The 72,089-nt window shown below is 44.3% G+C and overlaps 1 protein-coding gene across 3 annotated transcripts; it reads right to left on the bottom strand.

Moving 5' to 3' along the window:
• Positions 1-26,220: 26,220 nt before the first annotated feature.
• FGFR4 (fibroblast growth factor receptor 4) lies at positions 26,221-64,070 on the bottom strand. Of its 3 annotated transcripts, none has more exons than XM_068277062.1 (18): positions 63,672-64,070; positions 60,135-60,292; positions 53,266-53,517; positions 51,507-51,599; positions 50,891-51,057; positions 50,023-50,146; positions 47,355-47,545; positions 42,420-42,558; positions 39,996-40,186; positions 36,770-36,915; positions 35,689-35,810; positions 35,470-35,580; positions 34,724-34,914; positions 33,625-33,747; positions 33,441-33,511; positions 30,530-30,667; positions 29,335-29,440; positions 26,221-27,179 (listed from the first exon to the last, which is right to left on the bottom strand). In XM_068277062.1, the coding sequence occupies exons 2-18, from the start codon at positions 60,229-60,231 to the stop codon at positions 27,018-27,020; spliced, it is 2,424 nt and encodes an 807-aa protein (XP_068133163.1). In that variant the 5' UTR covers positions 60,232-60,292; positions 63,672-64,070; the 3' UTR covers positions 26,221-27,017. The 3 variants fall into 3 exon arrangements, with proteins under 3 accessions (XP_068133163.1, XP_068133165.1, XP_068133164.1); XM_068277064.1 differs by lacking the exon at positions 63,672-64,070 and adding an exon at positions 63,225-63,436; XM_068277063.1 differs by lacking the exon at positions 63,672-64,070 and adding an exon at positions 61,380-61,483.
• Positions 64,071-72,089: the final 8,019 nt, after the last annotated feature.

Here is a 72,089-nt window from a genome sequence, read left to right as displayed (position 1 = left end):
TTTCTTTTTTCTTTCAGCGTATGTACAATCCAACTACTAGAAAAGAGGCTCTCGAGTAGGCAGGCCAGCTGTCATGTTTGTATAGGACCTTGCCAGGGAGTGCTTTTCGAAATCAATAAGAGAAAACTGTCAGGAAGAAGGTCAGAGTCCTCAGATTAATAATACCAACTCTAAGTGACAGCTACAGAGCAAATACATTATTTTTGTCATATTATTTTGTTTATATTTACCAATTTTACGTTATCAAAGATATTATCCTTACTATGTGTAAAAGGGTGTTTCTGCAGAGGGAGTGGTTAGGGTTAGGCACCACCAGGGGGAGTGGTTAGGGTTAGGCACCACCCGGGTGGATAGGGTTAGGCACCACCAGGGGGGTGGTTAGGGTTAGGCACCATCGGGGGTGGTTAGGATTACGCACCACCAGGGGAGTGGTTCGTTTTAGGAACCACCAGGGGAGGGTTCTGTGTGAGTGTAGGGTTGGGTTAAGCTGTATTGTTGAATTACGTAACGATATTTAACGTTAATATATTTTCGTTATTATTTCTCGTCTGTTTTTACAACGGTTTTTATCATTAATAAAGCTTGACAACGATGTTTATCGTTATCAGATTTTGTTAATAACCAGCGCCATATCGTTATCAACTCGGGCCCTTTTTTCACGGCATCCTTTTCTCATGCAGTCCAGTTTACTCTGGGACAAACCTATCCTTTATATGTATATGTACACGTTTTACAATTTATCATCATAGTGTTCCTTTAAAGACCAGATGACGTTATCATGCTTTTCCAGGGCATCTAACAGCAAAAAATTAAAAAAAATCCTGAAGTTGAGATTTAAATTAATATTTAAAAAGGAGCCTTTTAAATGAAAAACGCATTCTTATTCTTAGTCACCTATACTGCGCAGAAGTACCCAGGTAAACATAGGTGTCCTAACTCTGGCCCTGTAACATGCATAGTGCAGACTTAACTTATTTAATGTCCTAACTAGATGCGATGTGCCTGGATATATGGATTTTTTTCTTGTTACTGACCCCTGTGGCTAGGGTCTAATTCAGTGCACTCCCTCCTCCCCTGTATGTGTTTGTCAGCATGCACACAGCTTATGCTGGTGTATGCGCATGGTGCACATGGATACATTGCGTTAGCTGCGTTGTGCGATTGGTAAGATGCACTGTCTGTCCCAGGAGAGGACGACAGGATGTGTGCTCCTAATCCATTGATAGGTTTGATGCAATGAATGTGTTTGCATGTCTGCACTATGCATGTTACAGGGCTAGAGTTAGGACACCTATGTTTACCTGGGTACTTCTGCGCAGTATAGGTGACTAAGCATAAGAATGCATTCTTCTGTGAACTAAGACTCCGGCTTTTAACTTCACTGTAGGGATAACAGTTGTGCCTGGATGAGTAAATCTGTGAATGCATTTGTTTGAACATTTGCATGCGAGAGTGCGAAGGGTTAATAGATTTTTGCTGTTTTCTAGCCACACCCCCTTCAGCACCTCCCTTTCCTTAATAACTTATTGAATGTCCTAACTAGAGGCGATGTGCCTGGATATATGTATTTTTTTTTTTTATGAAAAAGATTTCTCCAATTCAGTGAACATGGTGTTATTGGGAATATGATGTTTTGCAGTATTGCTAATGCTGGGTCTAAATATAGGTAATATATACAAATAAATCTTTTAGAACTGTTCACAGCTACAAGCTGGCAGTTGTGGGGTTAGCAAAACGAAGGCTCGAATAATGTTGGCTTTGGCTCACTAACACAGAAAAATGGTGCTGCACACTACGTGTCAGTCATTTCTTACGCTAGGACCATAATAGGTATCCTAAATCCATGGCTAAATAAGAGCTTGAAAACTGAGCTTACCAGCACAGTAGTTGGCTCTGCTCTTTTTTTAATCCCTGTTTTAAAACAAGTGCCTGACCAAGATATGGACAGTGAGAGCTGTATGCTTGCTGGGCAACATCCTTATGTCTCCTGCTTGTTATGGCAACTGATCGCAGGCCAGGACTCTATCAGTGGAACTTGTCATGCAATGGATGATTTGAGCCTTGTAAAGAAGTGTAACAATCCAGTCTTTCAAAGACAACCCCAAGCACCAGTTTAAAATAGGCTTCGTGTGGGAGGTGTAATGGGCTGTCATAAATGAAGTCTGTTTTTTGAAAGACCGCCAGTGTTTCATGAAATCAATAAAAATGCACGAGGTAACGTGCCCTTTATTACTGTAAATTCGGTGAGGGAACCGTGAAACCCATTTTTAACCTGGTTTAGCAGGCTTGTGCCCCTGGAGCAGCTAGATTTGGTGGGGAACATTGGCCACGCTCAGCCACCTCACTGGTTTTGGTAATGAATTGATGGTTTAAGCCCTAGAGTTCAACATGTGATCACAAAACATTGGACACACAAGATTTAAAAAAAAGGGGTGGTGAATTGAGTGTCAGCTGCCATACTTAAAACTAGAGTAACAAAGGGAGGTCCGCACACCACACTCTTAAAGAGGAAGTGTAGCCAAGGAATGAACTTCATCCCAATTAGTAGCCTATGCCTCCTTTCCTATGAGAAATATTCACATTTTCTCAAATAGATCATTAGGGGGGTCTGTATGGCTGATATTGTGGTGAAACCCCTCCTACAGTGTGATGTCAGGACCTAGGTCCTGACAATAGGTTCTGACAGTTTCCCGTCTGTGAGCCTTGTTGCATTGGGGGAAATAACAGCTGTTTCCAACTGTCAAGCAACCAGTATCTCCCTCCTGTGCATTTGTTTGTCTATAAAAAAACAACCTTTTAAGGTGGCCATACACTGGTCGATTTGCCATCAGATTCGACCAACAGATAGATCCCTCTGTGATCGAAACTGATCAGAGAGGGATCGTATGGCTGCCTTTACTGCAAACAGATTGTGAATCGATTTCAGCCTGAAACCGATCACAATCTGTGGAGCTGCCGCTGCTGCCTGTCTTTTTTTCCTGTCTGCCAGTAGTAAAGATGATTACATGCAAGCTGATGGTGGTTCAAACAATACGAACAGATTACATGGCGAATATTCAATCAAGTCATTTCTTGATCTCTCTTTCACTTTGCAATGTATTGATTTATTTTTTCCCCCTTTTCACTTAAGTTCCTCTTTAAGGAACTTGCATTTATTGTTCCATCACCATGCACATCCGACCGTATAGCCAACAATTGTTTCTGGGCCACGCAGGCACAGTACAGATAGTGTCACCACAGTGAAGAGAGAACTTATATAAAAGCTAGGAACCATGAAGGTTCAACCCAAAAATAATATGTCAATCCCAATGAAGCAATTTCAAGGTGAAAATTGCTCTTGTCCATAAAGGGAAAGACCCCTCAGTGGTGAACTGGTTAAAGGACAACTGTGGTGAGAAGAATACGGAGGCTGGCATATTTATTTCCTTTAAAACAATGCCAGTTGCCTGGCAGCCATGCTGATCCATTATTTGGCTGCAGTAGTGTCTGAATCACCTCAGAAACAAGCATAGAGCTAATCTTGTCAGATATGACAAAAATGTCAGAAACATCTGATCTGCTGCATGCTTGTTCAGAGTCTATGGCTAAAACCATTAGAAGCAGAGGAGCGGTAGGATACCCAGGTAATTGGTCTTGGTTAAAAGGAAATATGGCAGCCTCAATATACCTTTCAGTTGTCCTTTAAAAAGTACACCAGAAACAGTGTCTGTTGTTTTCAGTCAGTCAGACTCTGCCGAGAGAAAGAGGAGCAATAAAGTTTTCTTCACTGACAGTGGCAGACAGTCCCATCTACCCTGTCGAAGGGACTGGCTGCCGGCTCTGTATAGAGGTGATCATTACCACGACAGCCCCAATAAAGAGTTTATGTAGTGACCAGAAGAGGGCCCCATCTGGGCCCTTCATGTCCAGGAGCCCTGCTACTTCTGCAACCTCTGCATCCCATATTGTTACACCCTTACCCTCCAGTGTGGTATTTACATTATGAGAGGCAGTAGATGATGTGAATGGTTCACTGCTCTCTGGAAAGTGCTGGAGAAAATGTATCAGTACTATGTAACAATATACAAAAATGAGTACTTCACTTTCAACAGCTCACAGTGGGATAAGCAATCCTTATGTACAGTATTACAGATCTACTCTTGTTCCAGTTTTCAGCTCCTGTGCCATTTCTCCTTGTGCTTTAACTTGTATCTTGTGTTGGCCCTCAGCAGTAGCCCAGTCTGGCATATCTCTTCTTCTCTCTTCCAATACTAAGTTTGAATTGGCTCCAGCTGCTAATACGCCCACGGCTGACCCAGCTTGAATCTCTTTTTGGCAAAATGTCTTGCGCCTATAAAGCGATACTCAGGGAGATCCCTTAGATTCTGCCCAGAATGCCTGTGTGACTCAGTGCCATCCTTCCAACAGTGTTCCCCGAATGCTTCCAGGATTTCCCCAGGATCTAGCACTTATTTATTATACAGAGTGTCCCCTGTTCACTGGATTACCTGTAGACATTTTCTTCCCAGATAACAGGGTGGTACTTCAAAATTAAAGAGGTTCTCTTCTGCCCATTCATTCAATATCTTGCCATATATGGACAGCAGCCAAATGATCAACCAATACATATAGCCTTGTAAGCCTTGGCTCACTTCCCCAGGTTTCATACTCCATCTCTGTCATATTCCCAGTAGTTATGTGACATTTCCTAGAACTCTGTATACAGTCCTCTGCCAATACACACTTCTATGATGACTATGTTTTTCATGGACTTTTGTTTGCAGCACTTGATTACTGGAAGTCCTGGTGGTGGTTGCGAGAAGGGGCATTGGAGAAACACTCTAAAACAATGTCACCGCTTTATAATGTGGGTTGTGATTGGCTAGTAAACCTTTATTTGTTTATTGGCATGGGGACATCACATATTGGCCCTTATTCAATTCACTTTTTCTCCTACGTTTTCTCCTAAGTCATATTTTCACACCTTATAAAAAATGCCCTTTAAGCCATCAACAAGCAAGAAAATACTATAATAATTTTGGCAGTATTTTTGCACCTACTTTTTGGTACTTTTTAAATTGCAGACTGCTAAAAAAAGAGAAAGTGAACTGAATAAGGTCCATTATTACATAGCGAATTAAAGACACAGTGGTGCTGTACCACTGAGAACTGCATTGCTTGCAGCACAGTTGCTACATTATTGTAACCACACAGGTGCAGTGCACTCACACACTCAGAGAGGGCAGCAGAGCAGATGGTGAAATGGAACTTTTCCTCACCCTGCACTACACCTAATAAGCCCTCTCTACTCCTCCCTATCCTATCTTGTTTTCTATCTCCCTGCTGCTGTCTCTTGGCCTCCTGATCCATTTTTCCAATTTATGGTCAATTTTGCCTTTTTACTCCTGCACATTCTCTCTCATGACTTGTCAACTGGAATCCTCTGTGTGTTCAGTATTGCCCTGGATGATGACCCTTGCAACTACTCTCAGATAAGCTGATCTCTATTACTGGTTCCTTCAGTCGAAAGCCAGTAGTTTGGGTGGTCAATGACTTCTTCAGGGCCAAGACACAAAACTACTTGTTTCCCTCTTCTTTTCCTTTTGACACTGACGATCATTCTCTCCCATTCCCCTCCCTTTTAATTTTCCAAAATCAGTCCTTGGATCTGTGCATTTCTCTCTTTACCCTTCCTGCCTTGGCCAACCCATATCCTCCTTTGGCCTGCAATACCAATTCCAATTTACTGACCAATACCATACTGCCTTATCTCCGTCTGTCCTGAATAACGTTTCATGCTGCCTGCAATCGTCTCACCATGTATGGCTGACAAGCACCCCAATCTCAGCTTGGATAAAACTGAATCAATCATCTCCCCCTTTCTAGTCTTGGTGTCATTTTTGACTCTTGTACTTTTGACTTTTGCATTTTCCATCACTCCCTACATCCAGAAGATTTTTATATCCTGCCACTTCCACCTGTGTAACATTTCCAAAATATGCCTTCCTATCCTCAAAGACCCCTAGAACTGGTACACAGTCTTGTTATCTCTTGTCTGTGCTACTGTGCATCCTCTAGCCTGAGGCCATATGCAATAAACTTTTTCTCCTGAGTTTTCTCCTAGGTGATATTTTTAAACTTGTCAATAAAATGCCTTTTAAGCCACCAGAAAGCAAGAAAACACTCAAAATAATTTTGACAATACTTTTTCACCTACTTTTCAGTACTTTTCAGTTGAGAAGTACTGGAAAATTATTTTAAATAGAACATGACAAATTATCTCCTAGGAGAAAACTCAGGTGAAAAAGGAAATTGCATATGGGCCCATGTGTTTATTATTATTTATATATTTATTCCATTAAGTATACTCTCTCCTCTACAATCTATCATGGATGCCACAGCTAGACTTATCAATCCTTCTCACCACTGATCATCTGCTGCATCTCTCTGAAAAAACTGCCTACTCACCTTCCACTATCACTTACCATCACTAATTAGTTCTCTTACCTACCTAATTCATACTATCCTCCCGCACCTCCTATAGTCTAAGCTCAATTGGGCAATGTATGTTTCTCCTTAGCTATCATATGTTTATGCAATACACCATATATAGCATATAATTATGCAATATACTTGTGCTAGGGCTGTGTCTAGGCATAGACTGACTAGGCTTGTGGATGAAGCACGCCCTAGAGGTATTGTTGCACTCCTTTACTGAACATTCCAGCTTAGAGCAGGCACACCTGTGATGATTTGCTCAGCTGCCTGTGCAGGCAGGCAGCCTTTTGACCATTGTGTAGGTTTGCATGTTGCAGGACTCTGGAAAGAAGAGCTTCTGTCAGTTTTGCAGCTTGTGCTTGCAAAGGAATTTGCATACGTTGTCATGCAAATTGCCTGGCCACATTCATTGGAGGCGTGTACTATGTCTTTCCCACAATGCTTGGCTGGTCATAAGGATTTCGTCCTATGTAACACTCCTGGTGGGGTGTCAGCCTTACTCTCTGTTTGAAGATCAGCTTAGAGTAATTCCTGGAAACTGTGCTAGGCAGATTTCCCTAGTGCAGTTAGGATTGTTTATCTGTTTTGTTTGTCTGTTGCAATTGTCCTGTCCCAGCGGTGGTCGATAGGAAGTCGTTCTGATCTCTGTTCTTGGAGCATAGCTGGTGCAGCGGTTGCTACCAGCTATCTCTTCTGTTCTGCCTCTCTGGATCGCGCTAGCCACTTTTCGCTAGCGCTGTGGATCCTTCTGTTCTGTCTCCTGGGATCGCGCTAGCCACTTTTCGCTAGTGCTGTGGATCCTTCTGTTCTGCTACTCTGTACCTGGATCGCGCTAGCCTCTTTTCGCTAGTGCTGTGGATCCTATCTCTCACTTGTCCCTGTTTTCGTGTGTCTGTCTTGTCTGCTACGACCGCTTGCTGGAGGCTCGGTGAGGTAACCGTTAAGCTAGCGTTCGCGTCCTCTGTTTCATGTTTGTCTGTCGATGGTTAGTTAGGCGTGCTTGTCTCTATTGTGCTTATCACGTGGAGACCGCGCATAACCGCGTGCACTGTTGCGAATGAGTGCGGTGTTCACGGTTAGCTAGCGTTTGTTATTTTCCGCATCTTCTCATTGTATTATTTGCTGTGCCTTTGCTACCCTCGTATTCTATTCTGATCTGCCTTGTGTCACGTCTGGCGATCGCACCTCTCGCGATCGCGTTCCTATTTCATATCTGCTGTTGTGTGTGCGCGGTGGTGGGGTGGCGACTGGATTGGCGCACACACATACAACCTGTCCCTTTGCTCGTTCTCATTCGCAATCGCCTCTCTTGCGATTGCGTTCTGCGATTCGTACAATTCCTGTCTGGCATTTGTGGAGGTACAGAGGATTGGTTCCTCTGCACTCCCCAGCGCCATCTGCCGACAGGAATTTTCCCTCTACAGGTGCGTAGCACTTTTTGCTGGGTGCCTGCAAATATACGCTTGTGGAGGATTTCCGCCGTGTCAGCGCACGCGTTGTGCGCTGATCACGGAGAAAGTTCCAAAATCGTTACAACACCACAGGAAGCCGGAGAGCCACAGGTTGGGTCTTTTGCCACAGTGCCAGTCACGTTCCCTATGCCATGGGTGGACAGCACGGTGACATGGCCACATAGAGAGATCGTGCAACCTGGCAGTTGGGAGAGCATATCAAATGGGGAGACCAACAGGTAAGAGGGTAAGTACTGTACTGCTAAAGACCAGATAGCAGCTGCCAGTCCACCAACTATCACCAGCAACATGTAAGAACCATCCACTACTTACCTGCCATCCAGTTTCTTGTCAGTTACTTGTCACGGCTATTTTACATGCATTATTATTATTGATTTATAAAGCCCCAACATATTCAGTGACACTGTACAAAGTAAGAAAACAGACAAAGGGGTACATAATGATACAGACCATGATATACACCAAATATGGACACTGGTACAAAATACAGAACTGGTGATTACAATGACAAATGTAACATGAGGAATAAAATGTATAACAGAAAGCAAGCTATGAAATGAACAACAAAATCCAAGACACAAGAGGGTGAGAGAGCCCTGCCCTTGCAAGCTTACAATCTAAAGGAATGGTGGGAAACAAGAGGTGGAGAGTGTGTGTTTAGGTTATCTAGTAAGGAGTGGGCGAGAGGTCGAAGGGGGAATGAGCTAACTTAGAGCATGCATGTTCAAAGCTGCTTGTCACCCAAAGTTACTTGTCACCCAGGTCCAGAGCTGTCACCCACTCAGGGCCAGCACTACAATAAAGGCAAGGGCTGCCCCCGGGTTTTAGAGTACATAGGGGCACCCCACCATTTCCCATTTAAAAATTAAATTTGTCCAGCCAGGCCGCTGTGCACCACGGCTTATGTGTGATTGGCAGCAGTGGCGAGCAAGGAAAGGAGGCATGGCCTCCTTGAATGCTTCCCCTCCTCGCCCGTCCATTTGCAGAGCAGTGCGCAACGGAAGGTGAGGGTGCAACTCATCTATCAGCTTCAGCAAGTCTTCTAGCTACTTATATTGGGTGAGAGAGGCTACCTAAAACGGGGGAACATCTGGCTATCTTTACTTAAGGGGGGGGGGGGGGTTACCTAATCCTAGGGGGTACATCCTGCTGTTTATACTAGGAGATGAAGTACCTAATCCTGGAGGACATTACTATCTATACCAGGGGAGAGACCACCTAAGACTGGGGGGGCCCACAATTGGCCCTTTTTTGGGGGGGAGGGGGGGGGCGAGAAACACAAGTCAGAGGGAGATGGGGGGGGTGGGGGAATCTGGCAGCGGTTGGGGAGGTCGGGGAGGGGGCCTCCAAGTTAATTTTACCCCAGTGCCCCATTGGAGCTAGAACCAGCCCTGCACCCACTACTGCTATTCACGAACCACTTGTCAACCAGATGTCACAACTTGTGACCTACTTCCTCTCACCTACTTTCTGCCACTAGATTCTGCACTTAATGTTTGCTAGTGGAATTACATCTATGACTACTTGCATGTCACCAGAATCTAGGAATCCCTTCCTGCTTGCTATTAGACTCTACCAATCACTACCCACCTATTTAAATCCTACTATTACTACCTGCATCATTAGAATTTACCAATCGCTATCTTCCTATGTTCACTAACCGGCTAAATAAATCTAACTATTACTTCCTGTGTTACTAGAATTTACCAATCACTATCTTCCTATGTTCTATGTCCACATCTACAGATTAATAACTGCCTGTCACTAGAATCTATAAATCACTGTCTGATTGCCACTAGAATGTAAATATCACTATATGCCTGCCACTAGAACTATCAGTGCCTGCATGTCACTAGAATGTACTGATCCTTACCTGCATGCCACTAAAATCTAACTACCACTATCTGAATGTCAACAGAATCTACAGATTACTACATTGCTTTCTCTAGATTCCACTTATAACAAACTGCCTGTCACCAGTACCTATCAATCAGCATGCCAGCCACTAAAATTTTGCAATCACTACAACTCTGCCACCAGAATCTTCCTATCACTATCTGCTCGCCATTAGAATTCTGTCAATGTGATTGATATTATCTTCTTGTCATTCGTTGACAACACCACAATTGTTGGCCTTGTAACTAAAGCTAAGTACCCACGGGGGTACAATTGTAGCTGTCGCCGCACACGGGAGCGTGTGCGCGACAGTTCGGCGGCAGTTCGGCGACAGCTCGTCGCCAAATCCCTCTGCATCCACACGGCAGCAGAGGGATTAGCGATGCGGCGGAAGCTGTTGCCGAGTTTCCTCCCCCCCGCCGGAAGCTCCGTGTGGTGTGTGTGGGTAGCTGTCGCTAGCCCGCATGCACATGCGGGGCTAGCGACAGTTCCGGCGAGGTTGCGGCGACGACTGTAGCCGGCGATTGAACATGTCAATCGCCTGGCGACAGCTCCGACGGGCGACGGTTCGGGGCGCGCGCATCATACACACGGGGGAACTGTCGCCGCAACATGCGCGTGCCATGCGGTTGCGGCGACGGCCGTCCCCCGTGAGTATGGGCCTTTAGAGTGAGGTGCAGGCCCAGAGTCAGATGGTTGATAAAATATGCCACTGTTGTAAAGAGAACAGTCTGGTCCTCAACACAGCCAAAACCACAAAGATGAACATCGACTTGAGGAAGCACGTCCCCAACCCCCCTCCTATCTTCATTGACAGCACAGAAGTTGAAAGAGTTTCCTGTGTCCGCCTCCTGGGCACAGCCATCTCCAACGACCTGAGCTGGACGGCCAACACCGCCTCCACCCAGAGGAAAGCCCAGCAAAGATTATTCTTCCTTCCCCAACTGAAGAAGTTCAGTATAGCCCAGGAGCTAAGTTATGAGGAGCTTCTACTTCGCCACTAATGAATCTGTCCTCTGTACATCCATACCATATACATGGTCTGGTACACGGGCTCCTCTGCCATGACAGATATAAACTACAGAGGGTAATCAGATCAGTGGAAAGGATCATTGGGAAACTTCTCCCACCTCCACAACTTCAGACTGTTCTCCAGAGCGCTGAGGATGCTTATCAAATAAAAATGATATTGCTTGATATCTTCTTATCATTGGTATTATCAGATTGCCATTGATAACTGCCTAGTTTTGGTAATATTTGCATTTCATTTAGTTCTACCTGTAACGTCTATATGCCAATGACATCTGCCTATTGTTGATTATAGCTACATGTCATTGATATCTCTGCCTGTTATTGGTAATATTTGGACTTATTTTGAATTTCTACATCTTGATATTTGACATTGTGGTATGAGTAGCAGTGAAACCCTCTTGTGGTCCAGCTATGTATGGGCAAAGGTGGGTAAAAGGAGTGTGGCACATTAACGCAGTGCCTAAAGCATATAGCCTAAGTTCACATTATTGTATATTGTGTTCATTGTATGGCCACGCCCACTTTTTACTGCATGTTAAATACACCACATATCCACCTTTTAGTGCCTGGAGTTTCTACAGATATTTTAGTATCCTAACAAATCTTTCATAAGCTATTGCTTGTACTGGGCAAATTAATTCTATTGTATTATTATTCAGTCCTAAAATGTATTTGAATTTGACACTCTGGGTCTGCTTGATGCATTCTGGTGCAAAGTCTTTTAATATTGTATCAATTGTGAGAGGAAAAATATGGGATCACAAAGCCACACATGGTAATGCATTATTATTTGCATTATTATGATAATGCATTATTGTTTCAATAGCACCATTTCATTTTCCACAGCACAGTGCAATGATCAATCTGGACCCATTCACACTTGGAGGTTGCAAAACGGTAGCGCTAAGCGGTACCATTTTGCGCGGGTGATTTTAGCACAGTAAAATCACTGTACATTCTCGCGATTCCCAACGGTCGTGATCGTGATCAGCGTTTTTTTAAGCACTGTATCGCGATCGTTCCAGAATTGAAGAAAAAATGTTGCAGGCAACACATTTTGCAGTTGCCGCTAATCGCTAAACGCCTGCGATCGGCGGCAATTGCGGCAGTGAGATCATTGCAATTTAGTTACAATTGCGCTAGCGCTTCAGCCTTAGTGTAGATGGGCTCACAAAGCCATTGTCACTCAGCAAGACTTACAATCTATTGCCTTCATCAAAGCATATAGCCAAATTTAAGGGGAAAAAAAACAATTCACCTGCCTGTATGTTTCTGGGATATGGGCGTAAACCCACACAAGCATGGGGAGAACATACCAGTTCAATATACTGCAGACAGGGCTTCAAGACATACTTGCCACTGTGCTGCCAATCAATGCCTGGTGGCACACTGCCACTTATCAGTTTGTATATATCCCTACATTATGGATAGGTTAGGGGGCTTTAATGCATAGATACATCCAGCTTTTCATTGAGTGTCTCCACATAACCTTTAGCTATTGGATAATAATGCAGAATTTGCTGCCTGTGTGCTGTAACTACACATAACATCCCCAACAACACATTGTACAATTTCTTGCACTTTTCTCTTTAGCAGTGAACATAAAAAAAAAACATCCATGTGAGTGTGTGTTGCCCACTTATTCTTAGCATACATCAATACATCATGTCAAGCACTGACAAATGGAGCTCCTCAAATGGTGGGGGTTGTGCATCTAATTAAACTTTTGCTTGGGGTTAATTTAGATTGGCTTGTGTTTTTTAGTCCAAATGCATTGTCACTCAAATAAGGTGCCAGAGACTAATAGAGAGCTCCCTGCTGAAACTGAAAAGGTCAAAAGGTAGAACATTTGCATTAGTGTGGCAGGCTTAAAGCCATTGAGTTACAATAAAAACTTCATTTATTTTAAGAAAGAAAAAGAAATCTGAATTTACATGGATAAAATCTAGATTAGCAAAGAACAGGCCGACGCCCTTCTTAAGGACCATAATCCCCTACAGTTAGGATTTTGGTCATTAACAGAAGTATAGCTGTAATGGCTGCTCTGCAATTCACACTTAAGAGCCCACAGAAATGAGAATCATTTACGGATGCTATATAATGATTATTAACCTTATTATGGTCATTCTTGGGGGAATAGTCAATCAATTAGGCTTGATTTTTACAGCCAGATGTTATAATCCAAAAAACGAATGCTAGCAATGGGGATCTGTGCAGTCTGTACAAAATGTATATGAAAGAGGACCTGTAGTGAAAATAACAAATTAAATTACTTATTTTATACAATATTCATGTATAGGTTATTTAGTCAGTGTTTGCCCATTGTAAAATCTTTCCTCTCCCTAATTTATATTCTGGAATGAATCAATGGTGGCAACATCTTTAATTCTGCCAGGTGATCTGTACCGAATGTTCATTACTGAGAGTTCTGTGCACAGAGGGAGATACTGCTTGCTTGGCAGTTGGAAAAAGCCATTATTTCCCACAATGCAACAAGATTCACAGACCGTCAGGACCATGGTCATAACACTGTGAGCTTCTTTGAAAGGCACCTAGTGAAATCTCTACGTGCTCTACATGTACTAGAGCACTGCAGAAGATATCTGTCCAATATAAACACAAAGCATAATCATAAGCTGTACACTAAGGCTAATTTCACACCAGGACGTTGCGTTAGAGGGGGCGTTAAGGTCGCATAACGTCCCCCTAACTCAACGCCTGGTGGTGCTGGATCTGGACGTCAGAGTGAGCCGCGTTGTGCAGCTCACTCTGGCGTCAGTGATGCCGTGATGCGCACTCTTGTGCGCATGCGGCATCACGTGGTCCCGCCGGCCAATCGCTGCACAGAGCGGCTGCTCCAGGAAGTAAACACTGCACGTCATAACGTGCAGTGCATATTAATTAGCCATGTGCCTGGCCGCTCTCCGCTCCTCCCCAACATTAGTGAGCATGTGCAAGCAGTCTAACGTCTAAAGTACTGCATGCAGTACGTTGCCTTGTGACGCAGCGTTACAATGTAATGCAACGTCCGCACTGTGAACAGCCCCATTGATTTTTCATTACTGTGCGGTGGGCTGCGTTACAGGCTGCTCTAACGTGCGCCTGTAACGTCCCACTGTGAAACCAGCCTAAAAGGATCAATAGTGCAAAAAATGTAAAATTACAAATACATACATATAAAATTTAATTACATCTCTCCTGGAGTAAAATGCACTAGAAATTACCCTTTTCCTACATCACTATCGCTGAGGGCCCGTTTCCACGTGTGCAGTGCGGAATCGCCGCTGATTCCCCGCTGACGAAATCGCATGCGGGTGCGATTCCGCATGTGTATTTTACCGCGATTTTGCATAGGTTAGTATTGATGCGATTTTATACCATGTCACTGCCTGTGTGATTTAACATTAGTTTCTATGTGAATCGCGGTAAAATACGCATGCCAAAACCGCATGCGATTTCCCTATTAAATACATTAGCGCTGATTCGCATAGCGGTGTGCGGGGTGCGCATTCTGACGGCTCTTCAGTGCAGATTTCTCCCGCACAGAAAAACGCTCAGGATTACTGACAAGTGGAAACAGGGTCATCCACTTGTATTGGCTATGCGAATCTACATGCGGACAACGCATGCGGATTAGCGATAGTGGAAACGGGCCCTTATAGTAGGGTACAAAAAGCTGACAGATTTTGGAAGATTCTCAGCATTACATTTATTCTTTACTAAAATGTATTCTTTACAATAGCACTCCCTGGAAAGGATATAAACAAAGATGCCAGCCAGCTTCCCTACTCTTTTGCATACTACTTTGGTAGTTGTTCTGAGCTACTGCAGTTCAGTGCTTTTGTAAATAAATAACTGAGAATCCCCCATGAGGAGATGGATTAGTCCAAAACTTGACAAATCTGCCATATTTTTACTACCAACTGAAAGTAACAGCGACATAGGAAAAAAATAATTTATATTGCATTTTACTCTTTTATTATTATTATTATTTATTGTATTTATAAAGCGCCAACATATTACGCAGCGCTGGACAATAAATATATACAATGATACAAGGATGACATACATAGGGTTATACACATAGAACAAAGTTATACATACAAATTGTACAAAATACATGATCATGCAATATGGGCTGGTTAGGTAGGCCCAGTAATACAAGTACAGGCTGTCATAGGACAGGAGCACATGATCCTGTAGATTACACTAGGGAGTGGAGGACCCTGCCAGAGGCTTACAATCTAAAGGGAGGGGTGGAAACACTAGGGGGGGCTGTTAAATATTCCTTAGAGAGTTACTGTGTGGTAGGAGGTAGGTAGGCCATCATAAAGAGGTGGGTTTTGAGGGCTTGCTTGAATGTGTTGAAAGAGGGAGCAAGTCTGATGGGTGGTGGAAGGGCATTCCAGAGGGTGGGGGCAGCTCTTGAGAAATCCTGCAGGCGGGCATGGGAGTGTGAAATGCGCGGGGTGGTGAGGCGAAGGTCGTTGGAGGAACGGAGGGGGCGACCTGGTGTATACTTGTGAACAAGCTGCGAGATGTAGGTAGGGCATGTTTTGTGCACAGATTTATACGCCAGGCATAGAATCTTGAAACTTATCCTGAGACGGATAGGGAGCCAGTGCAGGGATTCACAAAGGGGAGATGTGGATGCAGAGCGGTGCGAAGAATGGATGAGTCTTGCAGCCGCGTTCATCACTGATTGAAGGGGGGCAGTGCGTTTCAGGGGGAGGCCAGAAAGGAGTGAGTTACAGTAATCAAGGCGGGAGATGATGAGGGCATGGATGAGCAGTTTGGTCGTGTCCGGGGTTAAGAATGGGCGGATCTTGGAGATATTACGGAGGTGGAAATTGCAGGCTCTTGTGATGTTTTGGATGTGTGGGATGAAGGAGAGGTCAGAGTCCAAGGTGACACCCAGGCAGCGGGCCTGGGAGGTAGGGAGAATGGTTGTGTTGTCGATTGTGAGGTGGAAACCTGGGATGGGTGCAGCAGCATGGGGTGGAAGGATCAGGAGCTCAGTTTTGTCTAGGTTAAGCTTTAGGAACCTAGCTGACATCCAGGAGGGAATTGCTGAGAGACACGAGGAGACCTTGTTTATGGTGGTGGCTGAGAGATCGGGGGTATGGAGGTAAATCTGAGTGTCATCTGCATAAAGGTGGTAATTGAAGCCCAGGGAGGAGATAAGCTTGCCAATTGAGGAAGTGTATATGGAGAAAAGAAGGGGGCCTAGAACAGAGCCCTGGGGGACCCCAACTGAAAGGGGGGCAGGAGTTGAGGAGGAGCCATTGAAGGAAGTGGTGAAGGAGCGATTGGATAGGTAGGAGGAGATCCAGGCCAAGGCAAGCCCATGGATGCCCATGGACTGTAGTGATTGGAGGAGGAGGGAGTGGTCAACAGTGTCAAATGCTGCAGAGAGGTCAAGGAGGAGCAGGATGGAATAACTGCCTTTGGCCTTGGCAAGGGTAAGGTCGTTGACCACCTGGGAGATATGTTTGAGTTTTACAATTTTAGCTATGGTTTTCCTTTAAGTCCTAGCTTGTATGTACTCAGCCCTGGACTGGACATTAACAGTCTTAATCTGACTGCAATATGTAGCTACTAACTTAAAGGGAACCACAACTTTGAAGGATATGGATTTTTCCTTTTAAAATAATACCAGTTGCCTGACTCTCCTGCTGATCCTGTGTCTCTGATACTTTCGGTCACAGTCCCTCAACAAGCATGCAGATCAGGCGCTCTGACTGAAGTCAGACTGGATTAGCTGCATGCTTGTTTCAGCGTAGTGATTCAGCCACTACTGCAGCCAAAGAGATCAGCAGGACAGCCACGCAACTGGAAACATCCATATCCCTCTCAGTTTAGGATCCCTTTAAATTAACAGCAATTATATATCCCAACAATTCACTGTGGCTGGAAGCACCCAGCCTATGAGAAGTCAACGCTCTTGCACTTATGAGATCTACCGTCCTCAATCCTATTTTTAAAGGGCAACAGAAGGGAGAAGAATATGGAAGCTGTCATATGTATTTCCTTTTAAACAAAACCAGTTGCCTGGCAGCCCTTCTGATCTATTTGGCTGCAGTAGTGTTTGAATTACACCAGAAACAAGCATACAGAAAATTAATCAGATCTGACAAATATTGTCAGAAACACCTGATCTGCTGCATGCTTGTTTGGGGTCTATGGCCAAAAGTATAATGATTGGGATACACCATGAGTTTTTTTGGCAGATAGATAGATAATTTCCAACAGGTCCAATATGATTTTGATTGTTTTTCTGATCGATTTTCTCATACAAGTGAATGGAAATAGATCGGAAAAAACGATCAGAATGTAAATCTGCCAAAAAAAAAACCAAAACTCATCGTGTATTTCCAGCATTAGAGACAGAGCATCAAGCAGGGTTGCCATGCAACTGGCATTGCTTAAAGAGACACTGAAGCGAGAATAAATCTCGCTTCAGTGCTTATATTCAGCAGGGGCATGTGTGCCCCTGCTAAAACGCCGATATCCCGCGGCTGAACGGGGGTCCCTTCACCCCCAAACCCCCCCTGCAAAATCAACGACCAACTTGGTCGTAGATTTTGCTGCTCTTCAGGCAGGGCTAACGGCTGCAGCCCTGCCTCTCAGCGCTGTCTATCAGCGGCGCATCGCCGCCTCTCCCCCGCCCCTCTCACTAAAAAAAGACTGAGAGGGGCGGGGGAGAGGCGGAGATACGCGCTGACAGACGCGCGTGAGGCAGGGCTGCGGCCATTAGCCCTGCCTGAATGCGGAAGTGATCCCCCGCTGCACGGAGGGGATTTAGGAGGTAAGGGACCCCTGTTTAGCGGCGCGATAGCGGCGGTTTAGCAGGGGCACATGTGCCCCTGCTGAATATAAGCGCTGAAGCGAGATTTAGGAGGCCGCAATAGCAGCGTATAGGGGGGGGATATACAGGCTGGGAACGCGAAGAATCACTCACGTTCCCATGCCTGTCGGCCAGTGACGGCCAAACTGGAAGTGTTCCCCGGCGGGTCCTGGACCATCGGAGCGGGGCTGCGAGGGCCCCGGTCGGCTGCAGGGGGCTGAGGGAAGCCCCAGGTGAGTTAATCTCATTTTTTTTACTTGACTTTAGGGTCACTTTAAATGGAAATAATAATGGTAGCCTCCCCATCACGCTCACCTCAGGTTCACTTTAAAGGACAACTGAAGCAAGATGTATATTGAGGCTACAATATGCATTTCCTTTTAAGCAATACCAGTTGCCTGGCTATCCTGCTGATCCTTTGCCTCTAATACTTTTAGCCATGGACCCTGAACAAGCATGCAGCAGATGAGGTATTACTGACATTATTGTCAAATCTGACAAGATTAGCTGCATGCTGGTTTCAGGTATGCGATTCAGCCACTGCTGCAGCCAAAGAGATCAGCAGGGCTGCCAGGCAACTGGTATTGTTTAAAAGGAAGTAAATATGGCAGCCTCCACATTGTTCTCGCTTCAGTTGTCCTTGAACTAGATAGAAAACTAGAGTGGCAATTTTTGAAGAAAGAAAAGCGGTTCTATGTATGTAGCCATGTCAGGCTGAAGGCGGGCTGACTGGAGGGTGCTTCACCAGGATTAGTGAGCACATAGGCAAACGTCCGTTGGAAAATCTTATAATAATCTTAGGTCTCTACAATTTGGATGCAGTTTTTACACACAGCTGTAAATGTTCTCATTAACAATCATATAAGAAGTCCTCAAATGAAAAAGGCATGAAAGCACTCCATCCCAAAACTGTCCTGACCAAGTAATTCTAAATTTATGTTAAAGAGATATTCAAATGAACGGAGCCGAGATTCTCTGTTTAGATATTAAAATCTGCCCGAAATTAGAAGCAAAGCTCAGCTGTGTTGTAGTTAAATATTCACAGGATTGTTGTTTGGTAAATCAGTAATCCCCCTGCAGTGTAATTGCCTGTGTGTTTGAGGGGGAGCAGGTGTGGGGGTATATTGAAGGCTCTTTTCATTAGGATTCATGGGAGGGGCAGCATGAGATAATATGCAGCAACTTCACCCCAGGCTGCTGGGCCTGTCCTTCTGGACACTGAACAATATACTAGCCCTGGAAAACAGTTGCTTCAGGACATTGGCTGCTCTGCCAGGTATTAAATAAATGTGCAGCATAGATCACAGCCTTAGAATTGTAAATGGCCAAAGGGAGCCTGCAGCAGGGTAAATAAGGCCTATCTATGCAAGGCTGACCATAGATCAATCACTAGGCTGAGCTAATTGAAAAGCGGTCTCCAGTGCTGGAGTCACTGTTCCACCACCCTGTTGTGACCTCCAAGCCAAAACATTCTGATCAATCATCACCACCTCTTCACACATTAGGTTGTTTTTTTTTTTAACATAAACATCAGCTGTGATTTGAACTTCTAGCCATCCCCTGTGTGGGCTTGGATCTGGCCAATCTGCATGTATGAAAGAATAACAGAGAAATATAAAATCACAATAAAGACAGTAACCTACTCAAAAAGTGATTCGAGTTACGTTTCATTGCATAGACTGTTGTAAGTCATTTAAAAAACACAATTAAAGCACACTGAGAACAAAAACATTGTTATGCTACATCTCCAAAGGTAGAGTTGTTAGAAAGTAAATAATTTATCCACGTTTTAGTATGTATAACACAGGGCTCGGCTTACAAGAAACCTTCTAAGGCCCCGTTCACACTTGCGTTTCTCTGCCAAACGGACCGGATGACCTGACTGGATCGGATCCAGATCGGAACCGTACGGTTCTGATCCAGATCCGATACAGTCAGGTTACATCAGGATGCGGTCCGGATCCTTTTGGCAAAAGAGAGTAGAAATAAATAAAAATTTTGGGGTCTGGGAGGTCAGCAGAAGGTGCACCTGTGGAATCAGGTCCTCCGCTGTATAGGCCTCACCTCCGACATACTGCCAACAGCTCCAGCACGTTAAAAGTCACTGCTGCTCCACTCCAAAATGCTTGCCCATGTGTCCCCATCCAAAATCGCCGCTAGAATACGCATAGGAATTGGGGTAGAACGTCAGGTGTTTGTAGCTAGTGTGTTCTGTGCTTCCGTTTTCCATTGGTTTTCTGTTTCCGGATGGTGCAGTCAGGCTCCGGTCCGGGTGCGTGGGCCGGATGAGCCGGACCAAAAAATAGCGCATGTTGGAAAAGTGTCCGGTGTCCGGCTCTGTACTGTACGGAACGGACGCGTGTGGACGTTCGCATAGCCTTTGCATTGCTATGCGGAACGTATGTTCAGTTTGTACAGTATACGGTCCGGATCCGATCAGGCAGGAACGCTAATGTGAACCAGGCCTAAAACAGAACTGGTCTGTGCAGGTACCTGAACGCTGTACAATGTTTTAGCTCAATTAGATGTTAGGTTTGACAAAAACATCTAATTGGGCAGAAATGATGGTTAACCTTGGCACTGCAGTTGTCCTGCGATTGCCTTGCAGGCAACATCCCATGACAGAGAATTTTTTTTTCTGCCATTGACACTGTCACAGAGTGATCAGAGTCAGTCAAATGGTGTAATGGTGATCCTGAAGGAAAAAAAAATGGGCCGCAGGGGGTGCTTACCTTGGGAGGGGGAGGCTTCTGGATCCCAATGAGGCTTCCCAGATCGTCGTCAGCAGAGAGGATCCAGTGTTGGCTCCCCCAAAAATCCCCTCGTCTTCGCCCGTTGCCACTGCACACATGCAGCTTTCCAAATGGGTACGCTCTACTGCGCAGGTGCGAGCCAACTGCGCCTCTCACAGCAGGGAGGACCTGATCAAGCTCGCTATTTCCGCCAGGGCCCAAAGTGGCAAGCTGCTAGTGCACCTGTTCACATAGGCGATTGTAAATATTATTGTCGCTGTGTGTTCGGGCTGCCAGTGCTGGATTGAGCTAGCGGAGGGAGATGAGGGAAGCCTCATTAGGATCCAGAGGCTTCGCTCTGCCGACTGAAGCATCCACTTGTTTTGTGTTTTTTTCCTTCTTCATTTTTCTAACTCACAAGTTTACTTTAAAAGGCCTCTCTTCCATGGGCAGCTGAAGGCAGTGAAATCACTGCCAGTCATCTGCTCCTGGTCGGTGCTTGCTAGGATGTAACTGCAGCCAAATGGCACTTGCAGGTGGCAATCAGAAGGCTGTACTGCCCGACAACAAGAAGTAAAGCTGCCCATGAACAAGAGGCTTTAGAAAGGGGCTGCCTGTATAATTTGTGCTCTCCCAAGAAGTCCGATCCTCAAGGAAATACGCTTTAGATTTTATTTAGCGCTGGTGAACAGAAGAAGAGCTTTTCTGAGCGCTTTGTCATTTTAAAAGCTCCTGCTAATGTTAGCCTATGTGTGTTTGTAAAAAATCCCCCATTGCATTCCATAAGCAAGAGCTTTTAAAATCTCTAGCATTTAAAAAGCTCTTGAAGAGTGTACCAGCCCTGAATCAGGCTTACATACACTCAGTCGATTTTTGGCCGATCGATCGCAAATCGATTGACCAGTCGGCTGATTTCGATCGATATCAATCAATCTGAAATGTTGGAAAAATTTGGCTCATCTCTGGAGATGGCTTATCAATTTGCATTGGACCTAATGAAAATCTGATGGCAACAAAATGCCATCAGATCGATTTTCAATAGATTTCATACTGAAATCTATTGGAAATCTGTTCCTAGTAAAAAAATGTTTTTAAACACATCAGATAGATCAGAAAATCTACTGATGATCTATCTGCTGCTAATCTAACAAGTGTATGTCCCTCATTACTCAAACGGTAAAGGATCAATTTGTGAATTCTAGTTAACCACTGTAGCTAATTAGAGCTCATCTGGCATTGGAAAATGTAAAATGGTTTAGCTATAATAGGTTATTTGGGCACCCACATCCAATCTTGCAATACAAAAAGAAAAAGCCAGGCACTTATCCAAAGTTGATAGAACACTTGCTATGGGTCAGGTCCAGGCACAGGTGAGCCCTTTATGCAAGGTTTAGCTGATCGGCCACCTGCACCCCACAATCTCTCAGTCTCGCTGGTCTTTGTTGTATATAAACATCCAATCTTGCTTGGCCAATTTTACCACTTCCATGTAGTAGGAGAGCCTACAGAATTTGAATGCTATGAACAGACTGTATAAGGAAGCCCTCATGCTACATGGAAGTGGTAAAGCAGGCCAGTCCAGATTGGATGTGGGAACACAGCTTTAGCAAGGAAGCTTAATACAACAGCTATAACCAGCCTAACTACTCTATTCTCCATCAGCCCCATGATTCCCCCAATGAACCATCAAGTCATTAAACCTTAGACCTCATCCATGCACATTGCATTACACTAACATCACACTAATGCATACCAATGAACTGCCCATGTTCCGTGAGCGGTTCACACAACCTCTGCTCTTCCAACACACCGTAATGACCATTTTTTGGACAATGTGCTAACTGTGAAAGCAGCTACCAATATATTATAATGCGTGTGTGTAAACATATATAGTGTATGAATGTAGCCTAAACCCAGGGCATTGTACAAGTCTGTGTACACCATGCTACACAGAGGAAAACTGCAAGTGAAAGAAGGGGGCTGGACCTAGAAGGGAGTCGTTTATTTAATCAGAAGGCTGTAGGGGCAGCTGTTTGTAGAGGAAAAAAAATCCCTGCTACACATGGTGAGGGAGGAATACAAGGAACAGAGACAGCTGTACATTGATTGGGAGCTCCTGCAGTACCTCAAGAGGCTGTGTAAGAGGGTCATATGATGGAAGAGGCAGGGAACACACTTGCAGGGGCATTTTTCCTCACAATTCGCAATAGAACATTTGTGATCGTGTTCTCCGCAAAATGGCAATTTAAAAATAGTGGGGGGAAAAAAAAAAAAACGGTACTTATCCGTTAGCCGGGCGCATCCGGCAGGTGGCGCTAATTACTATTCCCCCTCCAGGCCGACATGGATAGTAGGGAAAGATGTAACTCTGGTGGAGTTTTGTCGCCACCTGCCGGATGCGCCCGGCTAACGGATAAGTACCAAAAAAACACAAACTAGCACCAATGATGTGAGTTTCCCAAGCGGGGCCATTTACTTCAATGCCCAGTGCAGCCATGTGTGTTCCATCCACAGAAAAAAGTGCATGTTCTCAGCAGGTGTATTCTCTGCCTAAAAGGGTAGCACACTTATAACTACATTTATTTTTTTAGTTAATCCATGAATCCAGCTTTGGGTAAAGCAGTGAGAAAGTAAATAGCTCAGATTGAGTTTTTAGTTTTAAACACATAATCTGCTTTCTCGGCAATTAGCTACAGTCCAGAAATGATCTACACGTGGCAGTGTTACAGACCTTCTCTGGACATCAGACTGCTTAGCAAGAAGTCCTTTAGTAGACATTAAAGAGACTCTGTAACAATTTTTTCAGCCTTAGTTCTTCTATCCTATGAGTTCCTATGCCTGTTCTAATGTGCTGGGGCTTACTGCAGCTCTTCCTAATTACACTGTCTCTGTAATAAATCAATGTATCTTTCCTCTGTCCTGTTTGTCGGGCTAAGGCTTTGATTGTGTGGAATGTGCAGGGCTGCTTGTGATTGGTAGAAGCGATACACACCCTCTGCAGGCCCCCTGCATACTCACACACTATGCTTAGCTGAGCCTATTAGAAGCTGGTTAGTTTGTTTGTAAACATTGCCTAAAACTGTTAATTACAAGCCAGGATTGCAGCAGAGAGTGGCAGAAACAGCACAGAGGGGCACAGGAGAAAATAAGGAATAGAATGGTATGCTTTTTAGTGTAAGAATATTAGAGTACAGATTCTCTTTAAGGCTAATTTCACACCAGGACGTTGCGTTAGAGGGGGCGTTAAGGTCGCATAACGTCCCCCTAACTCAACGCCTAGTGGTGCTGGATCTGGACGTCAGAGTGAGCCGCGTTGTGCAGCTCACTCTGGCGTCAGTGATGCCGTGATGCGCACTCTTGTGCGCATGCGGCATCACGTGGTCCCGCCGGCCAATCGCCGCACAGAGCGGCTGCTCCAGGAAGTAAACACTGCACGTCATAACGTGCAGTGCATATTAATTAGCCATGTGCCTGGCCGCTCTCCGCTCCTCCCCAACATTAGTGAGCATGTGCAAGCAGTCTAACGCGGCTCAGCCGCATCTAAAGTACTGCATGCAGTACGTTGCCTTGTGACGCAGCGTTACAATGTAACGCAACGTCCGCACTGTGAACAGCCCCATTGATTTTTCATTACTGTGCGGTGGGCTGCGTTACAGGCTGCTCTAACGTGCGCCTGTAACGTCCCACTGTGAAACCAGCCTAAGGCTTCTGTAGATGTTTTAGGAACAAACTGAGACAGCCCAGCTGATGGAGGTACAAGTGGACTTATTGGATGGGGCTGCAGCAGCTCAGTAAGGTAATTAATACTATTCACTGTAAAGTTGGAAAGGACAGATTTTTCATAAAACTGCAGTGTGCAGCTATAGGAGTCCGTGCTGACAGAACTGGCTGATGTAGGGGCCCTGATCACATATCTTAAAAACGGAACTGAACTTAGAACTTCCCCTGTGCACTAAAGCCCCATCTACACGATAAGATTCTTTGTGCGATTCGATTAAGATTCTATTTACGATCAGATTAAATCCGACATGTCCGATCTGGATTCGATTCAATTCGATTTGCCATTGCAAAACAATGGCAAATCGAATTGAATAAAATCGAATCCCAGTCGGACATGTCGGATTTAATCGGATCGTAAATAGAATTGTAATCGAATCGCACAAAGAATCGTATCGTGTACATGGGGCTTTAAAGATATGCATTAGCATAATAACCTTTACAAAACAAAAAAAAAAAAAACAGAACAAAACACCATTTGTTACTGCTGATACATTTCCTGCAATACATCTGCAGTGTGTATACTTCCTGCTTTCATGGAAGCAGACATATGGTTAAGATCTTGCATTTACCAATTAGCTGCTCTGCCAAGGCAGCCAGCTGACAGATCCAATTTGATAGAGAACTTATGGTGTGTACACACTTGAAAGATAAAAGATATCAGACCAATTTTACCCCCTTCCATGTAGTATGAGAGCCATACCTACACAGTCTATTCTATAAAGCTGAACTCCCCATCAGATAGAAATCTTTGCAAGATGCTGCACACAAAGATGCTGTACATATTCAAATGATCAGTATCTGCAAAAGATCTGTTCCTGCAAAATGCATTCATAGTCTATGAGATCTGCAGATCATCATACACATCTTGTTTAACAGACTTCATCTGCAGATCAGACAATCATCTGCAGATCTGAAAATCCATCCTGGTGGATCTGATCTGCAGATGAATGTCTGTTAAACAAAGTGTGTATGAGGATCTGCAGATATATGAATGCATTTTGCAGGAACAGATCTTTCGCATATACTGATCATTTGAATGTGTAAAGCATCTTTGTGTGCAGCATCCTGCAAAGATTTTTATCTGATGGGAAGTTCAGCACAATAAATGAGGAAGAATAAAAGGTAGCCATACACTGGTCGATTTGCCATCAGATTCGACCCACAGATAGATCCCTCTCTGATCGAATCTGATCAGAGAGGGATTGTATGGCTGCCTTTACTGCAAACAGATTTTGAATCGATTTCAGCCTGAAACAGATTCACCATCTGCTGAGCAGCTGCCACCTGTCTCCCCCCCCCCCCGCATACATTACCTGAAGCCTGGTCCCAGGCATCTTCTCTGCATCGGCTCCCGGCTGGCATCTTCTCCCATCACCTTCCGCATCACGACATCCGCGTGTAACTTTCTGTCACTCCAGTGACAGCGGAAGTTCAAATGGAGCGATCTCTATTTGTACTTCCGCTGTCACTGCTGTGACACAGGAAGTTATACACGGATGCCTGCCGTGATGCGGAGAAGATGCAAGCCGGGAGCTGGGAGATGTGGAGAAGATGCCGGGAGCCAGCTTCAGGTAATGTATACCTGCGTCGATCGTACGCCGCTAGCAACGCACTCCCTACCCACGGGCGATCGACGGCAATTTCCCGCACGGAGCGATCGATCTATTTCGGGACGAAATAGATCGAAATTTAGCGTGAACGATGTGACAGCAGATTCGATCCCAGTGATCGAATCTGCGGTCGATCGGCGGGTAATCGGCTAGTGTATGGCCGGCTTAAGACAGGTTTACTGTGACTCTCTAAATACATACAGGGTGCATTTCTCTAAATGTTTGTGCCTCAACTTGAAACACAGGCCTGTCTTCTGTGCTGTGCCAACCCCCCAACACCTGTTATACACAAAAATAAAAAGACAGTTTTCACATAAAATACTCAGAAGAAATATTTTTATATAATTTACGTCTTTATATTAAAAGTAACTTTTTTTAACAATATATAAAATAGAATCAACATGAAATATGAGACTTTTGGTAAATCGCAAAAGAGCATATTCTGTTTTAAATAGATTTATATTGTATAAAAGCATTTTACGAGTCAGATGATTGTAGGGATTCCTCAAAGTCCAAAACAAACGTATCTTCTTATAAAACAAGATAAAAAATGATAAATTATATGGCTGCAGAGTATCCACTTAAAATAAAACGAACACGTTGAAAGGCTTCCACTTCTCAGATATAAAATGTTTCAAATGACCTATGATATGCTTCAGAGCAAACTGAACATAAATAGTTCTATAAGAAAATATGTACAGGATTTATATAAACAATAGAAAACTCCAGGCACTTTAAGGGCCATTTGTAAGACCAGATAGCAGCTTGGTGTTACAAATGTAGAGTCAGAAAAGCAGGCAAAGTAGGTTCCCTGATCCTAAAGGACCATTTCAGCATCACAGTGCTACCCTGTTCCCTTCTGATGTCTCTTGAACCGGAAATCCATCCCTGCTCGCTGTAGGCCTTCAAATCCACAACATGGGATCATATTATTCCAGACATGGCTTGTCAGAGCCAGCCAGGGGCTCACAGTGCTTTACATCCAATACACCGGAAGCTTATCTCCAGCGCCAATTCTCTTTTGTCTCCAAGGAAAGAACAGAAAAGCAGCAATGTTTCACCAGTCTAGAGGCCTAGACACTGGTTGAGTCTCTTTAATAAATTAGGTTCCTGATATGAAGGGGATAGCAGTTTTTATATGTGTCCATACACCCTCCAGTGTTCCCAGTCTTCAGGTCCCTATGTGAGTATGGACGTTGTGATAATTGAAGACGCAGGAAGGTTCTGGCACAGGATCATGGGTAAAAACAGAGTCATCGGAAGAAGAACACGTGCTTGCAGTGTCTTCGCATGAAGGTGAATACTGTTCAAATGGCATAGAAAGGTCCAGATACTGGAAAAGAAAACAAATTAAAATTGATAAATGAACAAAATTGTTATATTACGATAAGGATTACAGAAAGGGAAACTTGTCTTCTCTCCACCACCAGGCCCGACTTGCTATCAATGCTCTCTCGGCGTGCCTGGGTCACGGCATAAACACTAGAGGCCTCATGTGGTTACATAAGGTGCATGGCCATGGTGCTCCTAGTGTATGACCTCTAGCATTCGGTCCTGGGAAAAATAGCTCTCGGGAGAGAAGACATGGGAGGAAGCGCTGGCAGTGGTGAGAAGACATGGGAGGAAGCGCTGGCAGTGGTGAGTAGACATGGGAGGAAGAGCTGGCGGTGATGAGTAGACATGGGAGGAAGCGCTGGCGGTGATGAGTAGACATGGGAGGAAGCGCTGGCGGTGGTGAGAAGACATGGGAGGAAGTGCTGGCGGGGGTGAGAAGACATGGGAGGAAGGCGGGGGTGAGAAGACATGAGAGGAAGGAGGAAGCGCTGACGGGGGTGAGAAGACATGGGAGGAAGCGCTGGCAGTGGTGAGAAGACATGGGAGGAAGCGCTGGCAGTGGTGAGAAGACATGGGAGGAAGCGCTGGCAGTGGTGAGAAGACATGGGAGGAAGCGCTGGCAGTGGTGAGAAGACATGGGAGGAAGCGCTGGCAGTGGTGAGAAGACATGGGAGGAAGCGCTGGCAGTGGTGAGAAGACATGGGAGGAAGCGCTGGCAGTGGTGAGAAGACATGGGAGGAAGCGCTGGCAGTGGTGAGAAGACATGGGAGGAAGCGCTGGCGGTGGTGAGTAGATATGGGAGGAAGCGCTGGCGGTGGTGAGTAGACATGGGAGGAAGCGCTGGCGGTGGTGAGAAGACATGGGAGGAAGCGCTGGCAGTGGTGAGAAGACATGGGAGGAAGCGCTGGCAGTGGTGAGAAGACATGGGAGGAAGCGCTGGTGAGAAGACATGGGAGGAAGCGCTGGTGAGTAGACATGGGAGGAAGCGCTGACGGTGATGAGTAGACATGGGAGGAAGCGCTGGCGGTGGTGAGTAGATATGGGAGGAAGCGCTGGCGGTGGTGAGTAGACATGGGAGGAAGCGCTGGCGGTGGTGAGTAGACATGGGAGGAAGCGCTGGCGGTGGTGAGTAGACATGGGAGGAAGCGCTGGCGGTGGTGAGTAGACATGGGAGGAAGCGCTGGCGGTGGTGAGTAGACATGGGAGGAAGCGCTGGCGGTGGTGAGTAGACATGGGAGGAAGCGCTGGCGGTGGTGAGTAGACATGGGAGGAAGCGCTGGCGGTGGTGAGTAGACATGGGAGGAAGCGCTGGCGGTGATGAGTAGACATGAGAGGAAGGCGCTGGCGGTGATGAGTAGACATGGGAGGAAGCGCTGGTGAGTAGACATGGGAGGAAGCGCTGGCGGTGGTGAGAAAACATGGGAGGAAGTGCTGGTGGGGGTGAGAAGACATGGGAGGAAGGCGGGGGTGAGAAGACATGGGAGGAAGTGCTGGTGGGGGTGAGAAGACATGGGAGGAAGGCGGGGGTGAGAAGACATGGGAGGAAGGCGGGGGTGAGAAGACATGGGAGGAAGCGCTGGCGGGTGTGAGAAGACATGGGAGGAAGCGCTGGCGGGTGTGAGAAGACATGGGAGGAAGCGCTGGCGGGTGTGAGAAGACATGGGAGGAAGCGCTGGTACTGGATGAAAGAATTCGCTGTCTACACCACATGTGGGGAGCAGGGATGAAATCTGTTAACAGTGTGTGGAGGGATTCGATCAGTTAGGGTCCTCTAGGATGAGCGAATAGGAATCTGTTGGCCACAATCAACCAGTGTATGGCCAGCTTAATCCTACAAGCATCTAAAAAGGTGGTTACCAAGATAATAGGTTTTCTGCCTTGCAGGTAATTTAAAGCTTAGACTAAAGCCTGGTACACACTTTCAATTAGGAGTTGCCAATCACTGATCAATTTTGCCACCTCCATGTAGTATGAGGGCTTACCTACACATTTGGTAGGTAAGTCATTGGTCTAGACTCATTTTTTACCAATAAAATAGACTATGCATAGTTCAAAATGTTAGCGATCATTGTTTTATACAATTCACCTAAAGACTTAACCTTACAAACCAGGTACATCTTAAAATAAAATACATAAATAAAAGAAGTGGTTACCTCCTCAGATACAGCAGTGAGGAACCTGTCTAACTGTTCCACTAGTTGTTTGAAAGTTGGTCTCTGGGATGGGACAGCATGCCAACATTCCCTCATCAGCATATACCTAAACAAAAAAGGGCATCAGGTTAGTGAAGGCTCATATTGAGAGGGCTCCCTCCCCATAGATCATAAAAACAAGAATACACAAGTTGTCAGCATAACCCTAAGGCCCGTACCAACTAACACAATTTCTACAACGATTTTTCCAGCAATTTGATTGAGAAGCAATAGTTTCCGCAATCTTGCAATGGTGGGTAAAGGTGTGCAATTTATGCAAACAATGTTTAGCGACACGTGTCAACAACCACCACCACAGCAGATTGGATCTTTAAGATCCCAGACAACTCCCGTGCAAAGTTTTACGATCGTTCGAACTCTCGTTCGTGCCAGTCGTGTGATGTTGATTGTTCCCGTGGGCAGGGAGATGGATCAAGGAATGCTCGGCGCTAGGGGATGTCGCTGGGATCCATCTTCCTGTGTCGTCAGGTGAATTATTACCATAATCATCATCACACACAGCAATTACTTTTCTTTTTCTATCCCATACTCAAAGCTAATGTTGTTCTGCTATGTTACTAGCTCCCAAATCACAAATCATATTTGCGACCGTTAAAATAATAAATTGTATTAAAAAAAAAAAAAAAAAAAAAATAGAAACACGTATACGGGTATATGCCAAGGGCATCTGATAAAGATACTTTTTAAAAGTGGTCAAATTGGAAAAAAAACAAACAAAAAAAAAACCACACAACACAAACTTCAGTGCCTATTTCTATTTTAGATACATCTTCTGGTTTTTCCATTTTCACACAGTTCTATTAACCACAGACACTCCCTGCTGACACTGTGGAGCAGCTCTGCCCAGGCTAAATAGAGGAATCTCCAGCCTCCGTCTGTGAAAGCGCTGGCCGTGAAGGCAGCCAGTAAAGTTGGGTAGTGTCAGCTTTCATCCAGTGGCACAAACAGGGCTCATGTAAATCCTCTATGTGCAGGATGTGAAAAACATATTCTTAATAGCACTGCATCATCAACTGCATAAAACACTTTGAAAAATGCTGTTTTTTGTTTTACACTGGTTTATTTAAATGCCGTAAATTAAAGGTTGCATCACTAATTCCAAACAGAACATTTATAAACCAAAATAGATACTTACAGCTCATGAGTACAGTTGGATGGCTTGTCCATTCGATGTCCTTCCCGAAGCAATTTAAATAACTCTTCTACTGGAATGCCAGGATAGGGCGACCCGCCGAGAGTAAATATCTCCCAGGTCAACACCCCAAAGGACCAGCTACGGGCAGAAGGAACAGATTAAGTAACCTTTATTCACTCCGGATAAAAAACAAAAATAGATAATAGAATAAAGTGGGCTAGTATCCACCACATCACCTGTTTAGATTTTAAAGAGACTCTGTAACAACATTTTCAGCCTTAGTTCTTCTATCCTATAAGTTCCTTTGCCTGTTCTAATGTGCTCTGGCTTAGGGCCGGTTCACACGGACGCTTGGCGGCGTCTACCGTCAAGCGTTCGGGACCCATCGGCTAAACTCTCCCATTCAAGTGAATAGGAGCGTTTAGCATTGCGCGGTTACCGTCGATTACCGTCGATTGCATAAACGCGGCGTTCTGATCCCGATTTAACGCATCGTTTCGGCCGTCCCTAAAAGCCGCATGCAACGTCCAGGGACGGCTAGCCGGCGCGGCTTCATGTCCCCCTGCGGGGACGAGAAACGCTGATCGCGACGATCTCTGTACCGCCGCCACCGAACGGGACGTCACAGGACGACGCGACTTCCTGGCCGCCCCAACGCCGCCTGCCGTCCGTGTGAACCGGCCCTTACTGCAGCTTTTCCTAATTGCACAGTGCCTGTGTTATCTGTTATAAGATCTAATCTGTTTTCTTCTGTCGGCACAGTCGGGCTAAGGCTGGAATGTGTGGAATGTGCAGGGCTGCTTGTGATTGGTAGAAGCTATACACCCCCTCCAGGCCCCCTGCAGGCTCTGTATGACTCACACACTCTGCTTATGTGAGCCTATCACAAGCTGGTTAGTTTGTTTGTAAACACTGCCTAAAACTGGCAATTACAAGCCAGGATTGCAGCAGAGAGTGGCAGAAACAGCACAGAGGGGCCAGGAGAACATAATGAATAGAATGGTATGCTTTTTGCTGTAAAAATTTTAGAGTACAGGTTCTCTTTAAATATGGTTTAAGAGTTGCTAGATATATCAGTTACCCAAACTAACATTCCTACAGCCACTTGTATCTTCAGCACTCAAAATATCCCATATTAAAAGATCAAGGAGTAAAGAAAAGTCTTGTTGCTGTAATCCTGGATCAACCTTTAAACCACGTATTTGTAAAAGTTTCATGAACTTAGGTGTTCCATGAGTTTAGTGCTATGGCCGTGTCATGAATTATGAACGCGCTCCAAGTACTGGCACGGTTTTGATTTGGATGTATGTAGAATGAACTGGCAAGCCATTAATGCCAGCGTTACCGTAAACCTGTCATGAAAGAAATATGGAAGCTGCCATTGCAGACTTCCTCCTGACAGTAAATATTGGTTTCCTGGCTGTAATGCGGATACTTCCAGAGTCACTTGCCTGGCACAAGAATGCAGACAATGAAATCTATACTCTAGTCAACAGATTTGTTACAGGTCACAGATTTAGACGGATTCAGCAGTACAGAGAAGTAAATGATGATTTTTCAGTAAGAGGTCAGCAGCGGCAACCTCCATATTCTACTTATGACAGGTTTTCTTTAAAGCCACTGTCCAAATTCACCTTTCATTAGGAGGATCAATGTCAGAGAAATGATATCCCTGCTAAAAGCTGCTTCACATACCCGAACTATCGCCGTATACTCTGCGCAAAATACACTTCCACAATCAACACAGGAAAGTAATGAAAGTCTCACAGATGAGGACTCAAGAGATTGAACAGACTAACCACTTTCCACACATATTTGAATTTTTTATTTCCAAACTTATCAAGTTTTAAACCTTTGAGTTGCGCTTTAAAGAGACTCTGAAGCAAACAACAACATTTTTTGCTATTTTTACCTGGTAATTCGCTTCAGTAGAAACGAAAGGTTTAGACCCCCAAATCCTGGGGCAAAATCCCACGACTTTCTTGGTCGTGGATTTTGCTGCCCGGGAGGCAGAGCTTTCAGCTGCAGCTCGTCCTCTACTGATGTCAATCGCTGTGAGAGGGGCGGGGAGAGGTGGCGATCGACATCAGTAGAGGCAGAGCTGCAGCTGAAAGCTCTGCCTCTTTCAGGAAGCGCTGGCCGGATTGCCCTCTGGGGATTTGGGGGGGTCTAACGGCCTTGTTTTGCGTTGGGGGGGGGGGGGTGCAGCGGTTTACATCTACTGAGAGTACTGAAACGAACTAAAAGGTAAAAATAGCAATTTTTGTTTGCTTCAGTCTCTCTTTAAGGTAATTAATTTTCCAGTTCTGTAATGGGAACACAAAGTACATAAAAGTTTCCTATCCTATTTCTACACTACCCAAAATTTAAAAAAAAATATTCCCCTGCTTGTGTAATTTAAGCTATAAATCAAAAAAGAGGTTTTATGGCCCCCAAAAAGACAAAAATGAAAAAAAATAAGTCAGCCATAAAAACTACAAAGGATTATTAAAAAAATAAAAAACCCCTCTAGATCTCATAATGTGTCCTAGTTCCAGCACTGTCACCACCATTGAAGTTATTCGACCAACTGGACGAATGCGCCTTCGGGGATCTTTAGAAGGCTTCAGAAGCACTCGTGTCTCAGAGTGCTTCCAAAGACTGTTAGCTCCGTACTGCGCATGCATGAGTGCCCTGTCCCCGAGTGCTTCTGAAGCTAGCCGTGGGCTCCCAGAGCAGGCAAATTTGAATGGGGACAGCAGGGGGAACACTGACACCAACACAGGACAGGGAAGGCTCTGAGATCCAGAGCCTTTCCTCTCCATAGGTATTTTTTTCCTAACAGGAGGCTTCAGTATTACGTTAAAAAACAAACAGTCAGTAAATGCTGGTAAGTGGATAGCAAGTAGATACTTTCTTAATGAAAACTCACATGTCACTTTGGTGTGTGTAGACCCTATCGAACAAAGCTTCTGGTGCCATCCACTTCACAGGAAGCCGGCCCTGATGGAACAGAAAGGTTACTTTGTAATGCAGAGAAGACGCCTCACTATTTTAAAGCAACATAGGATGCAGACACCGCTTGGTAGCATTTTAGAAGTCGTGAATGAACTCACATTGCTGGTCTTTTTGTAGTAGTCAATGTCATGTACCCCTCGAGCAAGGCCAAAATCTGCGATCTTCATGACATTATCTTCAGCGACTAGGACGTTTCTGGCTGCCAGGTCTCTGTGTATGCACTGCAGAGCAAAATCAAGAGTTCTGATATTACAGAGTGATACATTACAGTGTAATTTAAAAGCCATTCTGTCTTGCATAGCCTAGCTAGAGTCATGCTAGAACATGCCAAAATGCTGCAGCTGTGTTTATCACATCGTGAATGCACTCTGGTAAAAGATACCTTCATTGCCATGGTGATGACACACATCAATATACATTAAAGAGAGAATGTCAGGATGGATGTTGTACATTGCAGCCAAATAGCTCTTGGGGTTACAACTGCCCGAATCCTTGAAGCTGTACTAGCGTGAGGGCAGAACATGTGCTGTGGAATCAGCAGGAGTTGCAGGAGTCAAATACAAATGTTGTCTGACAAGTGATAACCATACTGACAGGTTCCCTTTAAAGATGAGAGTAGTAAGTGAAACCAAACTGTGCCCATGTCTAGAAGAACTCTTATGCAGTTTATAACAATTCTTAAGGTCTACAGAGTCAATCACCTGCACAGGAAGCACAGATCAGTATCTTCAGGGTGTGACATTGAGAAAAAAAACACTTTCTAACCCTACTTCACTTTAACTGGAGTTTCACTACTGAAGCAAAACTGACTAGTTAGTACTGTCTGTATTTGTAAATAGAAACCGAAGTATAAACTAATTTCATGGTCCAAATCCTTACCTGTGTGCCCATAGAGACTTCATAAGGCTCAGGCCCACACACAAAGACTTTAACTTTTGGATTTGGAGCACTAAGTTACTCTTTTTCCCATGGTCAACAAAACTAAAGCACCTCAGCAGCTAAAAATTATATCCTCATTGGTTAGCAGCCAGTGGGAAGAGGCAGTAAGGAGTCAAAGCCTCAATTTAGTGTAAGCCTGAAAGTAGTAGTACATTAATGCTGAAAACAGACAGCCTGCCTTTAAGAATAAGTAACTGTGCTTTCTTGTATATGTGCGGTATATACACATTTGATCAGTTTAAAACAAATCAGCGTTACCTTTTTGGATTCCAAGTATTCCATGCCACGGGCAACCTGATAGGCACAAGAGACAAGATCTTTGAAGGACAGCAGTTCATCTGGCACCTTGGTAACATCAAAAGCATCTTCTGGAGTTGGAGGGCGCCGGGCACGCAGGAACTCTCGCAGGTTTCCCTTTGAGGCATACTCCACAATGACAAATAGGGGACCTAAACAGGAAGGAATACATGAAGCTGTAATACTTCCACTAATCATGTTTAAGGTTTGGCTTAAAGAGGAGCACCGGGTGAATTGTAAAAATGCATGCTGTATAATATGTATGCAACACTTTATGAACATATTACTGCACCTTTACTCATCTGTCATCTATGTTACTTTCCAGCAGATGTTGCCGAAAGAGTTGGAATTCGTGTAAAAGAGCTTTTTATTATTATTATTGCTAGGATGACCAGCAGTATTGCAGAGTGACACCAGCCAGCAGTCGCTGCAAGGCATCATGGGTTTTATAGTCCCATATCCAACAAACATCTAGTACAAGAGGCAACATCAGCCACTCCAAGCAGACGTTAAGCTAGTAAAGGGTACTGTAGTGTATTAGCAATAGAATGACGATGTAAAACAGATATTAAAATGCCATTTTAATATATATGAAAACTTCATTTATTAGTAGGGACCCAAATCTGACCATGAGAGCCTAGAGTTCCCCTATAAACAAATGACCATCTATAAAGATAGATCCCAAGTAGTTCAGATACACAGCTTACCCTCTTGAGTGCAGACTCCCAGCAGGTTGATGATGTTCTTGTGTTTGCCTATGACTTTCATCAGTTCCATTTCTGAGATGAGGTCAGACAAGTCTTTGTCATTCCCATTATCTGAATAGATAAAATATATGAAAGTCATTACTTCTAAGTCATTTTATTCCTGCTCCTGCTTGTAGTAACTACTTGATAGTTCCTCAGTAGGTAGTGTCCTTTCCTTACCTTTAAGCATCTTTACAGCAACGGTGACAGGTTTTTCAGGTCGCTCTTTATCAATACCATACGCTTCAGCTCTGACAACCTGACCGAAGCAGCCTTCTCCCAGAGGCTTCCCCAACACCAGCCTGAAGGAAGAAACACACCATTAATAATGATTATAGTCTTATCACATTCAAGATGTATATAAAGAGTTTAAAAACATTCCTTCAAATGTGCCAATTGAATTAATAACCACAATACAGTGTACAGTTTATACATCTGGCCACTGTAAATGCACAGCATGCTGTACGTCACTCTGATGGGAGCCACTGCACCAGAAACAGATCATGGTGAAATGGGGCCAAATACCAACTTTGGGCCCACCCTTGATCGCCACCTGGCTTAAGATTTGGTGGATGCTAGTGTCAACTAACCCCCTAGTCTCTCTTTAGGCCCTAGGCACCTGCCTAGGTTAGCTTCCTACGTAAACATTCCATAGAAATATAATTGCATTGCGATGATATTATATGGTCAGTTGCGATGAAATTCAACATATTCAGTTTAAAAGGATCCTAAACAGATTCACATCCCTTGGCCACAAATGGCAAGATTGCTAAATTGCACAAGTAAAAGCTCTGCCTGACTGCCCCGCTTGACAATACTAACGTCACACAGCGCATAATGTAGAGTACATTACTATTGAATTTATAGTACTAAGATGCAAATGGATCTGTGCTGGTGCGACCGTCAGTGGCGTTGGCTCAGCTCCACAAGGCATCTGCCAGGCTAACTTTGAGTATCACATCTAGCTTGATATATTTCTATACAGAAGGCAAATATTCCTTATTTTACAGGAAACCCAAGCAGTGTTTTAACAGCAAACTGATGGAAAAACACAACAAGAGTGCGGTGGGGAAAGAGGCGTTGTAGCCATGTTTTCTTTTTTTTCCATTTAGAATTACAATTTTACTAAATAATTTGATTTGGCAATAGTACCATGGTCCAGTGATGGTAACCTTAACAGATCCGCAAAATAAAAATAACAAAAATGCACACGTTAAAATTGCCAATACAGTTGTCTAAAAAGCTATGATGCAACACTGACCTGTCCCTGGTAAACTCCCACTTAGCATCCAGAGGCAACTCCACCTCCATGACACCAGGCAGCATGGGAGCACAGCTGGATGAGAGGCGGGTGATGCGAATCAAGGGAGCGCTGGACTTCCCAGAGGAACTAGACTCCAAGGAAAACTGAAAGAGGACAAATTAGTACACACCACTAGCCATATTAAAATGTCCGCAACAAATATATCAGCCAAACTTTCATACTATTGATGACCTGACCAGTCATCACCATCCTCTGAGACAGACTGCTGACTTACTTAGCAGTCTGGACTGTGGAATTTCTTGCCTAAATACTACTGTATTCTTCTCACAGTGAAGAAGGGAGCGAGTTGGTGTACTCTGCTCCTCACACTATAGGGTTTGCACATCTGACCTATAGCAAGATTTAGCAATTCACCCAGCTGGATTTTCTTGATGAACTGCTACCATTTTTTTCCTGCAGTGGAAGATTTCTTACACATCTTCGACAGAAGCACAGCCAACCTGCATGACAGATTACGCTTTCCAACAACCAAGACTTTACTGTGCAGAGAGGTACCTCAGAACAGCATAGTCAGCTGGAATTAACATTGCAGAGACTATGCCTAGAAATCAGTGATTGCAGCCAACATGAAACAGAACTAGTGGACTAATATGAGAATAAGAGGAGGGGCTACATAATTACATATGGACACTAATAAACATAGGATTGACTTGTGTTTAAAGTGCAACTGTACTGAGAGGTTTACGGAGGCTGCTATATTTATTCCCTTTTAAGCAATATCAGATGCCTGGCTATTATTCTGATCCTCTGCCTCTAATACTTTCAGCCATAGACCCTGAACAAGCATGCAGCAGATCCGGTGTTTCTGACATTGCCAGATCTGACAAGATCAGCTGCATGCTTGTTTCTGGTATGAATTAGACTCTACTGCAGCCATTTAGATTAGCAGGGCTGCCAAGCAACTGGTATTGTTTAAAAGGAAATAAATATGGCAGCCTCCACGTATCTCTCACTACAGTTGTCCTTTAACAAAACTTCATTTTAGTTTTGCATAACATGCAGAAGGGCTAAACCCCCATAATATTTTTGTTCCTTAGGCTCCAATAAAACATTTTGCAGCACTTCCTGATAAAGCACAACTGAACTAAGGGGTATGGAGACAGACATATTTCCCTTTAAATTATGCAGATTGCTTGGCTGTCCTGCTGATCCTGTCTCTAAATACCCTTAGCCATAAACCCCGAACAAGCATACAGATCAAGCACTCTGACTGAAAGTGGTATTATCAAATTTCAACAGCAACTGGTCTGAGTGTATTAGGTGATAAAGATGCTAATAATGCATTCAAAGCTTGCAACATTTTTTCTGCTGTTATGGTTTGTAGTTACCACATACTTTAGGAGCACTGGCCCTAGTGCCAAAGAGTTGAATGCTGCGAGTTCTTTTTATCTAGAACAGCGTTTTTCAACCTGTGTTCCGCGGCACACTAGTGTGCCGCGGGACATTGCCTGGTGTGCCGTCCTCTTCTCCCCTTCCCGCCCATCCCCACTGTTATTACCTTAGCAGCGGCCACTCTCCCATCTCCAGCGCATGTATTTATTCAAGCAGCGTATCTCCCGGCTGCTCTGTGTGTGATGCGCAGGAAGCAGGGTTCGGTTACCATAGTAACGGCGATACATTTTGCCGCTACAGGAAGCCGCTGCCATGCTTCCTGCCGCATAACACAGAGCAGCCGGGAGATACTCTGCTTGAATAAACACACGCGCCGAAGAGGGGAGAGCGGCCGCTGTTAAGGTAATAACAGCGGGGGGCACCACCTACCCATAATGGCTATACCGGGGCACTATACTGGCTATCCTGGGGCACTATACTGGGGCACTATTCTGGCTATACTGGGGCACTATACTGGCTATACTGGGGCACTATACTGGCTATACTGGGGCACTATACTGGCTATACTGGAGCACTATACTGGCTATACTGGAGCACTATACTGGCTATACTGGAGCACTATACTAGCTATACTGAGGCAACTAAACTCCCTACACTGGGGCAACTATGCTAGCTATGCAGCCGCACCCCAGCTCCCCCCCCCCCCCCCCCCCCCATAGCCTGCTGCGCACGGCACTGACCACTAGGTCGCGCAAACACCCGGAAGGCCGCACCGCCCCCCCCCCCCCCCCCCCCCCGCCGCTCCCCGGAGACAAATTTGGCCAGAAAGTGTTCCCCGGGCCAAAAAAGGTTGGGAGCCACTGATCTAGAATATATTCCTCCTCTTCCATTTATTTGCCTGCCTAGCTGCTTATCAGAAACACCCTGTGATTACTTGTGTTTACAAGCAAGGCTGAGGCGACTCAGTGATTGGAGGATAAGACAGTGTAGTTCCTAGCATACACCTCAGTGGGAGTGTCTGAAGACTCTGTGAGGAGGGCAGCTAATGAACACAATGTGAAAGAGAAGGGAGGGGGAGAAAACAAGAGTCAGGGAGGATATGATGTCAGCATTAGCTTGGCAAGATGGCCACTGCCTAGAATAGGATTTTCTGCTTTTCCTTTATAAAATTCACAGGAATCATTACGTGGATAGCAGAATACATCTGTTATGTAAGTAGAAGTAGTATTTATCTACTTATATACGGTATATATATATATATGTGTGTGTGTTTTTTATTTCTAGGTTAGCATGGGTGTCGCTTGTTCTTGAAGTCAGACTGGATTAGCTGCACGCTTGTTTCAGGTGTGTGATTCAGACACTACTGATGCCAAAAAGATTAGCAGGACTGCCAGACAAATGGTATTGTTTAAAAGGAACTAAATGTGGCAGCCACCATATCCCTCTCACTGTAGGTGAACTTTGACAACTGGAAAGACACTGAGGTATAAGTTCTCATGGAGACATAATTTGGGTATAGATGACTCAGTGGAGTCCCCCTACCAGTGACAACTGTCATTGATTTAGGTTGGTGAAAATTCTCTGTTGTATTTAACAGTCCAACAGCTCTCCCAACAGGGCCACAGTCAGCAATGAAAGTCTGACAGAGGTCCCAACCTTCCTGACTTAAAATACACCCCCCCCCCCCCCCCCCAATAAATAAATAAAATCCACTGTAAATCATGTTCAGGTTATGGAATAGTTTTGTGTGATTTCTTTACACAATTTGTACATTGTTCCACCAAATGCAAGAACTGAGGAATGAGCTATTATGTTATAGGTCATCGCTTACCTGCCGCATGAGAGGAAACTTTGACAGTTTATGAACAGTTGGAGGCTGTAGGGTCTGCTTGCTGTGTGTTGCTTGCAGCCGGCATAGAATTACAATGGCAACTGCCATGCCCACAGCCAGAAATCCCGAGCTGTATATGATTATGTCCACATATCTGGACTCTGGCTCTGCCTCCTCTAAGAAGTCATCATCTGTAGAGGGAAGGAAGTAGAGAGAGGAGGTCAGTTCTACATCTGTGACCTTGACCTTCTTTATGGACCTTGCCTTCTCCTCTCACCCTATTCAATCTGTTATCCCAAACCCTCTCAAAGCACATTTCCTCCACCTCAAGACAATTATAACGTGTGAGGTGATGGGTCAGAGTTTCCCTTCACAGATGTCCCTTTATTATTATTATACGTAGAACACAGGATTAATATATGGACTGAAGTTCCAGCTCCCTGCATGCACTCTTATAAGCATTTACACTAAATACTCTTCATGGCAAAGCTTAAAATCAGCATGCAAACTAATGTAAATTACATTATCCTTTACACATTTAAAAAACAACAACTTAAAAGCAGAATTCCTGACAGCCTAAAAAGAGGTTTAGAAGAGAAAAAAAAAAAAAAGTCTACCATCAGATTCAGAAGTATAATAGAGTGCATGGCAGTGTGCTTGATACCCCCTACAATTCATGTCTGGAAGGCAGCAAGTCACCCTGTCATGCTCAGAGGATGGGAGAGCAGCAGTCTAGTAAAGTTCCCTCCAAGATAATAATACATTTTAAAGCTTAGAGGGTTATTCCACCCAAGTACAAAAATCTATACAACAGATCCAAGTCATCTCGTTACTGCGTTTAAAAATGTTCAACTTCGGTCCGAAGTTGTTTTAAAGAAACGCACTTTAAATTTATTGGGGGTTTTTTTGGCAAGTAAATCCCAGCTATTTTATTGTCCATTAACTATTATATTTGGTTCTTTCAGTTAAGCAACATTTCAATCTCGCCATTTCTGATTAAAACCTAGAGACTAGTCAAAAGGCTAACTGACAAGAGTGTGAAAAAAAAAAATATTGGTTAATTTAGTAAGATAACCATTTTAGTAGGTATAGTTTTAAGGGGCCCATATACTGGTCGATTTCAGCCTTCGATTGATTCTATAGAATCAATCAGAAATAAATTCTTTCAAATCAGCACATTGATCAATTTGCGATCAATTTCAATCAATTTCTATTGATTTGATCTGACAGGATGGAAAATCTAGGTCTGGCTGGCATCAGGTTGATGGCCCATAGAGTTGCATTGATCTAATGGTGCAATAATGCATTTAGGCTGCTTTCACATTGGGATGTTACAGGCGCACGTTAGAGCAGCCTGTATCGCAGCCCAACTCACAGTAATGAAAAATCAATGGGCTGTTCACAGTGCCCACATTGCGTTACAGTGTAACGCTGGACGTCATTTGAAAGTACAGCATGCTGTGCGTTCTACGCGGCTTTAGCCACGTTAGACTGTTTGCACATGCTCAGTATTGTGGGGTTTTTTTTGAGCAGGAGAGGAGAGTCTGTTATTGTTAGCCACATGGCTAATTAATATTCACTGCACTGCAGTGTAGAGATGGGAAGTTCCGCTCGATTCATTGAATCGATTCATTGAAAAGAGCCGGACTTCCTATCGCTACTGTTCAGAATCAATTCATTGAAAAGAGCCGGACTTCCCATCACTACTGCAGTGTTTACTTCCTGGAGCGGCCGCTGATTGGCTGGCGGGACCACGTGATGCGGAGTGTTCCGATCACGTGGTTCCCGCAGAGTATCAGACAAAAAAGGCGCACCAACAGCCGCACAACGCGTCTCACTCTGGCGTCCACCTCCAACACCACCAGGCGTTGCGTTAGGGGTACGTTATGCGAACTTAACGTTCCCTAAAATGCAACGTCTTGGTGTGAAAGAGGCCTTAGATCGATTTTCAATAGAATTCTGAAATCTATTGGAAATCTGTTCCTAGTGTGTGGCACACATCAGATAGATTCCTGTCAGATTCGACTTGAAAGGCATCTGACATTTAATCTGATGGTCGAATCTGCTGAAAAGCTATGTGTATGGCCACCTTTGGTCATAAAAGTTCTAGCTGTATTGTTACCAATCCAATGACATTTCATGGAATTCTCCTTTATGGTGGCCATACATGGGACAATTTTTGCATACAATCTTACCATTTCTATGTAATATAAGGGAACTGCCTAAATTATCCTTCCAGTATATTCACTTAATTTACCCTTATACTACATAGAAATGGTAAGATTGTATGAAAAAAATTGTACCATGTATGGCCACCATTAAAACGACTGATGTAGTATTTAGGATGTGCTCTTCTACAAGGATTATAATAGGCAGGAATTCAATTATGGGTGATTACATTTCCTTCATGAGCACTCCACTTACTGGGTAAGACAGTGAGCCAGGCCGACTGATAGGAGAGGCCAATGGAATTTCCGGCCAGACAAGTGTATTCCCCCGCATCCTCCAGCGTGACGTTCCTCAGATGCAGCACCTCCACTTCTGAAGTATTGATATCTGCTGTCTGTATAGAGTGTAAGGTAGAAAATGAAACCATAAGAATATCCTCGAGAATACTCAAAATCTATAGGTTGTTTCTGGCTTTTTAGCACACTCTTTATTCACCAGCCCATTCACCCTCACATCACGGTACAAACATCTCATGAACACCAACTCCATATATCAATTCACAAGTAATGGATGCAGTGGTATAGTTAGGTGCAAACGCGAAATTTGCATTGCTCTAGTCTAGACTATCATATGGATTCATTCTAAGTGTTCAACCTAGTAGGAGCACAGGTGTTGGCTAATGTCAAGGAAATACCCTTCTGCAATGTGTCCCTTTAGTTCCAACTCTCCTGAACGCCTTTGTAGATCCCACAGCAAAGTGCCTTACAACACCCCCCCTCCAGGAACAAACAGGCTGCTGCGCACAAAGCCAAGAAGGGGATTAGACAGAAGCACTTGCTGAATGATCACCTAAAACTATCACAAGTTATCATTTAAGGTGATTTTAAGCACTTCATGCCATAGGCTGCAGGGACCAAATGCACGCACGTGAATATAAATGTCCTATATTAACCTGTTGCCAACCTCTCCACGCCGATTGTCGTGAACGTGGCAGCAGTTCTAGGACCACTACACGCTGATCGCCGTGAAGTGCTAGGGGCGGGGATCGCGTGCATCTCCGCATGAATGACGGAGCTCCGCTCTGCCATTAGTCTACCAGTGGTGATCGCCGCTAGGAGACTGTTAGATGGCGAAACCGCTGTCTATTTACATCAGAGGTCCCCAAAACGTTTTGGGTCGAGGGCCGGGTCAACATATTTCAGACTGCTGGGGGGCCGAAGTATACATAAAATGATGCAGAAGTCTTTGCGGGCCAGACAATGAAGGATACCCAGGTGACAACCTGCAGTCCAATTGGACAGCAGTATCGCCTGATGTGGAATTTGATTGGAAACCAGCGAATTACTGCTTTTTGGCTTCCATGTGGATGGGTGGTGCCAGCACTGCTATTCTATATGTGGACCACCAATATTTAAAGATGTAGCTGAGGGGCCGGTAAAAAGCCTCAGGGGGGCCACAGTCGGCCTGCGGGCCCTAGTTTGAGGACCACTGATTTACATGGTACAACGCTGTGATCTAGGGCAGCGCTGTACAGAGGACAGCCGTGTCACTTGTCTCCTTAAGAGGCACGAAGGCCATACGCTGCCATATGACAGACATGCTATGACAGCCGATGGCGGTCACTGGCTAGCGGGGGGGGGGGGGGGGGGGAGGTTAATTGAAGAATTTATTGAAAAAACAAACAACTAAAACAACTAAAAACAAACACAGGAGCAGGGAATCGGACCCCACCAACATAAAGATCTGTTTGTGTGGAGAAAGGGGAGAGGAAATCACTTGTGTGCTGAGTTGTAGGAGTATACATCCCCCCCAGTGCCAACACCAAGATCGCCCAGCGTACAATCAGCGACACCATCTCGAGGTGGGAGACATCCCTCCCGGACTCCCTCTTCATCGTCTGCGGGGACTTCAACAGCGCGAACCTCCACACGGAGATGCCTCGCTACAAACAACACATTACTTGCCCCACCAGGAATCAGAACACCCTGGACCATTGCTACACGGTCCTCAAGAAGGCGTATAAACCTATTCGCCAGGCTCCCCTGGGCAACTCTGACCACTGCCTAATCCATCTAATTCCAACCTACAGAAGGCACCTTGAATCATCCAAGCCAGTCCTCAGGACTGTGAGAAAGTGGACAGAAGAAGCTAAGCTACAACTGCAGGCGTGCTTTGACTGCACGGACTGGGCCACCCTTGAGACAGCCTGCCTGGAAGAATGGACAGAGAACGTCATCTCCTACATCAGCTTCTGCGAGGAGCTGTGCATCCCCACAAAAACCTTCAGGGCCTATCCCAACAACAAGCCCTGGTTTAACGGCAAGTTACGCCGGCTCCGAAAAATCAAGGAAGAAGCGCACAAGTCCGGGACACCAGAGGAATTCAAGGCAGCCAGATACACCCTCAAGCGTGAACTGAGTGCAGCAAAGAGGGAATACTCCAACAAGCTGGGGCTCCGCCTACGCTCAAACAACACACGGGAGGTCTGGCAAGGTCTTAGGGCAGCCACAAACTTCAAGTCTTCTCCCCATCATGCACCCCCGAGCCTCGAGCTAGCAGAAAAACTCAACGAATTCTACTGCAGGTTTGAACATCAACCAACCCGGGTAGGAGATCTGAGGACCAACCACTGGGCACCCCCCATACTCACCCCTCCTAGGACTGGTGATGCCCTCCCAGAACCAGCTGTGGTCCAGGCGACAGACGTACTCAGGCACCTCCGGAAACTTAATCCTAGGAAAGCCTCTGGCCCAGACGGCGTGTCATCCATGTGCCTAAGATCCTGCGCTAGCCAGCTAGCCCCGGTGCTGACCTCCATTTTTCAGAATTCCCTGTCGGCTGGCAAAGTACCCTCCTGCCTTAAAAGGTCCACCATCATCCCACTCCCCAAAAAACCAGGGTCACGGATCTCAACAACTACAGACCCGTGGCCCTTACCTCAACAGTCATGAAGATCCTTGAAAAAATAGTCCTCACCCATCTGAAAAACTCCACCAACGCCCTCCTAGACCCACTTCAATTTGCATACAGGGCAAACAGGTCCGTAGAGGATGCCATCAACATCAGTCTGGCATACACTATGGAACATCTGGACAGACCCAACACCTACGCCAGGATCCTCTTCCTGGACTTTAGCTCTGCTTTCAATACGATCTGCCCGAACATCCTGTATAACAACTTAGCGCAACTTGGGCTTGAGGGTAATCTCTGCACATGGATCAAGGACTTCCTCACAAACAGGACGCAACAGGTCAGACTTGGTAGCTGCCTCTCCCAAACGAGGACCACAAATACTGGCGCCCCCCAAGGCTGTGTACTGTCTCCGATACTGTTTTCCCTGTACACGAACAGATGCACCTCAACCGCGGACTGCGTTAAGGTAATTAAATTTGCGGACGACACCACCATCCTTGGTCTCATCAGTGAGGGGGACGAACGCACCTACCGCAGTGAGATTGAGCGAATCTGCAGCTGGTGCAAGGACAACATGCTTGTCCTAAACGCTGCAAAGACAGTCGAGCTGGTTATCGATTTCAGGAAACGCCCCCCCCCCACTCAGCCCGGTACTCATCGAAGGCACTGAAGTCACCAGAGTATCAAGTGTTCGGTTTCTGGGCACTACCATCACCAACGACTTGAGATGGAGTGAAAACACCACCAAATGCCAAAAGAAGGCGCAGCAACGGCTGTTCTTCCTAAGACAACTCAGGAAGTTTGGCATGCCGCAGGAACTGTTATCAAGCTTCTACACTGCCACCATCGAGTCAATCCTGTGCTCATCTATCATCGTGTGGTATGGGGGTGCCACCACGAGCGACAGGTACAGACTTCAAAGAGTAATCAAGGCAGCGGAAAGAATCATTGGGTCACCCCTGCCACCTCTGGACCTCCTCCACGCATCCAGATTGAAAACAAGGGCATACAGGATCACGAATGACCCGCACCATCCCGGTGGCCGCTTTTTCAACCGCATGCGCTCGGACCATCGTTTCAGAGCTATTTCCACCAAAACCTCCAGGCACAGGAACTCCTTTTTCCCCAAGCAGTGTGCCTTCTGAACTCAAGTCACACACACAGAAAAACTAAATAGAACACCTGCGACCCAGGCCTAATTAAATATGTACTTTTCCGTGGTTCCGCACGCAGTTTTTGCACTACAATACCCTAAAGTCTCTTGTCTGCACATGTTTTGCTTGCACTATGTTGTTTTATTGTTCTATGTCTGTCATTGCATGCTTTGCACTACTATGTCTTATGCCGATGTGTACCACAAACAATTCCGAGTGTGGCAACTGCTGCACTTGGCGAAATAAATCTGATTCTGATTCTGATCCTGAATGGCCCTGCAGCGAGGCCTTAAAGCTGCAGTGGTCTAATTGTTAAAAAAATTGCCTGGTCACTGGGGGGGGGGGGGGTTAAAGTGGACCCAAATTAAAAATACAAAATTTCAGAAATAAAATCTATTTTCTAATTTATAATAATAAATAGCAGCTTTTTTTCAGCTGCATGATGACAAATATAAAATATTTTACATTTATTGGAGAAACCCCTCCCTTCCCTTCAAATTGCCGGGATTTTTCCGGCAAACTGGTGAAGTAGATGGTGTCTGGCAATGGAGGAATTGCTAATGGCTGCCCCCAGTATAACCCTAGCTATGAAAAGAGAAAGGTGAAAAGCATGCACTGAAATGATCATAGGTTTGAAGGAGTGTTTATCTTTGTATGTGTCAGAGCGGTGCAACTAAATATTTTTAATTAAAAAAATGTTTGGTTTGGGTCCGCTTTAACACTGCAGTCCTCAAGTGGTTAAAGGTGCACAAATAGGACATTTACAAATGTCCATATTGCAGGAAGTGGGGGGGGGGGAAAAAAAAAAAAAAAAAAAAAAAAGGAGGAGGATTCTATACACAGCACGATCCATTCACACTGATCTCAAACACACACACACACACACACTCGCGCACTAAGAATCAGGACTGTAGAGTCTGTACAATAATCATCTGACTCCAAGACATCTCAGTTTATTGAAACCACCAACTCCATCTCCAGGCACCCAAAATTACTCCGACTCCTGCTCTTCGTCTCCTACTCCACAGTCCTGCAAAGGGCTGCAATCCTAAGAGGATGACACTGCTATAGCGCCACATATACTGTATTTTGTATAGTACTGATACTGGAAGTATAAATTTACCTTAAGCACTTGCACGTAGGGGGCATCGTCAGGCCCATAGCGACTCCCATTCATCTCGATGTGCTTGAGCCACTGGATGTGTGGTTGCGCATCACTGTACACTTTGCACAAAAACTCCACGTCACTGCCCACACGCACTGTGGTGTTTGCGGGAAGGCCAGCCTGCAGTATCGGTCGGTGAGAAGATCGCTCTGTAGGGAGAAAAGAAGAAATATAAAAAGGTTTTACTTCTTAAAATTTCTACAGTTTTAAGTGTTCTGTTTTATTTTCATTCCAATTTAAAAGCAGATTGTTTCTAAGGTACTATACATAGGACTTTCTGCAGCTGCAATTGTTCATGATCACTTTAGCTGACAATGCACAGCCAGACAGTAATGAAACATTATGTACCCAACTATAGAAACTCCTGTCCTGTATGGGCAATCCGCATCAGAACAGCCTGTTCATTTTTTTCAGCAAACCTGCTTTTGGAGTCCACGTTCCTGATTTATTGCACCAGATTTCAGGAGTAATAAAAAGGAGACACATGCCTATACTGATCAAATGATTAAATGTGCTCATTATGTCATCTATGATGATAGACCGTGTTTACAAAAGGTAACTCTAGGCTAGGAATGGGGTAGTTTCCAGGCTGCTACATAAAGTCAACTCACTGCTCTCAGTGGACTTTCTGACCCGTGGCTCCTGAGGCACCACACACTGCCCTTCATATACTCTGCTTCTATTATGCTTTGCACGTTTGACTCTAATGTACAACATTTAGCACCAGTACCCATTAATATCTGGTGTCAGATGTTTGAAGGTTTCAATCGGATAACAGCGCAGACACTGTTCATGTGCATGTCATAAATTTCTTCTTGGGACATGTGCTTTACATATTATACTCGTTTCCTATGGAAAAAGCTAGTCCTCCAGAGGCAGTGCACTACATTCTGGGAGAGGGTATGGCCTTGCCAACGCTCACATTTCCTCCCATGGAGGGGGTGACATGGTACAGTCCTCCATTGCCTTCCAGGATGGAGGGGAGTCTCCTGGGTACAGTCAGCCGGTGCAGATGGCATGGGTCAGACAGACAAGCAGGCTGCCAGGAAGTGCAGGAGGGAGCCAGTCAGCCTCTATGAGGCCTTATTCAGATTGTGTTCTGTTCGCTTGTCCGTCTGCATTGGGCTGTTTTTTTGGGGCACCAACTCCCCCCCCCCCCCCCCCCCCCCCAAATTCCCGGCGTGTAGGTGGGCTAATCGTTTTTGTCCTTAACGGTTTTCTAAGCGTTTTTTTCTGAGCAGTTTTGTAGTTCACTCCCTGATTTAAGTCAGGAAGTGAACTCTTTGACCCGGAAAATACAATGTACTTATTCTTAAAAACGCGAACGCAATTGCTACACAAAACGATTTTGTAAGAGTTTTGCTTTTCTATACTTTCCATTGAGGCGGAATTGCCTCAAAAATGGTACACACACCGCTTTGCTAGCCGCACAGCGCATAATCCACGCTGATATGAACCTTCTCAGACATTCATTGTCCACGCGGTCCAGGTGAGATTTCATAAGACGAAAAAAGCCGAAAACGCCTGCAGTGTGAACAAGCCTGTAGAAAGTAATGCTAAAAGTAATTTTGTCTTCTTTTTAGAACAGAAGAGATCTATAATTCCTAGAGTTCTGAGGGGAGAAAGTTCTGAGCAGTACATCTTTTCAGAAGGTCTAGAAAGTTGTATTAGTGTAAACTATAGCAAATGTAATTCTTTATCAATAGATAATCCATTGACAGATCAGCAAGCGGTTTTCAAATGTCTTTTGAAACCGATAAATGGACTTATAAAAAGAGCTTGTAACTTGATTCTGGTTGTGAAACAGACTGCAAAGTCTAATGTTAGCATTAGGAGCTGCAAACAGCAGGAGGGCATAAAATGACAAACAGCCATAAAAGATGTACTCAGTGGAGACAGAATCTCAATTACCCCAGAAGATAGTTTACAGAGCAGACAGTGGTAGTGGCCAATCAGAAAGAGGACCTGCCTGGCTGCAGAGCACATAATGACCCTTATTAGGTTTATGACGCCAATACTGTCTAATTTACACTGAAATTCTAGAGGGTCTGGAGAGATTGGACACCACTGCATCATTACCATGGATTATTTAGGACCCCAATTTCTCACATGCCATACAAACACTCTCCCTCTCTAACACATAACTGTCAGTTCACTTGCAAAAAAGTTCCAGGAAGTCTGTTACCACTATGACATTATAAAGTTGGCTAAAGAACTCCCCTGTGCAATTCAAAATGGCCATCTACTCGTCTATAAAATCCAGCTGCCTACAGTGGTTTTGTACCCAATACAATGCCAAAGCACTGTTTCACTATATCGCCCAATTATCAACATATCTAAATTAGTCTTCCCTTTCTAAAATAACATAGTTCTTTTAGTAGGAGCAGAAGATTACAGGCAGATTTCACCAAAACAATCTGATTGCCAATTGGCAGATTTGAACTATCGATCTGTCTATGGGCATCTCTAGGCCTCTTAAATATACACAAGTTAAAAAAAATAAAATAAAAATGGCAGTATAGGCCACATCAACCAACAAAGCATGTCACAGTACGAAGCCCTACCTAAGCAATCTGTTTAAAGCAAAGCAGGCAATTTGCACACAGATTAAAATGTGCATACTTACCGAGCACGTCTAATATATAGGTGTAGCTAATGCTGCCCATCTTGTTCTCTACCACACACGTGTAGTTGCCACGGTCAGAAGGAACCACGCTCTCCATAACTAGACTCCAGTGCTGATGTCGTAGCTACGAAAGATGAAAAATATTTACTAAAAACATTAGACACCTATTCCACACCAAAGACCATGTTTAAAGCATAACTCCAAGCTTACAAAGTCACCTGTATGGAAGAAAACCTAATACTCTTCTTCAGGAAGGCTCCTGCTGGTCTTATGCTGGATACACACCATGCGTTTCCGCGTTCGATGCGTCCGTCGATACGCATCGATTTCATTATTTCCGACATGTCCAATTCAATCTTCGATGGATCGTTAGGTCGATTTGCCATACTTTACATGGCAATCGACCTAAAAATCATCGAAATGCGTTTGAAAATGCTCGGAAATAATCGAACCGACGCGTATCGACGGACGCATTCAACGCAGAAACGCATGGTGTGTATCCAGCATTAGTCCTCTTCTTTCCTCCACAGGTGTTTGTTTCCTGACTGCCACTGTGGTAATTATGTGCAAGTCTCCAGAGGAGTCTTCCAAGATGGCCACCATGTCACTCTCCTTCCACTATTCGGCAAGCCGCTTTTGATGACAGGGCTGCTACCATCTTATCATATAATAATAATTTCAGTGACTGATATGGGAGGGCAGAGGACCCTGACGTCAGACTGGAGACTTGCTAAAGACCTCACCATGTTGTGGAGAAAGAGAAGAAGAGGACCAGGGACTGTCGGTAGTCTTCATGAGCAAGTGAATGTGCTTCTCAACAGGTTCAGTTAGTTGTTGATGATATACCTGTCATACTCAATTGACTCACCTGTATGCCTCCTATGCGATGTTCACCCCGAAATTCTCTCCCATTCTTTAGCCATCGGATGGTTGGCAGGGGGCTGCCCCCAGCCGCACAGCGGAACTTCACTGTGTTTCCAGCAGGCAAGGCATACAGCTTCTTCTCCATCCGGTGCGGATGTGTCCAGAATGGAGCTAAAATAAGTCAGATAAAATAAGAATGCTTTTGGCCAACTCTACATTAGAAGTATATATGTGAAACAGATTTTGGCAAGACTCCATAATCAAGGCAGGTTGATTACTAGCAGCAACATGTCTTTTAAAATGTTATCTCAAGATTAGCAGAAGTGAAAGCAAATAACCTCTTGCATTGCATGTTGTGAAATATATTATATTTGACTAATTACCATTCAGTGACAGACTATGTCGTAAAGTCAGGCTATTCATGTCTTATCTACTAGCCCTAGGGCACAGGTCAGCTACATAATTTCATCTTACTGGCCATCACAGACAGTCTGGTCTCTGGTATGTGGAGCATGCTGGCAGCAGACTGTTCTGCACCGACTGTACGGTTTATGGCCTTGCTGGGCGAAGAACCAGTTATTATAACCTCTAATTAGTAATCTGAACAAGAGAGCACTCACCTCGGTAGATATACACAGGATCCTCACTTAGATCACCCTGAAAATCCTCCCTACGGCCATCCTCATCGTCTTCATCTCCAGATGCCATGGAATCTGTAGGCAACAATTGTGAGAAGTGCTCAGAGCCACACAGGCCATGTTCTTTTGATCCTAATATTAGCATTAATAATGTACAATTACATGTGACACCGTAGGTCAGGGAGTAACAGGTTAGCACAAATTAGAGTGGTCAGCGTCAAATGTGGACATTAAATCTGCTCTGTATGCGGTCAGTAATCAGAAAGAGAGAGAGAACTCAAGAACATTACAGTGTTTATATAAACCGCTTAAAAGCATGTGGTGCAGTACAGCCCACGCTGAAGACACTTGATAAATACTGGGAACATTCTCAAAGAAAAATCAGAAGTCAGCTGTGTGTTATGGAAAATATAATGTAGCCAAGGATGCTGGAAGATATTCCTGGCTGGAGTACTGCTGCTCTATATAATATGTGCCTTTCTTACCTGAACAAGTCTGGAGATTAGCAGTCATGATTTTCCTGCTGTGACTACTTGTTTTGGGTGGGCGATTAAGTACTGCAAACCCAACATTTCAGCATCTATGAACCAACAGACCTGAGGCAAGAAAGATCTTTTGTTTTCTAAATGAAAAATTTCTAGCACAAAAACTTATCCACCAGGATGGGTTCCTGTATACTAGATCAGTTTCAGTCGATTGTAACTGTCTGTAAGGACAACTGATGTGCAGTCCCGTGTTCATGTTTCCCCTTTCACACTCTACCATACATCAAATCTGGCCCTCAGAGCCATTAAATTTGCCCCCCCCCCCCCCAAGTGGTTTCACTACTTTGCATTATGTCTGGCCCCATCTAGACCACCAGGGAAGCTATACTGGGGGTGAATCCCTAGAACACCAGGGAAACCATATTGGGGAGGTCAGGGCAAAGCACTAAACACTAGGGAACTGTATAGGGGGAGGTGGGGGCCTCTAGACACCAGAGAACTGTATCGGGGGAGGGGACCACCAGACACTGTATAGGGGTTGGAGTGGAGCCATTAGACACCAGGGAACTTTATATTTGAGTTTGACACCCCTGCTCTATACTTGTTTTGTTTTTTTTCAAGATGCACTGCTATGAAAAAAAAAATAATAATAATTTAAATGCCACACATTAAGTGAAAAAAGGACCTCAGGAGTTTGCTACGGGTGACATTTCTACATCCAGAGCAGTATGATGGTCAGCACTGTCACCTTACAGCACTGGAACCCCAGGTTCCGATTTCAGCCATGATTTCGTATGATCCTCTTCGCGTCCTGTGTGGGTTCCAACTAGATAATCCAGTTTTCCCTCAGCTCCCCATAACATACTGGCTTTTCTGCAATTCAACGAGGTTCACAGACTGCTAACAGTCAGGACCATGGTCATGACATCACATTGTGGGAGGGGTTTCACCACACTATCAGCCATATAGATTCCCTCCCAAATACCTTTCTATGGGGTTATGTCACAAGGCGATTCAGCATCAAATCACTAAAGACAGTAATAGCTGACTGTCACTCCCTAAAGAAAAGCATTTACATCAGAAGGTCCCTCGAAAAATTTTTTTGAAGCAGTGATCTTTCTTGGTCATTTTGTTGCTCCTCTGATATGGGCCTCAACTTACCTGACAGTACTGTTATATGTAGAAACTTCTATTTCAGTGAAAATAACCATTACATTGGTAAATGCAGCACGGTACTCTTCTGTAAGGAAACTCACCAACCACAGATATGGAGAACCTCTGTAGGATTTGACCAGTACCCCGAACCACACACAGATACAGCCCTGAATCTTCATAGGTGACATCTGAGAGTTCCAAGACATAGCCCTGTATCCGGATCTTTGCTCCTGGCAGCAACCTGTCCTGCTCTCTGTACCAATTCACATTGCTGCTGTAGTTGGTGTCACAAGTAAGACGCAGAGAGCTTCCAGGGTCAACCAGGAGATGTTCTTCAAGCTCAGAATGTGACTCTGTAGGAGGGGAGCAGAGCACACACAGGAAGTCAATACTTCGTGGTTTAGCAATATACAGTTCTTATCAGCAAGCAAAGAAAGACATTGCCAAATGTTTAGCTGCCCTATTGTGAACTTTGGTGGGCATGTCTTCCATCATACAATCCATTTAACACAAACAAACAACCACACACCATACCCCAAAAACTTTCTGCCAACCCATAGATACCTTTATAATGTGTATTTAGGGTTCCTGAAGGCTCAAATACATTCTGCTAGATTAGATATAGCTGAATTACCACCTTGCACTACTAGATATTGGAAGAGATGTCAGGAGAAATCTTCTACAATCAGTTGGAATGCAGACACTGTATGGCTTGTAGCAAATGTAGTACAAACATATGTGGTACAAACATATGGACATCTTTTTAAACCATCATAATGCACGATAGGTTTAAAGCTGCGTACACACGCTGGTTTGAAATCTGCCTCGACCTAGAATCTTGAAAGAAACCAGTGTGTACTGCAGCTCATGACATCTGCTAGAGATCAGGCATGCCATATCTGCTGCAATCGCTGATGCCCAAGCACCACAAAATCAAGCACCCCCACCGTTGCTCACTGTCAGTCATCATTCTGTCCCGTCCATAGCAACAGACTCATTGCTAATCTGGAGGCTAGTGACCCATCAACACTGCGCCAAAGGAAAAGCGTACCGATCCCAGCTAAGCAACAGAAATGCCTCTGTGTATGAGGCTTTACATCCACAGGCCAAATTTTAAACACAATACTGCTAGTGTACTCAAGTATCAAAATGGGAAACGCTAACATTAAGGCTTCGCTCACACGGACAGGTGAACTGCGCACTTGTTGGACAGATCAGCCTTCTGCTCACCAAGCACCCTCCAGCTGCAGCTCAATGACAGTTTGTAATCCCATGCATGTCAGAGTTTCTCATGCGATGCGTTGCCCAGCAGTAAGGGATGGTTCACATTGGGCTAAAAACGTACCGTTAAGCGGAGCGTAAGAGCGTATCTGTAAATGGATGCAATGCAATTCAAATAGGAAAGTTCACATTGGTATTTTAAAAACGGATCCGCTTCCTACATTCCGCTAAACTGATCGGACGTTCCCGACATGTACCATTTTTACGGAACGGACACGGACCTGAACGATTGACGTATGCAATGTATCTCTTGAGAGGGATATGGAGACTGCCATATGCATTTCCTTCCAGTGGCCTTGCAGTTCTGCTGATCTCTTTGGCGGAACTAGTGTCTGAATCACACACCTGAAACAAGCATGCAGTCAAACATCTTATCTGCATGCTTGTTTGCCTCTAATACCATTACATAGACCAAAGGATCAGCAGGATAGCCAGGCAACTGGTATTGTTTAAAATTAAATCTATAAGCAGCTTCCATATCTCTCTCAGGTCAGTTGCCCTTTGAGTACACTTAAGCCAAGTACAGATGCTCAATTTCTAGAGCAGTTTTCAGAACGAGTCCTATGCAGACCTACAGTCTGTTCTGTTTTATGATGTGGAAAGATGATGATCATCATTTTAAAACTATACACCAACAATCATCTTCTGACTAAATACAGCATGTTCAGTAAAAAGCTTTCCTGGAGCCTAGGTGGAAATTTCAAGCTTTGACTCAAAGGAACACTGAGGGATAATGAAATAGTCGGTAACATGTCAACGACTACACCTACAGAATAGAGTGCAGGCACATCACCAAGCAAGAGATGCTAGTCCAAGCCTCAACACATCATCATGTAGACCGTAAACACCTTATTTTAGTATTATAGTTTATTTATGCTGACCATGTCAAGAATTGTTTTAAGTTGGTCATACACAGGTCAACAGACCTGATCACTTTGATCAAACCTGTCTGTGATCTACGGACACAAACATATATGAGCAATTAGTTTTAAGTGTTCTCCCCATAATTTTTTTTCCCAGCCGGGTAGCGTGAAAAAGTGGGCGGGTAGGGCGCAACAGGGTAGTGCAGGGCCGGCCCAACTCCGCTTACAGCATATGAGGAGGCAAGCCAATGACGGCCAGGTGCTCACCAAAATTAGCCAGGTGCAGCACCCGGCTAAAAGAGGCTGGGGAGAACACTGAGTTTTGAATCAGGATGATACCATTTATTCACCAACTTAAAAGAAAAAAAAAGTACCGTGTTAGCCATAAGTAAAAGTTACAATACTCTACTGCTACAACATATACTGTATGACTGATTAACTTCTGACAGTTTATAAATTGAAAGCAGGATGGCATCTCTCATGCAGACTAGGAGGAGGAGCCATGGGCGTTTACAAGTCATACATCGTTGTACTGCTTGCAGCAATACCAAGCTAGTGCAGGCACCAGTTCAGTCAATTCTCAAATCAAATTTCCGATGAAATCAAGAATAAAGATAAAATGGCCACAAAAAGCTAACCATATACCAGTCCGTAATGAGAGAATATAAAATGGCCCCATACCTGGAAAACCTCCAAAACTCTTGAGAGGCAAATCCTACAGACTTAGGCCTAGTGCACACCAAAACCGCTAGTGCACTGCAAAACGCTAGCAGTTTTGGGAGCAGATTTCAGAAAGATTCTAGGCATGTTTAGAGAGGATTTCTAAACATACCTAGCGGTTTTGGCTGCATTTTTGTGTAGCAGATTACACTAATTGTTACAGTAAAAGCTGTACTGAACAGCTTCTGTAACAAAAAACGCTCTGAAGTAGCGTTTTACAGAGCGGTTTGCGTTTTTTTTCCTATCCTTTACATTGAGGCAGAAGCGGCTCAGAAATCCCCCCCAAAAAATGCTGCAGCCCGGGAGTTTGCGTTTCTGGAAAAAACAAGCCGCTCTGGTGTGCACCATCCCATTCACTTTCATTAGCCAAGCGGTTTCCCCCCTGCAAGCTTGTTAAAAAAAACGCTGCAGAACCGCTCCAGTGTGCACCAGGCCTAAGTGCTCACAACCTTTAAATAGAGACAAGGACAGACATACAAACCCAGGGAAGAGAGCCTATGCCAACATTGTGAGCAGATAATATTGGAGGACAAGAATTGCCTCCTGCTGCACTGCCCCAAGTATACTGCAACCAGGGAAACCTTTAAGAAATTGATGGAAATATTTCCAAACTTTCACACAGAGCATGAGAGAAAACTCAATTCTACTGGGAGAAGAGGAATCCAGTGATAATCGCCACAGATTAATAGGAACATACATGAACTGTAAACCTAAAAATGTCCACAAACTGCTAACTCACTGTACCCCTACCCCACCCACTTCCATGTCCCCCTGCTTTAGCAATGCCTGTATGAATCTTGGCCCTGCCAATAAAGCCATTTTTGATTTTAAGTGAATATGGTAAGTTAGTACATCACTTACTACTACCTAACAACTTTTTGATTGGGAAATGATAATTTGCTTCCTGTATTCGGCCACTATCGACCCACGAATGGCTAGATTTAAAATGCATTTAAACTGTGTCCTTATTTTAAGTTTACCCAATACCCAACTGGTATTGTTAAAAAGAAAATATGACAGCCACCACATCCCTCTCACTTCAGGTGTGAGCAGTCCATATAGTTAAAGCTTACTGCATTATTTTTTGATATGCTTTAGCATCTTTAAAAGAGCCAGAAAACATACCCAATAAATTGTGAAGACCTCAATCCTCTCTGCTTAGTAAGCATGGGACACATTAGCTGACCACTAACAGTAGCACCAGGACACAATGGTGCAGTAAAAGGTTAGGAAAATATGTACGCTACACATCAGCTGAATGTGTTAATGAAACACCTAACCTCCAATATACACATACAAATACATACATAGTATTTCTTGGGTCATCATGTTTGTTTAACCAGCAGATGAACCTTAATGGCTTCTTTTGAGTGAGAAAGACACACTCCAGAGAGGTGAGATTTTTCTCACCTTAGTAAATCAAGACCCTACTGAACTTGTGGTTTGACCTGGCTGTCAACTTTTGACCTTTACAAAAAGGCCTGCATGGCATGATCCTGAGCAGGGGCTTCTATGCTGGTGCCACCTGTGCCAGGAACCCAAGCCTCATACAGAACTATCAGTGTGACAGCACAGCTGCGCCCATTACCACTTCATGGTGGAAACGTGATAATGGCCATCCACAGGGAGACCTTTCTTTCATGGTTTTGAAATTTTTAGGCAGTGGAGAACGAACTGTCTATTTTCCGCACCACCCTCAAATATTTAGAGGGTTACAAGTGATTCTAAGCCTTGTACCATTTTGTACAGAAAGGGGAGCTAGATCTATAGAACAATAAGGAGGTTGAAGTAGACCTGAACTCTTGCACAGGACAAAAAGGAAAAACAGAGAAATGCACCTTGTATGTATTTACAGAGTTCAGCCTGTCTACTTCCCCCTCATCTGTGACTAATCACCAGTGTAAATTCGATCTTTCAGCTGTGTCAGCTGGCTGCCTCGACAGCTAATTTGTAAACACAGGATGCTCACCCTATGTCTACTTCCATGAAAGCAGGAAGTAAGACACTGCAGACTTATAGCAGGATTTGTATCAGCCATAACAAAGAAATGTTCTTCTGTAAAGGTTAGTATGCTGTTGTGTATCTTTTAGAGCAGAGAGGAAGATCAGAGTTTGTTGCAAATAAGATGAAAGCTCATCTAAAACGCTTCAACAGGTTTTCAATAATAGAAATGCCATTTAACACATATAAGCAAGTGCAATATATATTAAAAAAAAAGATCAGTTGCAACAAATGGTATACTGAATAGTTCATTTTATTTCACACATATGAGAATTCTCTGATAGGATTAGTTCATATGATTTTTGAGTGTTTCAGGACCACAACTTCATCAAAAGAGTGTACATTCTCTATGAACACAGGTATTTTTACAAATGAGCATATTGAAGAAGATTTTCCCCTCTGTGCAGCAACCAGGCAATAGAATGTGCACGCACTCCTTACACTGTCTCCCAAAACAATCATTAGTGATCATTTTGGCTAACAGCTTAGGGATGATTGCTGTATAGACTTGCTACTCCACTATCTAAGCACCCTGTTATCTTCGATAAACAAGGTAGAGGATATAAAAAGGCTACCAACAGTGAGTGATCAATAAAAGGTAGAAAACCGAGAGCCCAATATAGTGTAGCTTGTATTGGAGGAGTGCGAATGATAATGATGAAACGTAAGTATTGTACTTACAAACCAGGGTTACCTCCAAGGTAACCACTGAAAAGGCAGGTGGGGAGACCAAGCCTGTCCCCACTCAGGATTAAGATGTCGCTCTCTGTGGATAGAGGAGAAAAAGAGGGTGTACCACCCTTCCACCACGGGTGGATTATTGATGTGTAGAGCTGTACAGAGGCGCCAGTAGGATAAAAGTCACTAAAACGTTTAAAACGTTCGGGATGCAGTGGTGGACCAGCCAACCCAAAACAGACACAGGTACTGTCGATTCAAGTAATAAATAATTTATTTATATACTCCAAAGACAAGGTGTCTGTACAGCTCTACACAACAGTGAGTAATCAGTCAGTATTCCATCTAGAAATGTGCACGAACATGTGAAAAGGGGGAGAAAAAAAAAAAAAAAAAAAAAAGGGGGAGGGTGGAAAATTCAAAGCAATGGGCAATTCCCATTATCCTACTGTAAACTTACTGCCATCACCATCATCAGGCATAACTCTAGATCCCACTGGGCAGAGCACTATACCCATCAACAAACCAGATTCTCAGCAGAGACTATCATGAACAGTTGGTCCACCTACTGTGCTGCTGACACCTGTGAGCCTTCTTTAAAGGCTGCTGGGACTTGTAGTTTCCCAGCACATTACTGAAACCTTAAATCCTTAGAATATGAACTGTAATTCATCTACTTTGCTGGCCACACACACACACGTGTAATTTCTTTCCCTGGATGTCTGCAGTTACCAGTGGTGCACTGGGCAAACTGTTTGCAGCTATTAAGTACCAGGTGGTGCCCTCCTCAGATCTGGGAAGGTACAGTACACCCATGTGCTGACTCTACTCTGGCTTTCCTTTCCTGAACTGTGCTCACAATCAAACATTCTGCCTGTTGGGTTCTGCTATATTCCAGGTTATTCTTCTCTCGGTTCCCATACACCTAGAACTGTCACATGCATAATTACATTAATAAAATGGAGAAGGGCACACACCTGGTGTGTGTGTGTGTGTGTGTGTGTGTGTGTGTGTGTGTGTGTGTGTGTGTGTGTGTGTGTGTGTGTGTGTGTGTGTGTGTGTGTGTGTGTGTGTGTGTGTGTGTGTGTGTGTGTGTGTGTGTGTGTGTGTGTGTGTGTGTGTGTGTGTGTGTGTGTGTGTGTGTGTGTGTGTGTGTGTGTGTTTAGAAACCGGTCTGCAACTTCTATTATGAAGAATAATACAAAGAAAAAATAAAATCTGTATACCGTAAATTGATGCAGTTTAGAAGCACCATGAGTAGACACAGCATGAGAAAAGTAACTAACTGCAATACAAGACTTCAAACGTAAGCCTTGTAACTTATCCAAATCTTGCATGACAAATGGATTTTTGAACAGGTTTCTAAAAAGAAGGAAAGTGTAATGGATACAATAGTTGCATTATAGACTGTCGGTTCATGTAATTACCTTGCTGACTGGTCTGGTCTTCTTGCTTCGCAGGTTTGCATGATGTCAGTGTGACAAGAGCCAGAGAACAGAGCACAAGCCTTACAAAGTGCAGCATGGTGTGGCGTTGTCTCGCTGTAGGTCTGGGTAAGGCACAAATGGCTCCAAATGCACATCAACTGAAAGAGAGATATTAAAGAGGTAACCATAGTGAAATAGTTATGGGACCTCCCTGCAATCCCATCTCGCAGTACAGAATCCAGTCACTACACTCTCGTAGCAGCTCATGTACAATGTAATGACTGTCTTCATGGCAATTTAGTCAAAAAGATCAACCTGAACTGTATGCAGTTATTTTACCTCAGAATATCTGCTGGCTGGGTAACTGAGTACTAAGCTGAACTGCACAGGCCCCTTGCTCGTCTCGGACCCCTAGCAGCAGTACGTTTGCAAAATAATCCTAGACACACACCACCTTCTTCCCATTTGAAATATATACATCAAGCAAAAACACATCTTGTGGTAAAATTTGCCATTGTTCCAAAGAAAATTGGGTAGCAGTGATTTGTCACTGATACTTGTATTGAGCCTGCCCCCTTCACAATGTAAAGGATCATTCCGCTTAGCCCCATTATCCCTCATTGATCCCCCCATGGAGATGCCAAATCTGACCTATGCGGGTGATCAGAGCCTGCACTGGATACATATGACTAATGCTAGGGCAACAGCAGGAACTGCATGGCAGCCCCAATACGTGCAAGAGCACCCCCTGCCCCCCCCCCCCCCCAAGAACATATGGTTCAACCCAGCAGACTACCATTCAATAGCAGCAATATGCCATATTTTTTGGGATTGATATAGATAGATATACATATACATACACACACACACACAATGTCTCAAAAATGTACAACCAGCGATAGTTTCCTTCTAATTGTTATCAATGAAGCTGGTTCCTACATTCAATATTCATTTGACCAACCCTGATATGCATGCCTCAGTCACAAACAGGATCAATCTAAAACAACCAAATCTATTCCACGTACAGGTAGCTATACCATCTGAGCTGTCACTTTAACGTTTTTAGCAGTACAGTACTATGAAATATGACAAATAAGGTCATTATATAAGGTATTCCAAAGACTGTGAATAGATACAGCATACTGTGACAGAAGGCCATGAATCCCAGCAAATTATCCTACAGATGGAAAGCTGAATGACTTCACTGAATAGATATACCATTCTACGTAAGTTCTATAAACATACATCATGCTTGCCTCCCATTCCACCATTACTCATGCACAGATCCCTGATCGCTTTGGTCCAGCTAGCGTATCTTGTCTCATTAATCACACAAAATCAGGGGATAGGAAAGTGCACATGGTGAATCCCCACCCATTAGTGCATTCCAAGGGATATCAATGTGTAACTAGCTGCAGGGACCTGGGGCTCTGGCTTAATCTTTGAACACAAATCGACAAAGGCCTTTGTGTGCCAAGGCTACTCTGGTTATAGATTTACAGAATAGTTATGGTACCAGAGTGAGCGTTTACACAGAGTCTCTCTGCAACCACACAAGATAAGAGCAAAAAGAAAAAAAAAATTAAACAACACATACATCATCATCCTCAACCTTCCCCGATATACAAGTGAACCTTTCCTAAAACAACACTGTATTCAAATCACAGCGCTGGTATGCAATAGTGTTGTCCGGATCATGAACGATTCGGATCTTTGATCCGAATCTATTTTATGAGTCGATCATCCGAATCATCAAAATGAGTGATTCGGATCGCAAAAGGGGCGGGGCCAGGAGCGACACGCCCCCTCTCAGCGGGCAGCTGGGTCCTGGAAGCAGAGCAGAGATGGATCGCTCTGTTGGAGGGGAGCCAGCCTTGCAGGGAGACAGGTAGATGAGAGAGAGGGGACATGGGTGCCACTGCCAGATATGTGTAGAGCACACATACTGGCTATAATGTGCTGCTCATTACAGGCTGTCTGTTCCGTAGTTGTGCACAGGGAACAAATGGGAAAGTTTTGGCTCAGCTCAGCTCAGCTCAGTAACTTTGCAGACAGTGTGATTGCAGTGCAATATGATCCAACAGACTCTGCTCTAAACAGCTACACTTTACTTTGGGGAATGCTTTCTTTCACTGTGCGACCTTTTCTTTCAAAGTGTACAGATGAACATATAGGTGAAATATATGTAAAGCATATGATTGCAGCATGTGGGTATTGTGTGCAAACATTTCTGCTCTCTGCTCCTCCCTTCTCTGTCCACTCCCTGCCCTCTGTCCATCTTCTCCCCTTCTCTGTGTGTCCACTCCCTCCCCTTCTCCTGTCCACAGACCTGTCCTGCTGTTCATTTCACCCCGGATGCTTCCGGTAGTAAAATGATCCGAGATTCGAATCAAAGATCCGGATCTCTTCAATGATCCGATTCGAATCATCCGGATCATTGAAAAGATCCGAACTTCCCATCTCTAGTATGCAAGAGCAATGCAAACAGCCAATCATACAAAACTCTGGATGTTCCAGACCAGTTCCTGCACTTCCATGCATGCATGCCTACCACTGATTAACAATACATGCAGACGCTGCTTTCAAGCCTGGACACTAGTGACATTTTTATATTTAGCATCTCCACAAGCAGAAGGTCAGATTGCAAAATACTTGCTGCAGACACAAGGCTATTTATAAAGGGAAAGGGCAGTAGTAAAAAACACACAAGGCAAAAGTATTATTCTAGGGAGTACACGTGAAAATCCATGTAACCATCACAATCCATCTAAACACATAATAACCATTGCCTAAGAGCAGAATATCTCAAATCAATTACATAAACATCTCAAACAAGAAATTTAATTTTTCAACAAAATATTCCCTTCATTCAATGGGCAACACACATAACTTTACGAGTCACAGTTGAGGAAACAAAAATATGTGTAACAAGATAGATGCATAATACTGATCATTTTGGGAAAAAGAAGAAAAAAAAAAGTTCAATTAATCCTATTTCCATGAAAAAGGAAAATAAATAAATTAAGGGGGTAGGGGTTGGGGAGAAAGCACCATTCACTGACAGGGCAAAATAGAGAAATAAAACGTCACCTGCTTGACATATGAATAAGGAGCTATCACTGGAGGGAGCATCACTTAGGAGGAAGGTTATAGACCCAGATTATCCACATGGCACTTTGGCAGTTCCCTGGGGCCTGAAGAGAAACCAGGGGCCTGGTTGATGCGAACCCCCAACAAATACTACCAAAAAAGTAAGGTGGCCACCAGGGATGGGCCAAAGTTGCTATCCTGCATTTGGTACCATTTCACCTTGATCTGTCTCTAAAAGACCCCCAAGGACACGTCCATAAATTCACAAAACGCAGCTTGTCAAAGGGCAATCAGCGAGCAGAGAGGTGAGATTTCCCAGCACTGATACATAAAACTGGTCCTATAAACAGTGCTGATGTGACACTAAACACTGGGAATAGCTCGCACACCCCCTTCTGCCCGCCCAGAGCGTGGAAACAAGCAGTGGGCTGCACAATGTGCTCTCACCTGATTAATCCGGCCAGCAGCTCACTTACTGGGGTGCGCAGATGTTCTCCCCATTATTAGACAAGCTGGCTGCATTCCAGTGACGAGACATCCCCATGTGTGTGTATATATCTCCCAAACACTGAGCTCCAGCGTGCAGTCCGCTTCAAGCAGTAAACAACATCCAGCACATGTCATGCAGCAGCAGCAGCGCTCCCCCAAATATCAATCCAGCCACTGTAGCACCTCGCTGTGACCTGCCTGACAATCCAAAGCATTGAGGCTCGTCCGCTCCGTGGCAGCTGCCTAGTCCCATCCACCTCGGCTGTGTTGCTGTAGTGAGGATGCCTCCCTCCTGCACATCCCAATGAAACTTTCTCAGGTTACACTCTGCGGGCTGTCCACTCTTTCTCTCCCCCTTAGCACTACACACAATGGACTATAAGGGTGCAATGCTACAGGGAATCCCACCACAAACACCGCCCCCAGGCTCTGCCCCCCTCCCTCCGGCTTTATTCAGCAACCCTCCCCCATCCCCAATTCACCCTTTTCACACTCAAATTAGCTAACTTCTCCCCCAGCTTTGTGCGGGAGGATTAAACTGCTTCACTTTGCTGCCCAGCTCTGGGCTTTCTGAGTCGCAGCATGGCTCCGGGCTTTCTTTACAAAAGCCCTCTACCTAATGATGACATTCCTAGCGGCTCTAGGAGGGACCGGGGTGTCCTATTGTCACGGGCATCTCTGGCTCCCCAACATCCTCACGCTGTAGTAAGCAATGTATACATTGTGGACGCGCTCATTTCTAATCGTGCGTCTGTCTCAGGGCAGGAGACAACATGGCTAGCACATTTTATCAAATCGCTTTAGTAGCCGAAACCTGTTTATGTTATTTTGCTTTACATATTTTTTCATAGACAAAAAAATTAAATATATAGACTGGCCATGATCTATATTAATTATGCTTGTCAATAATAACCCAAGATGGCAGCAAGCGATCAATCACTTCCCAGATGAAAATCAGTTAAGCTGGCCATACACTATATAGCTGCATTTTCGATTGGTACTGCGAACACCATCACCATTCTCATGTGAACTGAAATGTCAATAGAGGTGCAGATGGAAAACGCTTTTTTTTTGCACAATTAGATGTTTAAAAGTATTGTATAGATTAGAATATGGCCAGCTTTAGGCCTATTTTACACGAACGGCTAACGGCAGTGCATTTTATTGCTTGTCAGACGCTAGTGTTTCTGTGCAGGGCGCTTGCAGCCGGCTGCAAATGTCCAGCACTTACAAGGACCACCGCATGTGCGTCCGAGCCAGCGACAGATGGCCCTGGACGCTACACAAAGCGTTTTTTTATCAGGTGGGAACCGCACCATGTGTCAACCACTGACATGCTTGGGGTTCCCATTCGGTTGCATTGTTTTACAATCTAAGGGCCCTTGACCCAGTCAATCTGGCTAAGCAGTGCGTTTAACACTCCATTTGTCTGAAAGAGCCCTTAGTAGTGATTGATTCTACCACCTTGTCCATTCAATTAAATTAAAAACCTTACAAGTCCACATTTAATCTGTTGCAATGTGCATGCGCCACATCTCAACGTATTTCAACATTTGAGGTTTCTGGTAGCACGCTATGATGCATGGTACCTCACCACTATTAATTTGTATTGCAGGCGTTATGTGTGTTGTCACAGCTCAACTTATATTATTACAACTCACCCTGATGCGTGTGTGTGAACACACCCTCACGCTAATGTTGTAGCACGCAATGCGGTATATCAATATGCATCCCTCAATCCCACCCCTCTATTCTGCATGCCAGCACATTGAAGATTTTACATTGTATCCAATAACACTTTCAATCAATACACTTCCAGAAATCGATCACAGGCTGTTGATCACACTTGTTGGGGTTAACAGGTGCCAGGTAAAATTGATCAAAATGTTTAAATTGGACAAAAAAAAGTGAGTATGGCCATCCAAAAGGCTAGTTTCACACTGGGGCACAGCATTGTACATCCTGAAAAACAGGAATGCTATGCAATGGCGGGGAAAAGTTGCATAGTGCGTTACATGTGTGATGCGTAGTGTGTGTACATAAAAAGTATGCTTCACTGCATTTGTAAATGCGCACATTGTCTGGTAACACACAGCATTTCTCATGTTATACCATCGGATTCAATTGCTAACACGCTGATGTGAGCATACATTTACAATACTGTATAATTGCATCCTGTTTGCTATACTGTGCTTTGATGTTACCATGGCAATGCACGCATTACGCTTATAGCATAACACATGGCGTTAGTATCGGTAAACGTGACTATTCTAAAATCTGATCAGAATCGAGTGGTGTAAAGCATTCCACACACGTACGAGGCATGGTGCCTGGCGGGGATCAGAACTCGATCACTCGGAAGACATTGCAGGGCCGACACTGTACAGATGTGTCGCTAGCCTGTAGGCTGGTGATGTGTTCTGTTGCTATTCGTTGTGGGGCGGGGGAGCGATGTCATGGCGTGAGTGGGGAGAACAGTGTGCTCAGAAGTATCGATCCACCAGGCTGAGGTCAGCGGTCGATGTACATGGGCTAGATTCTCAGCATAGGCAGACCTTATCAGCCAAGTTGGTTGAGTTTTTAACTAGCATATGTACTAGGCTTAAAGCAAACAATGATACCAAATCCATTTTCAGCCATTGGAAAACCCAGATTGATTGCCCTATAGGGTAAACACCACGTAGATTGTCATCTATGCCTAGTGTTCCAGGAACATTGAGGCTTCAGGATATTATATGCAAAGCTATGACTGCTTTATGTTCTCCTGTTGAGTAAACATGTTCCACAGTCAAAAATAATAGATAAGTCATGTTATCTTTTAGAGGAATTCCCCACATCAGACATTCAAACCAGTCTGAGATGACTTGCAGGGGATAACAGGAGTGTTTCTGCTATCAGTGCTTACTGTGCCTTGCTGTTGTCTACTATTCAAGGCATTGTGCCTTTAATGTATTCAATGGCATTCCTTCTTTCCTTGTTTGATGTGCACTGAAGTTAATTAGATGTTTGATTAAAACAGAATATCATTGTGAAAAGATAACACACAATTACTTTTACCCCCTGCTGACTGGCCACTACACTCTCACCTACCAGATTGAGTCTGGGTGAATTGTAAAAGAGCTGGTGATTAGATAATGAAGGCAGAGTTGATGCTGCATTTAAGAGACAATAGAGATACACTGTAATATTGCCAGATGCATTGTCCAAGTTTGTTTAAGTTGTTTTAATTAGTTACTGTAGTTAAAAAAATGCCCACAGACTTATCAGATCGAATTACCCAAGTACCTTATTTATGAAATGTGCCTTAATTAATGAAGGTCATTTGTATTGTGATGAGACGTTTGTGAACAACCTTCATACTGGAAGGTCAAAAATAAAATCCTATTCATCATAAAATCCTGAAAGTATACAAATGGACCTTTGCTTTTTTTTTTCTGCCTGTGGAAGTCATAAGCATTGCAACTTCTTCAAAGCTTTTGTTCATCTAGCACGGGCATAACTGAAAATCCTGGGGTCCCCCGAGAAATCTTAGACGCTCCCCGGTACTTTAACACCCCCTACTTCTCCGTATGTAAAATAAAGGCGCCAGAAAATAGGGGCACCGGGATATAGGCTATAGTAGAATATAGGTAACATTTACAGATATTCAACTATTTTAGGCTTCTTGCACACTGCAAGCGATTCCGATTCAGATTCCGCTTTTTAATCAGTTTTTACATCCGATTCAGATTCCGATTTGAAGTGTGCAGGGAGCAAACTCCAAATCGGAATCAGAATCGGAAGTAAAAAACGATTAAAAAGCGGAATCTGAATCGCTTGCAGTGTGCAAGAGGCCTTAGAGTGTTCATTGTTGTTAGCAAAATATCGGTAAATATTACTTATACTTTACTACAGCTAAACCTATCCCTATTCTCACACAGAACCCTTCCCCCTCCATTGCCTAACCCTAACCACTCACTCTGACAACTAACCTTCAAAAAACCCCTTCCTTATGCCTAAACTTAACACCTCCCCCCCCCCCCACACACACACACACACACACACACACGGCACAGTCCCCCTTCCTGGCGCCTAACCTCCCCACCAGGAACAAACTCCCTATGTGACGCGTAAACTTAACACCCCCCCCCCCGGCACAAACCCCTCCCCGGTACAATCCCCCTACCCGATGCCTAAACTTAACCGCCCCCCCCCCCCCCTGCAAAAAAGTTACTACATAAACGATAATATAAATGTTAAAGATGACATTAACAGTACATTTTACCGGGGGCCCAAATTTCTGCTTGGGCGCCTGGTCATCACTAATCAACATTAGTGTCAATGGCAGGGCCCAAATTGTTAATTTACAACAGGCGCTAAATTTCCTGTTACCCTTCCCCTTTGGTGACCTGACAACCAAGGGACCCATCTGCCAGGGGTCAGCTGAAATGTAATTCTCCCCCCTCCCCTTTCCATAATGAGTGTGGCCACTGCAATGCTTGCTATGGAGAAAGGAAGCCCAATATCAGAGGAAAAAAGCATAAGACATGGGGAACCCCTACATTCCTGGCCCCTTACAGCCATCCCTATGGTTACATCTCTGACATCACTATATAAACTTTGGACCCAAGATAAACATTTGGGAATGATTCTACCATGTAAAGATCCAAAACACAAGTACATGTCTGGGGCTGACACAGACTACAAACAGGAGCATAGCAATATGGGTTGCAGAGGTTGCGACCGCATCGGGGCCCTTGGGCCAGAGGGGTCCTCCCTCACCTGCAGTATTAGCTCTCTATTGGTACTGTGCTCATAATAATCACATCTATAGATACTTTGAATAGTGGTAATCATTAACAAACTGTTCCCCATCCCCTTCTTGCACCTCTGACACTGCAGTGGCCATTGGCAGGTTTTGGTGTACCAAATCAATTGTTATGTATAGAGTGCTTTGGGGGCCCCAATGTAAAACTTACATCGGGCCCCACAGCTCCTTAGCTACGCCACTGACTACAAACATGATCAATTTCTCCTACAGAGATTCAACGAAAGTAAAATTCAAGAAGTATGTGATAAATTCTGATCTGGTAATTGATTTGTACAGCTACATATATATAAATACTGAAGTTGTTGTAACTCAAATTGAACTTTAGAGATTCTCTTAAGCCTTGTATACACGCCATACCAGATGCAACGACGGGTCCGCCGGCGCCGGACCCTCCCGCTGCTCGGTCTTTAGCCGACAGTATGCGCGTGTGTACACGATGTCGGAAGACTGATCAGGCTGTTTCTGAACCCCTCTGCGGATCGTTCTTGAACAGCCTTATCAGTCCGCCGACAGTGCGTACGTACGCACTACAGTCTGCTGAAAGTCCACGCAGTGGGAGGGTCTGTCAGACCCGTCGTTGGCGGCCGTAGTTCGTGTGTATGCACCTTTAGGCAGCAGTTTAGGAAGGATCCTAAACAAACTTTTCATCTCCCAACCAATAAGCATGTTCTGCTCTATGAAGAGGGGAGAGAGAAGGACAGACAAGCAGCCTGTGGGAGGAGATTGCATAGAATAAGAGTAATTTCTTCTGAAGATTGCTGGGGAGGAGGTGAGTGACGTCTGAAGACACCTGTACACAATTTAGATTATTGGGCAAAGCAATGAACAATGAGAAACATCTAAATTGTGTACATAGTCTCTGGCTGATCACTATCATGTCTCTGTAGGTTATAACAGGAAGTAGGAACGTAGAAGAGCGACATGACCTCAAACAGCCAACCAGTAACTTAAGTTTGCTACAACAACAAAACAGGACCCATACAACTCACCTTCATAGTCTCAGATCAATATATAGTTGCAATTTGTGATGTCTTATAGAGGGAAAGTTATGTGATCATAAATGCAAGACTGAACAGGTAGCTTTTCGTTTTATATTGAACACTTCCAGGGTTGGAGCTGTCTTGAATTGATTGGGTGTGACAAGGTGTTCCAAAGGGTAGGGGCAGCATGCCAGAAGGCTGTGACGGTTGTTGGAGTTGCATTCTGGGGGCAGTCAAGTTATTAGATCCTGTTGATCTGAGGTTGTGGGAGGTGTGATGCAGTTGCAACAAGTTTGTAAGGTATCTGGGGCTTAGAACGTGTAGAGATTTGAATGTTATTATATCAACGTGGAAGCGAATTCACCATTATATGGGGAGCCAGTGGAGTGAGCAAGGGTTAATATTATTAGCAGATTTGATCCCTTTGCTTAAACATGTGTATATTAACCTCAACATATCTAATTAATAAACTTCAGATTGATTTCAGATAGTTTATTGATTGAAAGGGTGATCTGCTCTGGTTGTATATTTTCCCTTGATTGGTTGGGAAGAGGTGCAGAGACATTTAGGCCCCTTTTCCACTAGCAATCAGCAAAAGTACAAAATTTTGCGGCGATTTTCCGACGTTTGCGATCACGATTTTGCTATGCTATGCACTGCATAGCGAAATCGCGGCAATAATCGTTCCGCTGCGCGATCGCGATTAGGTAAAAAACGAATCGCGGTAGTGGAAATGACCTACCGCGATTCCTATGTTAAAAGCAAACTGTAGCGATTTGGAAAATCACTAGCGGTTTGCGATTTTGCAATTCAGGAATCGCAAACGCTATAGTGGAAAAGAGCCCTAACAGCTGCATAACTTTGTGCTGCTTCAAGCGGTACAACACAACACTGGCAGGAAATTCAATTATTCTTGAATAGATTTCTGCTGAATGATTAACCACTTGAGGACCACAGTCTTTCTACCCCTTAAGGACCAGGCACTTTTTTTCCATTCAGACCACTGCAGCTTTCACGGTTTATTGCTCGCTCATACAACCTACCACCTAAATGAATTTTGGCTCCTTTTCTTGTCACTAATAAAGCTTTCTTTTGGTGCTATTTGATTGCTCCTGCGATTTTTACTTTTTATTATATTCAGCAAAAAAGACATGAATTTTGGCAAAAAAATGATTTTTTTAACTTTCTGTGCTGACATTTTTCAAATAAAGTAAAATTTCTGTATACATGCAGCGCGAAAAATGTGGACAAACATGTTTTTGATTAAAAAAAACCCATTCAGTGTATATTTATTGGTTTGGGTAAAAGTTATAGCGTTTACAAACTATGGTGCAAAAAGTGAATTTTCCCATTTTCAAGCATCTATGACTTTTCTGACCCCCTGTCATGTTTCATGAGGGGCTAGAATTCCAGGATAGTATAAATACCCCCCAAATGACCCCATTTTGGAAAGAAGACATCCCAAAGTATTCACTGAGAGGCATAGTGAGTTCATAGAAGATATTATTTTTTGTCACAAGTAAGCGGAAAATGACACTTTGTGACAAAAAAAAAAAAAAAAAAAAGGTTTCCATTTCTGCTAACTTGCGACAAAAAAAAATGAAATCTGCCACGGACTCACCATGCCCCTCTCTGAATACCTTGAAGTGTCTACTTTCCAAAATGGGGTCATTTGTGGGGTGTGTTCACTGTCCTGGCATTTTGGGGGGTGCTAAATTGTAAGCACCCCTGTAAAGCCTAAAGGTGCTCATTGGACTTTGGACCCCTTAGCGCAGTTAGGCTGCAAAAAAGTGCCACACATGTGGTATTGCCATACTCAGTAGAAGTACTATAATGTGTTTTGGGGTGTATTTTTACACATACCCATGCTGGGTGGGAGAAATATCTCTGTGAATGACAATGTTTTCATTTTTTTTACACACAATTGTCCATTTACAGAGTTATTTCTCCCACCCAGCATGCGTATGTGCAAAAATACACCACAAAACACATTATACTACTTCTCCTGAGTACGGCGATACCACATGTGTGGCACTTTTTTGCACCCTAACTGTGCTAAAGGGCCCAAAGTCCAATGAGTACCTTTAGGATTTCACAGGTCATTTTGCGACATTTGGTTTCAAGACTACTCCTCATGGTTTAGGGCCCCTAAAATGCCAGGGCAGTATAGGAACCCCACAAATGACCCCATTTTAGAAAGAAGACACCCCAAGGTATTCCGTTAGGAGTATGGTGAGTTTATAGAAGATTTTATTTTTTGTCACAAGTTAGCGGAACATGACACTTTGTGAAAAAAACAATTAAAATCAATTTCCGCTAACTTGTGACAAAAAAATAAAAACTTCTATGAACTCACCATACTCCTAACGGAATACCTTTGGGTGTCTTCTTTCTAAAATGGGGTCATTTGTGGGGTTCCTATACTGCCCTGGCATTTTAGGGGCCCTAAACCATGAGGAGTAGTCTGGAAATCAAATTCCGCAAAATGACCTGTGAAATCCTAAAGGTACTCATTGGACTTTGGGCCCTTTAGCGCAGTTAGGGTGCAAAAAAGTGCCACACATGTGGTATCGCCGTACTCTGGAG

This window comes from Hyperolius riggenbachi, chromosome 3, assembly GCF_040937935.1.
Source record: "Hyperolius riggenbachi isolate aHypRig1 chromosome 3, aHypRig1.pri, whole genome shotgun sequence".
Lineage (NCBI taxonomy): Eukaryota > Metazoa > Chordata > Amphibia > Anura > Hyperoliidae > Hyperolius > Hyperolius riggenbachi.
The sequence above is the reverse complement of the archived record's forward strand: the minus strand, read 5'-3'. Positions and strand labels throughout refer to the sequence as shown.

Bases quoted from the DNA above. Each gene is read 5' to 3' on its own strand.
- FGFR4 (XM_068277062.1), bottom strand. From the start codon at position 60,231: ATGCTGCACTTTGTAAGGCTTGTGCTCTGTTCTCTGGCTCTTGTCACA. The intron at 35,581-35,688 runs GTAAGGAAAGGA...TTATCTATTCAG, and splicing joins TGCTGTAAAGATGCTTAAAG to ATAATGGGAATGACAAAGAC. The intron at 33,512-33,624 runs GTGAGTTCATTC...CTGTTCCATCAG, and splicing joins ACTACAAAAAGACCAGCAAT to GGCCGGCTTCCTGTGAAGTG.